The 72089-nt window shown below is 44.2% G+C and overlaps 2 long non-coding RNA genes across 2 annotated transcripts; both read left to right on the top strand.

Moving 5' to 3' along the window:
- The first annotated feature begins 26696 nt into the window (after window positions 1-26696).
- On the top strand, window positions 26697-52925 carry LOC140468537 (uncharacterized). The gene is made up of 4 exons (XR_011955681.1): window positions 26697-26833; window positions 36387-36529; window positions 44644-44821; window positions 50771-52925. It is a non-coding gene; the product is annotated as an uncharacterized lncRNA (long non-coding RNA).
- A 3184-nt stretch (window positions 52926-56109) lies between these two features.
- Window positions 56110-62897, top strand: LOC140468538 (uncharacterized). Its single transcript, XR_011955682.1, has 2 exons — window positions 56110-56335; window positions 57558-62897. It is a non-coding gene; the product is annotated as an uncharacterized lncRNA (long non-coding RNA).
- The last annotated feature ends 9192 nt before the right edge of the window (window positions 62898-72089 follow it).

Raw genomic sequence — 72089 nt, 5'->3', positions numbered from 1 at the left:
TGTTGTGGAATTGGCAAAATAATACTTGTACAGGGGAAAAAGATGATTAAATATTGTTGCTTCATATGGACTAAGGAATCCATTCTTCGTCCCGCCTCTTTTGGCCAAAATTCAGGTCGGACAAAGACTGGGTTTGTAAATATCTGAATTTATTTGTCAATGAGTGAGAGAGAGAGAGAGAGAGAATGAAGAGAGCTGTACAGCTGGTCGAAAGTTTAACCCTTTGTGATTTGGTTTGAATGCACATTTGTTTGTTGGTGATTGAATGTTTGCGTTTTATTCCCTGGAGCTTGAGTTCCGGGACTGTTTTGAATCTGATTCTTATTATGGAAACTTAACATGATTTCTTTTAAGGTTAAGGATTCTATAGAGATTATGAAAAAAAGAATGATAACTCCTGTTCTTCTTACAGGTCATGACTGCCTGACTATCAGTTTCTAACTAATCTCTTTTATCTTTACATGAAAGCGATTTATGGAGGACAGTTGAAGTTTCGGTTCAACATTAGATTGTAGTAAAAACAAGATCCTATGGTTAATATCTGTGACCTTCGATTCGGCCATTGTTCATGCATTAGAAGTTTTTTTCTTTAAACTTGAATAGACAAATAATTTTAAGGCAGCTCTGATTATTTCAAGACCTATAGTATTGTAATTGAGCAATGATTGGTCAGGACTACTTAAGAAAACTAATTTTGGATTTAAATTAAGGGACTAAAACTGGGTGATTACAGTGGATTTCAAAATTGAGAACTGTATGCATTTGACATTTTGAATATTAAATACTGAATAAATGAACGTAAATATATAAATATATTTACAAGTTTGGAACAGGCTTTAAAGTTAGTCAAGCATGAATTGATGAATTGGTGTTTGAAGTTATGGGGAGCTAGAAATATTGCAATATTTCTTTAAAAAAAAGAAAAAGGGGAAGAACGTAATGACTTATCCCCTTCGGGAGGTACCAATAGGGGACAAAGATTGGGTTTGTAAGTGTCCCCCTCAGCAGTGGGGAGGTCAGAATATTTAAAAAAGAAATGAAGGTCCTGGTTGAGGATCTGGTAGGGTTGTCTGAACAAACTGATCAATTTTTGGGGCGCAGTCTGTATACCTGGGCTGAGTTAATGTCTATTTTGAATATACTATTTACTGGGGAAGAAAGGGGACTTATATGGGGAGCAGCCATTAAAATATGGGACAGGGAACATCCGATTGGAGATGGGGATGCTGGACAGGGAGAGTTGAAGTTTCCCCTCAGAGACCCCCAGTGGGAAAATCAAAATCCGGAGCATAGAGAAGAAATGAGGGAATTGAAAGACCTGATTCTAAAAGGAATAAAAGAGACAGTTCCGAAGTCACAGAATTTGACTAAAGCCTTTGAAGTTAGACAGGAGAAAGATGAGACTCCCTCAGCTTTCTTGCAAAGATTAAGAGACTCAATGCGGAAATATTCTGGAATGAACCCTGAGGACCCAGTGGCACAGGGTCTTTTGAAAGTACATTTTGTGACAAAGGCATGGCCAGATATACAAAGAAAGATACAGAAGATAGAAGGGTGGAGTGAAAAGCCATTAGATGAATTGTTAAGAGAGGCACAGAAAGTGTTTGTAAAGAGAGAGGATGAGAGACAGAAACAGAAGGTGAAAATGATGGTAGCTACGGTTGATGAGGTAGTTCAGAACAGAAGGGAACCAATAGTGAGCAACCGGAGCGGCGGGTGGCAGCATGTCCGACAGAGAGGAAGGGGGAAAGGGAGAGAGAGAGGGAGAGGACAAGGGGGAGTATTTGATAGAGGGTTCGAGCGACAGGGGCAGAGCTGGAAGACTCCACAGGCAGGATGTTATTATTGCGGAAAGATAGGGCATTTTAAGCGGGAATGTCCGGCTCTGAAAAGGGAAGAGAGGGCAATTCCGCTTATGAATTTTGATGAAGAATAGGGGTGTCAGGGGTTCCTGCCCTCGGGGGCCCACCAGGAACCCTTGATAAACCTGAAGGTGGGACCCTATAAGGAAGAGGTAGTCTTCCTAGTAGATACGGGGGCAGCACGGTCATCACTGAATTTTAAACCAAAGAAAGTAGAAATGTCGACACGGTCAATTACTGTTTCAGGGATTAAAGGGGAGGGATTTACTGTTCCAGTATTTGAACCTATGATGATAGAAGGTCCTAAGGATAGGGTCAAAGGGGAATTGTTGTATATCCCTGATATAGGAAGTAACTTACTAGGGAGAGATTTAATTATCCTCTTAGGACTGGAGATTGGAATTCAGGAAAAAGAATTAGTTGTCCAAATGGCAATGTTGACAGAGGATATGGAGAGAGAGATAGACCCTATTGTATGGGCTAGAGAAGGGAATCGTGGAAAATTACAGATCCCCCCCCTTGAAATAAATTTAAAAAGGAAAGGGGACATTGTCTGTGAGCGACAATATCCCATTTCCATAGAAGGTAAACGAGGACTGCAGCCAGTAATTGAAGGATTGATTAGAGATGGATTGTTGGAGCCATGTATGTCTCCTTATAATACCCCAATACTACCAGTGCGGAAATCCGATGGAACTTACCGATTGGTGCAGGATTTGAGAACATTATATCAAATAGTACTGATCAGGCACCCAGTGGTGCCAAACCCCTATACCTTATTAAGTAAGATCCCTCATGACCACAAATGGTTTAGTGTGATAGATTTAAAGGATGCCTTTTGGGCCTGTCCCTTGGCAGAGGAAAGTAGGAATTTGTTTGCCTTTGAGTGGGAAGACCCTAAGACAGGGTGAAAACAGCAATACCGATGGACTGTGCTTCCCCAGGGGTTTACGGAATCCCCGAATTTATTTGGACAGATGTTAGAACAAGTATTGGAGAAATTTAGCAGCCCCAAGGGGACTACCCTGTTGCAGTATGTAGACGACCTCTTAGTAACAAGAAAAAGAAGAGAAAGAGTAGTAGAAACCACTAACAAATTATTGAATTTCCTGGGTCAGCAGGGACTGCGGGTATCTAAAAACAAACCACAATATGTGGAGCAAGAAGTTAAATACTTGGGACATTTAGTTAGTGAGGGAAAGCGAAAGATAAGCCCGGAACGGATAGAGGGAATAGTGGGAATGCCACTGCCCAGCACTAAAAGGGAGTTACGCAAATTTTTAGGTCTAACGGGTTATTGTAGATTGTGGATTGATTCCTATGCACTGGAGACTAAGAAATTATATCTCAAACTATTAGAGGGGGGAACCCAAATGTCTAAGTTGGGATGATGAGGAAAAAGAACTAGTTGAGAAACTCAAAAGAGATTTGATCCATGCCCCTGTGTTAGCCCTACCTTCCCTAGATAAACCTTTCCACCTCTTTGCTACCGTGGATAAGGGAGTGGTTTTGGGAGTATTAACCCAGAGGTGGGGGAAGGGATTAGTACATGAAGAATTGATTAAACGGGTCTTGGAGTCCCTATTACTTCCCCGAGAAATAGCAGTAGTGCATGTAAATGGTCATCAGAAAGTAAATGAACCAAAGGTTAGGGGAAATAGATTAGCCGATGAGGTGGCTAAGGAAGCAGCCCTGAATCCACAAGAAGTGGCGATTCATTCCCTAATACCTACTGTCCCAGGTCCTCGGGAAGCTCCTATATTTACTGAAAGTGGAGAAAAAGAATTGAGAGATTTAGGGGCTGTAAAAACAGCAGACGGGCATTGGATGTTACCTGATGGAAGGGAAATGTTAAACAAAATGATGATGCGAGAGATTATGGCTGTCCTACACCAAGCCATTGGGGAGTACAAGCAATGTGTGATTTAGTTCTTAGGGAATATGGATGTAAAGGAATATATACAATTGCTAAACAAATATGTGAGGGATGTATCATATGCAAAAAGGTAAATAAGAAAGTCTTGAGAAAACAGACCCCGGGAGGAAGAGACCCAGGATTGAGACCTTTCCAGAGTATACAAGTAGATTATACTGAACTCCCCAGGGTAGGCAGACTAAAATATATGCTAGTCATAGTAGATCATTTATCTGGTTGGGTTGAGGCATACCCCCTAGCTACCGCCACTGCAAGTGGAGTGCCTAAAACAATATTGGAGCACATAATTCCCCGATATGGGCTCGTGAACCATATTGATTCCGATCAAGGAACACACTTTACTTCTAAAGTGTTACAGGGGGTAATGAAAGGGTTGGGAATTTCCTGGGAGTTCCATACTCCGTGGCACCCGCCATCATCAGGAAAGGTTGAGAGAATGAACCAAACACTCAAACGACAGCTCTCTAAATTGATAATAGAAACTAGACTCCCTTGGACCAAATGTTTACCTATAGCTCTCTTGCGAGTACGAACAGCCCCAAGGAAAGATTTGGGACTATCCCCCTATGAAATCTTATTTGGATTACCTTACTTGGGAACGAATGGAGAATTGCCAATTCCCGAAACTAAAGATTTGTTTTTAAAGAAGTATATACTGGGTTTGTCCTCCTCTTTGTCTTTCCTAAGGAAACAGGGTTTATTGGCACAGACTCCACCCCTTGAATTCACCGTTCATTCCATCCGGCCGGGAGATTGAATCTTAGTAAAATCATGGACAGAGACTAAATTACAGCCGGACTGGGAAGGGCCGTACCAGGCTCTTTTGACTACTGAAACAGCGATAAGGACAGCGGAGAAAGGCTGGACTCACTACACTCGGATCAAAGGGCCAGTGGACCCTCCCGTGGAGAAAGAAGTCTGGACAGCCGAATCAACGCAAGATCCGCTGAAACTCAGACTAAAGAGACTTTGAGTAACTAATTATACAGTGGCGACGCGAGCACGGGATTATTTCTGTAAGATTGTATATTAAGTCTTTTTGTGCTTCAGCATGATGTTTAGAATACTGGGAATGCTTAGAGTTATGATGCTAGCTCTCTTAGTATTGGCATTTCATCAAATATCATTTTCATATGTATTATTAACGGTTCCTGAATCTGATAACCCACAAGTAATAGACGCTGATGTATGTAGCTTAGTAAATTGTGGGGACGTAGATAATCAGAGACAGTATCGCAGCTCTGAGATACATCTTAAGTCCTACAGGGATGACCTTGGGGATGGTACTTGGTATAACGGTCTTGTCACAGTACACCGGGCCCCCTTCCGACCAGCTCGCGATTGCCCTGATAAAAAGTGTAACCCAATATACCTAACAATAAGGAAAACCACATGGCACGAAACAATCCTGGGTGGGGCCACCTATAAGATACAATTAAATGAAACATTTGGGATAGAAATGAAAGCAAATGGGAAGGATTTCTTGGGCTATTGTTTTTGAATTAGTGTAGGACAGGGAAAACGGGTAGAACTACTGGGTAATAAGATACAATCTTTCACCCCTCCCGATGATCCTAAAGTAGTAAAATTTATAGAGGTAAAGGACTTGAAACAGACCATTGAAATAGAAACTGGGTACGGGGATGCAAATGCCTGGGTTGAATGGGTAAAGTATACTGTGAAAAGTCTGAACAAGAGCAATTGCTATGCATGTGCCTCCGGTCGGCCAGTGGCCCAGGTGGTTCCCTTTCCGCTCGGGTGGAAGCGAGACAGGAAGGGCATGAAATGTATGATAGCCCTGTATCAGGATGAGACTGCGTGGAATGATAGGAATTGTACCTCCCTATCTCTGACGTTCCCTCCCTTGGAGAAGAAAGATGTAAAAGTTCCCCCCCTGTTTTCTGCCGCAGTTGGAAATCACACCTCGTGTGTGCGTAGACGAGGTACAAGTCGGTCGAAAGATTTGGGGGAGCTGAAACTATGTACAGAGATTAAGAATGTCACCGAAACGGAGAAGGGAGGGCACTACTCAGCATTAAAGGTTCCCCGAGCGGATCTGTGGTGGGACTGTGGAGGCAAAATATTGAGACCCACGCTACCTCCAGATTGGAGAGGGATATGTGCAATTGTACAATTGGCAATTCCATTTACCCTGGCATTTGAGAAGGAAAACAAAGGAGGGAAAAAGGGAAGGGGTAAGAGATTACTGTTAGACACTTCTTTCGATGACAGGATTTATCTTGATTCGGTAGGAGTCCCTAGGGGAGTACCGGATGAATTTAAGGCTCGTAACCAGATTGCAGCAGGCTTTGTGCCAGCTCTCTTTTGGTGGGTAACAATTAATAAAAATGATCATACCCTGTATACGAGGGCTCACCCAAAGACTGATTGAAACAGCCTTGATGAAACAGGTGCCCCTAAAAGAAAAATGCAGAAGATAACAAATGGTAATTAAAGAAAAGGGGGAAATTGTGGGATATAGGTGAATTAATGTTACTTCTGCAATTATGCAATTCCATCTTACAAAGTAAAATGAACTCACACCAGTGTGTAATTGTTTTAGCCACGAGCTGAGTCAACAAGAATGGAAACAATGTGGAGGAAATATATAATTGTTTTTGTATTAGCTAAAACTGTATGTCAGAAGGTAGACATTATGGGCAAGTAGATAAGATGTTGTGAGGGGATGAAGTTAAGCTAGATACGCCTGTACAAACAGTAGGTATAAACATGTGCTTCCCACTTTTACAAAAAACACAGGAACAAACCCCAATTAAAAGGGTCATAGGGATCAGAACGGCCTCGGGAAAGGCACAGATGAAGGGGGTAGATAATGATGAAGAAGGGATATGCCTAACAATGCCTAACAGTCTCTCTCCCCAGGATATTTCTGTGTTCTTGGCTCACTGTGTGTCAGTCCCGCTGTCTCTGCCCCTCATCTCACTTGCTTTCTGTCCTCCCCTCCTCCATCTCTCCCTCCATCCCCTCTGTCTGTCCTGTTGCTCCTGACTGTAGGCACATGCAGTTGATAGAGTGGGATCTTGCTGTTTCCAATGTCTTCCATTGCTGTCCAAACAGTGGGTAGGGGAGATAAAGCCCCTTTCTCACTGACCTAGGGTTGGGGTTGGGTGCAGGGGGAGGCCTCGGATCTTACAAAGCATGAAGACACCATAGTCAAAAACCCAGTCAATCAGTCAGTGCACTGCTCCCTGTGCCCCCACCCCCTTCAGCACAGGGGCTAGGGTTGAGTGAAGTAGGGGGAGGGTCCACGATGGAGACATAGTGCTTTTATATCCTGTTAGAGGAGAAGGGAGGATTGGCAGAGGTGACAGTTTAGGGGAGGGGCAATTAGATTGGTACAAGTTGGTGGGGGGCATTGTTTGGGGGGAAAGCACAAGCGATGGGTGTGGGTGAAAAGTCTAGGGGTGGGCAAAAATGCAGGGGCAGGAAAATGGGGATGGTTCGGGGGCGTCAGAAGTTTTAAATTGGTGCAGGTTCAAAACCTGAGAAGGATTAGAAAAAATGGAGGGTGACCAAATGAGGGAAAAAATGTCCCTCCCCCCCCCCCCCCCCCCCCATTTTTAACTCTGTCCAGTTCTGGGCACAATTAGCATGGGATAAAATTGTTGAGAGGAATTCTGGGAGCAAACATTGAGAGATGTAAAATAGTGGGTACTGCAAGTTTGGGGGGGGGGGGGGTGGAGCATGAAATATGAGGGAGGGAGAGGGGCGTCGATGGTGAAGGTCAGTTTGTGAAGTGCAAAAATGCCACACCAGGAGGGGCAATTAGATAGGAGGCATGATGGGAGCTGCAAAACTGGGGACAGACATCAGTGGGAACATAATTGGGGGCATATTTGGGAAAGGGACAAACTGGGTGGGGGAGGGGAAATCAGACAAATCCCCTTTCTCAGTGAGTGGGGAGGTTTCAGGAGACTGGTCAGTCCCTGTACATGCTGACTGTGAATGGACAGGATGGGGGTACTAGGGAAGAGAGGTATCCATAGGAAGCGGGATTTATTGAGGGCCATTCGGAGACATAGCCTGTTCCAGGCAGTGGTAGTGGAGAAGGTCATTCATGCCAACTACTTACCTTTCTTCCACAGTCACATTTGAGTCAGTGTAGAGGGAGGATGTGAGGTCCACCAGTGTTCTCAATGCCTTTTGGGAGAGGCAGAAACTGCGGAGTTTAGAGGGCTTCATTTCCACCTCCAACTCCATTTGGATTTAGTCCCCTCCTTCTCTTCCCACCTCCCCACCCCCACACTTCTGGTTTCAGCATTACCCTAACTAGTCTTTGCTTGATAAATTATAATTGGCCACACTGGAGCTTACCTGGTGGTGGAGGGAATATATATATAATGTCTATATATGTCTATTGCTTGAAAAAAAGGTGTTTTTGCAGCAACTGAACTTCTACAGCCTCCATCCAAATTGTTCAAAAATACTAAATGATGTATTATCAAAAGAAAGATGCAACATCACAATAATATAAAACATTTATAAGCCATAAAATTGTGAAGCTGCCAGAAACGGTGAAGAGTAAAATGACAGACTTCATTCTGCTATGTCTTTCTGGGTCACTGGGATTGTTAGGAGAAAGTAAGGAGTGCAGATGCTGGAGAGTCAGAGTCGAAAGGTCTGGCACTGGAACAGCACAGCACAGCAGGTCAGGCAGCATCCAAGGAAAAGAGAGCCGACGTTTCAGGCATAAGCCCTTCATCAGGGCTTCTCAGATGCTGCCTGACGTGCTATTTTATTCCAGAGCAACTCTTTTCGACACTGGGATTGTTACCACTGCAAAGACTCCTCAATCCTTTGTGGACTGAATTTGCCAATAAAACGTTTCTGACTGTCAGTGCAATATCATTCACACAAATGGGGGTAATGGAGTTAACATTGAATCAAATAGGTAAAGCAGGCAGGAAGTACGTACACTGAGTAATTGCCACACAGGTAAAAGGATAATCTCATAGAGAGCATGAATACAATTATTTTCCAGTTGTACTAAATTCTATGCAATTCTCAGCAATCTAATTATTAATCAATGCCGCATGAGGCTGCTGCATAAGATAAGGATGTATGGTGTGAGGGGTAGAGTATTAGTGTGGACAGAGGATTGGTTGACTTACAGGAAGCAAAGAGTGGGAATAAATGAGTGCTATTCTAGCTGGCAATCAGTGATGAGTGGTGTCCCTCAGGGATCAGTGTTGGGACCACAGTTATTTACAATTTATACAGATGATTTGGAGTTGGGGACCATGGGTACGGTGTCAAAATTTGCCGATGATAGCAAAATGATTGGCAGAGCAAACTGTACAGAGGACTGTGAAATTTTGCAGAGGAGCATAGAAACATTGAGTAAGTGGGTAAAGGTCTGGCAGATAGAATACAATGTTAGTAAATGTGAAGTCATACATTTTGTAGGAGCAACAGCAAAGAAGATTATTATTTGAATGGTAATAAGTTGTAGCATGCTGCTGTGCAGAGGGATCTGGCTGTCATCGTGCATGAATTGAAGAAGGTTAGTCTGCAGGTACAAAAAGTAATTAGGAAGGCAAATGGAATTTTGTCCTTCATTGGTAAAAGGGCTGAGTTTAAAAGCAGAGATGTAATGTTACAGCTGTACAATTTTTTGGTGAGGCCACACCTGGAGTACCGTGTGCATATTTGGTTTCCTTCGTTAAAAAAGGATGTACTGGCACTGGAGGGGGTGCAGATGGGGTTCAGTAGGTTGATTCCAGAGATGAAAAATGTGTTGCTGGAAAAGCACATCAGGTCAGGCAGCATCGAAAGAACAGGAGAATCGATGTTTCGGGCACAAGGCCGAATCAGGAATCAGGAAGGTGTGCCAAGCAGGCTAAGATAAAAGGTAGGGATGAGCGACTTGAGGGAGGGGCGTTGGGAATGCGATAGGTGGAAGGAGGTTAAGGTGAGGGTGATAGGCCGGAGAGGGGGTGGGGGCGGAGAGGTCGGGAAGAAGATTGCAGGTCAAGAAGGCGGTGCGGTGTCTGAGGGTTGGGACTGAGATAAGGTGGGGGGAGGGGAAATGAAGAAGCTGGAGAAATCTGCATTCATCCCTTGTGGTTGGAGGGTTCCTAGGCGGAAGATGAGGCACTCTTCCTCCAGGCGTGGTGTTGCCATGGTCTGGCGATGGAGGAGGCCAAGGAAACCTGCATGCCCTTGGCGGAGTGGGAAGGGGAGTTAAAGTGATCAGCCACAGGGCGGTTAGGTTGGTTGGTGTGGGTATCCCAGAGGTGTTCTCTGAAATGTTCCTCAAGTAGGCGGCCTGTCTCCCCAATGTAGAGGAGGCCACATCGGGTGCAGCGGATGCAGTAAATGATGTGTGTGGAGGTGCAGGTGAATTTGTGATGGATATGGAAGGATCCCTTGGGGACTTGGAGGGAAGTGAGGGGGGAGGTGTGGGTGCAAGTTTTGCATTTCTTGCAGTTGCAGGGGAAGGTACCGGGAATGGAGGTTGGGTTGGTGGGGGGTGTGGACCTGATGAGGGAGTCGCGGAGGGGGTGGTCTTTCTGGAATGCTGATAGGGGTGGGGAGGGAAATATATCCCTGGTGGTGGGGTCTGTTTGGAGGTGGCGGAAAAGACGAAGGACAGTACGATGTGTCTGAAGATTGGTGGGTGGTAGGTGAGGACCAATGGGGTTTGGTCCTTGTAGCGATTCGAGGGGTGAGCCAGCTCGTTGACACTTCCTCCTACTGTCCCCTTGACCATGACCCCACCTCTCCCTACCAAACCATCATCTCCCAGACCATCCATAACCTCATCACCTCAGAGGATCTCCCATCCACTGCCTCCAACCTCATAGTCCCACAACCCCGCACCGCCCGTTTCTACCTCCTGCCCAAAATCCACAACCCTGACTGCCCCGGCCGACCCATTGTCTAAGCCTGCTCCTGCCCCACCGAACTCATCTCTGCATACCTCAACACAGTCCTGTCCCCCTTAGTCCAAGAACTCCCCACCTACATTCAGAACACCACCCACGCCCTCCAGCTCCTCCATGATTTTCGCTTCCCCGGGCCCCAACGTCTTATCTTCACCATTGACATCCAGTCCCTATACACCTCCATCTCCCATCATGAAGACCTCAAAGCCCTTTGCTTCTTCCTTTCCCGCCGAACCAACCAGTACCCTTCCACTGACACCCTCCTTCGACTGACTGAACGAGTTCTCACTCTGAAGAACTTCTCTTTCCAATCCTCCCACTTCCTCCAAATCAAAGGCATATCCATGGGCCCCACATGGGTCCCAGCTATGCCTGTCTCTTTGTCGGATATGTGGAACAGTCCATCTTCCGCAGCTACACTGGCACCACCCCCCCCACCTTTTCCTCTGCTGCATCGATGACTGTATCAGCGTTACCTCGTGCTCCCAGGAGGAGATTGAACTGTTCATCCACTTTACTAACACCTTCCACCCTGACATCAAATTTACCTAGACCGTCTCAGACACCTCCCTCCCCTTCCTAGACCTCTCCATTTCTATCTTGGACAACCGAATCAACATGGACATTTACTATAAATCGATCGACTCCCACAGCTACCTGGATTACACCTCCTCCCATCCTGCCCCCTGTAAAACGTCATCCCATATTCCCAATTCCTTCGCCTCCGTCGCATCTGCTCCCAGGAGGTCTAATTCCAATACCGAACAACCCAGATGGTCTCCTTCTTCAAAGACCGCAATTTCCCCTCAGACGTGGTTGACAATGCTCTCCACTGCATCACCTCCACTTCCCGCTCCTCCGCCCTTGAATCCCACCCCTCCAATCGCCACCAAGACATAACCCCACTGGTCCTCACCTACCACCCCACCAACCTCCAGATACATCGTATCATCCTTCTTCATTTCCGCCACCTCCAAACAGACCCCACCACCAAGGATATATTTCCCTTCTCTCCCCTATTAGTGTTCCGAAAAGACCACTCCCTCCGCGACTCCCTCGTCAGGTCCACACACCCCACCAACCCATCCTCCACTCCCAGCACCTTCCCCTGCAATCTCAAGAAATGCAAAACTTGCCCCCACGCCTCCCCTCTCACTTCCCTCCCAGGCCCCAAGGGATCCTTCCCTATCCATCACAAATTCACCTGCACCTCCACGCACATCACTTACTGCATCCGCTGCACCCGATGTGGCCTCCTCTATATTGGGAAGACAGGCCGCCTACTTGCGGAACGTTTCAGAGAACACCTCTGGGACACCCACGCCAACTAACCCAACCGCCCCGTGGCTGAACACTTTAACTCCCCCTCCCACTCCGCCAAGGACATGCAGGTCCTTGGCCTCCTCCATCGCCAGACCATGGCAACACCACGCCTGGAGGAAGAGCACCTCATCTTCCGCCTAGGAGCCCTTAAACCACAAGGGATGAATGCAGATTTCTCCAGCTTCCTCATTTCCCCTCTCCCCACCTTATCTCAGTCCCAACCCTCGAACTCAGCGCTGCCTTCTTGACCTGCAATCTTCTTCCCGACCTCTCTGCCCCTACTCCCTCTCCGGCGTTTCACCCTCACCTTAACCTCCTTCTACCTATCGCATTCCCAATGACCCTCCCCCGAAGTCCCTCCTCCCTACCTTTTATCTTAGCCTGCTTGGCACACCCTCCTCATTCCTGAAGAAGGGTTTATGCCCGAAACATCGATTCTCTTGCTCCGTGGATGCTGCCTGACCTGCTGCGCTTTTCCAGCAACACACTTTTCAGCTCTCATCTCGAGCATCTGCAGTCCTCACTTTCTTCTGGTTGATTCCAGAGTTGACAAGGTTGGCTTCTGAGGAGAGGCCGAGTAGATTGGGATTATATTCACTGAAATGCAGAAGAATGGAGTGGGGGAAATCTTATAAAAACGTCTAAAATGATGAAGGGAATTGATAAAATAGAAATAGATAGAATGTTTCCACTGGTAGGTGAAACTGAGACAAGAGGGCATGGTCTCAAGATTAGAACAGGTTTAGAACTGAGAAGGAACACGTTCACCCAGAAGCTTGTTAATCAATGGAATTCCTAGCTCAGGGAAGTAGTTGACACTACTTCAGTAAGTGCTTTTAAAACTACGGTAGTTGCTTTTTTGAAAAATAAAAGAATTAAGGGATTTGGTGAAAACGCAGGTAAGTGGAGCTGAGTCCACAAAAAGATTAGCCATAATCTTATTGAGTGGAAGCAGGCTCGAAGGGCCAAACGTCGACTCCTACACCTCGTTCTCATGTTCTAATCACAATTGAGAATTTGTTATCATACCATGCATGTTGAAATATTTCTTTTCTTGCAGTAGTGCTCTGAATATTAGATTGGTAAAATTACAACCCTCATACTGAACACTATCATTAAAACTGGAGTATGTGCAGTAGTTATGCTCATTCTCACAGACATACACCTCACTGCTCCAAGTGTAGACATAGCTAAATACGTAAGCAGAAAGTAGAAATCAAAAGTACAAGAGTCACAAATTATATTAAATGTTTAAAACAATTAATCCGACACAAAAGTTGGATGGCAAACTTCTACGATGTACCTCATTGCTTCTTTTTTATTAATTGGTGAAATTCGGATGTTACTGATCAGACCAATGGTTCTTGCCTATTTCTAATTCCCCTCTTCTGGATTCCCTGTGTATCACTCTCTCACATTTAACAATCTCACCTCAGTCAGATTCACTCCCTCGACAATATCTCCCCTCTGCTGCTATCTCGCTGTATTTCACCCTCTCTTGCCCCTTTAATAATCCTTAATAATCTCCCCTCCGCTACTCACCCACTCTCTCATGTACAGGTTCAAATCTTCAACAATTCTGCACCCATCCTCCCAATTCCTTCACCCACTCCCACACCTACTGCCAGGGCCACCTACTCTGCATCTGATGGAATTGGATGAGTGTATGGAAATTTCCTGTTCATGTGATGATTGACAGATCAATAACCAACAGACAATCTCATGAAGATCACACCCATTTTTATTTAAAATCATCAAGGTACCATTTGCAGGAGATTAGTCTTAAGATGACAGCTGACCTATATGTGTACTGAGATTGGTTATTTAAATCATAACACCCTTACCCCAAAAATCTCCCATTCTGTTCTCATTATTTTTCCCCATTTGAACTCCAGCATCAACATCTTATTGAAGAAGAATATTCTGGACAACTATTCCCATGTGTGAGCTTCCCAATACCACTCCAGAATGACTTGGGGGAAGATTTTGCTTTGAGCTTGGCACCTATCCACTCCTCTGGAGGATTGGTTGCTCTGTCTATTCCTGAATTAACCTGGCAATATTCACCATGCCCTTGAGAAGCACTGTGGCTCATTGGGTGGCACTGCTGCCTCACAGCACCAGAGACCCAGGTTTGATTCCAGCTTGGGCGACTGTCTGTGTGGACTTGGCCCATTCTCCCCGTGTCTGTGTGGGTTTCCTCTGGGTGCTCTGGTTTCCTCTCACAATCCAAAGCTGTGCAGTTCAGGTGAATTGGCCATGATAAATTGCCCATAGCCTTAGGTACATTAGTCAGAGGTAAATGTAGGGCAGTGGGTTACTCTTCGGAGGGTCGGTGTGGACTTGTGGGGCTGAAGGGCCTGTTTCCACACTGTAGGGAATTTCATCTATTTTTACTTCAGCCAATCCTTTATCTGGTGGATGAGAAGATACAGGAGCCTATTCTATGGGCCTCTTCCTAATGGAGTTAAGAGTCTTCACCTCGGGTCACCATCCCCTACCTCGTCACCTCAGAGTTCTGGTCCCTGTGCTGCCATAGTGGACACCCAGAACCTGTATTTTGTGACAGCTTTCAGGCTGCTCAGACAATCTATGCTTGATTCCTTGCCCTCCAGGTATTTGGCAACGTAATGTTCCACCTTCGCTTCACTGCCAACCTGGAACAGATGGGCACAGGAGGTGGTGAGGGAGGTAGGTTCACAGTCACACACTGTCACCTGACTGGGTACAACAGCAAGAATGGTGCAGACTGTAGCAATGGGCTCACTGTATAAGCAACACCACCACGCCAAAGGTCTCACACAGGGGAGGAGCTGTATAGTTATTCACTGTGTGGGGATAACGAGGACAACATACCACTCTCAACATTGCCATAGTTCTCCTCCCACAGCCAACTCTGATCTTCAATGATTATGTTCTCCATTCTGGACATCAACACTGGCTCAGTGTCCTCTCCAGAAGCTTTGTTGGACAGAATTACACTGGAACTGGCTACCCCTGCACCCTCTGTGCTCTGGGGCTGTGGTTGACTGCTGTCCCTTGTCTTCACAATTCCATTTTCATACTCAAAAATGGATGCCCCAGGTACACTCTTCTCAACCAATGAAGAAATCACAAACTTGGGGCCTTGTGAACCTTTGGATCTGAGCAGCACCAAGTAGCTATGGACTGCATCTCTCAATCGTTTCAACACTGATACTACATCAAACCAGTCCTCACTTGCCTGACTTGTGTCATCTCGCATTGCCACACTTGGTTCTGTCTCATTTCGTGGAGCCTTGAGGTATTCGGAGAGTTCCTGAAGATAAACATCTTTCTCCCCCAAAGAGTTAAAGTTGAAGCAGATGACAAATTTAATCATTGGGTCCACCAGGATTGTGTCTAACTGGCTCTGGGTCACAACCTCCACCCCTTCCAGTCTGCTCAGATTCACCCCCACTGTGTTCACTTCCTTCTCCCTCTTCTTCAGCCAAGTGTCCAGTGAGCTGTACTTGAATGGAGATCGCTCTCTCTGCTCTAACATTTCCTCCAAGCTGCTTTCCCCTTTACTCCCAGCCCGGATGGAGGGCAGTATTTGTGCCAGCCTTTTCTGGAAGAGGGTCTGGAATTCCAGGACCATTCTCTTGAAGGTTTGGAGCTGTCTTTGATCTCAGAGAAGGCCCTTGCCGCTGGGCTCTTGATCAGATCATTATACCTCATCTCGATGTCACAGAATTGATCCATGACCCACTGGCACTGATTGACCAAACCGATGCTGACCTCGTGGGCAAGCTGAGCTGCTTTCGAGTCCAGCATCTTCAGAGGGTGCAACCAGACGGTCAGGGGCACTGCGTTCTCTCTGTGATTGCCCAGCAGCTTAGGCAGCTTTGAGTAAACCTCAATAGCCTCCTTGTAGTTCACTGGGTTCTTGTCGAGGAAGAAGTCTCCTTGAAAGGTGCAGCAGAATTTCTTCACACGCTTCTTATCCTCTTCTGACATGTCGACTGAGCCATTTCCCTTGATTTTGAATGTGGGGATCTTTCTAATCATAACCTCAAGGTTTCCCTGGATATCTCGCATGTTGTCAGTGGAGGAATGATCCTGGTCAAACACAAAGAAGGCTTGAGCACCGTACAACACGCCCGTGACAACGTGAGTGGCTGAGCCCTGCTTGAAGACAGAAGGGTAGGTGATGTGATGGGGTCCCAGTTGGCTCATGGTAAGCTCCTCAAACCGGGTGGTGGCTCGGTAGTGGAGGCTAACCCGGGATTGCTGCCTTGAGGTTTTCTTGTTGTTCAGATATTTGGCCGAGCCGCTCACCTTCACCAGTCCCCCCAAAAAGCTGGCCTTGAGGGAGGCTTCCACACCCAAAGAAGACACTTTGTCCTCGATGGCATCTGAGGAAATGATGGTCAAGTCAGTGCTGGGTTTCAGCTGCACGTCAATGTTCTTCTGGAGCTCAACCAAGTCTCACAAATTGACACCTGCAAGGAAAGGATGAACAGAGAAAGTACAAAGGGAAGATATCAACAGAGAGGAGGATTAGAACTGTACGGGATGGGGTGGGAAGCTTAAAAAAGCAGTCAGGAGAGCAAAGGTTGGGGACAGGGGGCGTTGGGGCATGAGGAAACACTGGAAATCAAGATTAGGGAGAATCCCAAAATATTCTCCAAGTTTGTCAAGGGGAAGACAATATCCAGGTAAAGAGTAGGGACCAAGGGGACAATCTGTGTGTGAAGCCTGAGGACATTGGGAGCATATTAAATGACTACTTCCTGTTAATTCAAGGCTGATTAGCAAAGGGCATCAAATGAAAGGTTGGAGGATTTGACGGGATTTGAGAAAAGCCTTTTTTGCCCAGAGAGTGGTAAGGAATCTGAAATGCACTATCTGGGAAGGTAGTTCAAGTGGAAAACCTCACAAACTTTAAAAAGTTTGAGGATAAGCACTTGAAATATCATAACATTCAAGGCTCTATGCTTAGTGTTGGAAAGTGAGATCAGTGTAAATAGTCATGTCTTTTTGGCCATCCACACTGAATGGGCCAAAAGGCCACTTCAGCAATGTTTACTTCTATGAACAATGGGATTGAAATAGATAGCAATACAGAGGGAGCACTGCCCAGTCAGAGGATCAGCGTGGAGGGAGCACGGTGCAGTTAGAGGGTCAGGAATAAGGGTCAGCTTTGTGGGAGTGCAGCACAGTTGGATGGTCAGCGCTGAGATAGTGATGCGTAGTCAGAGGGTCAGTTCTGAGGAAGTGACACAAAGTTGGAGGATCAGTGGTGAGCAGTCAGAGGGTAGGTGCTGAGGGAGTGCTGCACAATTGGAGGATCAGCACTGAGGGAGCACTGTGCAGTCAGAGAGTAGGTGCCAAGGGAGTGCTACGCAGTTGAAGTGTCAGTGACGAGGGAGTGCTGAAGTCAGAGGGTCAACACTGAGGGAGTGCTGCATAGTTAGCGGGTCAGCACCAATGCAATGCTATGTCGTCGGAGGGTCAGCACCATGCAGTTTGATTGTCAGCGCTGAGGGAGCACTGCACATTTACTGAGGGAGTTTTGCACTTTGGAAGTTTTATTAATTATATTTATTGTTCCAGTTGACATTTGAATTATTGTGCTTTATATTATGAAGTGTAAGAAAATTACAGCTTGGTTGATCTGCCATTACCTGGGATGATGGTGTCACTGCGTAGATCATATAACATCCCAATCCGGAAAGGTCTGCCAAGTGCTGCCACTTGGAAAATACTATTGCCTCCTTCAGCCATATTGGCACATTTGTTCTCGTTGTGTCTGATGAACAGCAGAAACTGAGATCAGTGATAATAAGAGCGTCAGTTCAGGAAATGGACCCTGACCCACAGCAATAGAGATATACAGCACAGAAACAGACTCTTTGGTCCAACCAGTCCATGCCGAACATAATCCCAAACTAAACTAGTCCCACTTGCCTGCTGCAGGCCCAGATCCCTCCAAACCCATGGTCCCTCAGAAAATCCAGCCACCCAATCTGGGGCCCCTCAACCCCGGTCCACCCAGCCAATCCTGTCCTCCTCCCAATCTGATCTCCAACCCAAGCCACCTCAGACCACCGGATCCCTGACTCACAGCCAATTCATGCCAACTCTCCCTTTATCCCCAGTCAATTCAGGTAACAGAGCGCTGACCATCAGTTAATCACGAATTGTTAGTTCCTGAAGTGGGAGCAATGTTTTCAGAGCTCCTCCCTTCATCCTCTGATGCCCAATCTTACATTGAATATCAACATATTTAGCATTGAGACTCACTTCCTGTGTGAGAATTGGACATTCTGTTCCTTGCGTTAATTAGCAAACTCAAATTGCCAATTTTCTGTTGCATTCCCAGCTTACGTGCGCCAGGAATCCAGTTGTAAGCAAATTAGTAACTCGGCAGACGCTGGTATCTTTTACCAAGTCACCCTTTATTCACACATGAATAATCCTTGACTTCAGTACTGCATCATTTAGTCAATACCTCAGACATCCACCATGTCAGCCTGGGCTCCCTGATGGGACTTTTAATCTGATCTACTCAGAGAACACATATTCTAAAAGATCCAGCTGGCTGACCTCGTTATAATCACAACAAAGCCCATGACTAACTGTGAAGATATTAGAATTTAGAAGAGGAGAACAAGGTCACAGAGTCATAGAGATGTACAGCACAGAAACAGACCCTTCGATCCACCTTGTCCATGCTGACCAAATAGCCTAACCTAATCTAGGCCCATTTGCCAGCACTTGGCCCATATCCCTTCAAAACTGTTCTAAACATATACCCATCCAGATGCCTTTTAAATGTTGCAATTACACCAGCCTCCAACACTTCCTCTGGTTGCGCATTCCATACACGCACCACCCTCTGCGTGAAAAAGTTGCCCCTTAAGCCCCTTTTGGATGTTTCTCCAGTCATCCTAAACCCAATGCCCTCTCGTTTTGGACTCCCTTTCTCCAGGGAAAATACCTTGTCTATTTACCCTATCCATATCCCTCATGATTTTATTAACCTCTATAAAATCACCCCTCAACCTCCGATACTCGAGGGAAAACATCCCCCATCTTATTCAGTCCCTTCATATATCATAAATCTGTTAAACCTGGCAACATCCTTGTCAATCTTCTCTGTACCCTTTCAGGTTTTCACAGCATCTTCCGATAGGAGGAAAACCAGAATTGCACACAATATTCCAAAAGTTGCCAAACCAATGTCCTGTACAGTCGCAACATTGTTAAAGTACAGATTTGAGATGGCCCAGGAAATTCCTTGTGGACTCAGACCTATAAGACTCTCTCAGTTTGTCCCAGAGATCGTACTCTTTGGAAGTCTGGAATAAAAAGAACTCTTACAGAGAGTTTAGTTTAATTTTAATCGTTCCATTCATTTACTAATAGCATCACTGTTACAACACAACACTGGGACCTATAAGCCAGGCAAACTGGATTCTAGTAATCCAGGAGAGTAGAACATCTGCTCTTCAAGAGCCCTGACAGGATACCCCATTGTACTATCAAAACCAGATTACCTCTGCACACCACTTTACAAAGGCTGGACTGTCACATACACAAAAGTTAACAAAAACACTGCATGTTCTGAACTAGATGGATAATAGCAAAGGACAATAATTCAGGAGAGAAGTTAATTGATACTGAGTTTCGTTCAGAGGTCAGAATTAAACATTATATATTAATTTCACAAAGGAACAGCCATGAATGTGATCACTCGGTGTCTTATTTATATAAATTTGCTGTTGTTAAGGCAAAGATTCTTAATTATCTTACCCTCCCTGCCTGTCTATTTTCTAGCAGGTAGCAAATGTGTTCTATAATTCAAAATTACATTTTAGTCTAAATGATTATGTACAAGTTTTAAGGCTATAAACTTTCTCAACATGACCTCCCAACTCCTATACTCAATGTTCTGTTTAACAAAGGAAAGCATACCAAATACCTTCTTCACTATCCTATCTACCTCTAACTCCACTTTCAAGGAACTATGAACCTGTACTCCAAAGTCTCTTTATTCAGCAACACTCCCCAGGATCTTACCATTATGTGTATAAGTCCTTCCCTGATTTGACTTTCCAAAACGCAGCACCTCACATTTATCTAAATTGTACTCCATATGCCACTCCTTTGTCCATTAGCCCATCTGATCAAGATGCTGTGGCCATTAGGTCCAGTGGGCTTATCCCTATTTCTAGGCCAGAAAGCTTCGATACAAGTCCCACTGGTGACAGAATTGCCTCAAAGCCTGCCTGAACAGGATGTTTCAAACAACATTGTTAAAAATTAGCTTAGAATCTCCACGGGAGAAATTAGCATCTCCATGGGAGCAAACACAACACTGTGTAATGATCCCAGTGAGCAAACTGAACAAAACAAATATCCCTTTGAAGATCCACCTTTCACCCACAAGTCAGAAAACCTTCACACACTCTCATCGTCTGGACAAGGCATTTAAAGTAAAACAGAACTTGCTGCCAATATCTTGCCTCACAAACAGTCTTCCTTTCTTTTATTTTATTTTTTTTTAATCATCCTGTTTGCAGATATTATTAAACACTATTGAAATAGGTGGGACTTGAATCTGGGTTTCTCGGGACAGGCATACTAACACTGCACCACAAGAGGGCTCTCAGTCTTCCTTTATAAATTTAGAGTGGGCCTTTTCCTACTTGGCCCGTTCCTTTACAATTTGAATTTACAGTGACAGTGTGTGACCACATATCAGTCTGCACTTTTTACTTACTTCTCTCAAAGACACCCTCCCAATTCTGTGTTTAATTTTCCATTTTCAAACAGGACGTTAATGTCTCCTCTTCCCGTATACAGTAACCCACCAGATTTCACCTCTGGAGTCTCAGGCCCGCTCTGTAATCTCAAGTAACACTGAATGTTGGAGGAACTTAGCAGAAGTGCAAACATCTGCAGACAGAGACAGCAGACTTAATGCTTCGAGTCCAGGTGTGATACTGTTTCAGAATAAAACTCGATCTTTGTGGTGCTTCTACTGTCAATTCCTAGCGCCAACATCTTGAACAAAGTCTTTTCATTGTCCTGCTTTTAGAATTACAGAAGTCTGCAGGGCAGAAAAAGGCCCTTCTTCCCATCAATTCTGTGTTGGTCAAAAACAGTTACTTATCGATTATAATCTTGTGCCCTGTACGTCTTGGCATCACAAGTGTACACCGAAATACTTCTTAAATAAGAAGTTTGGAAGTTTCAGGCAACAAATTTCAATTTCTCAACAACCTCGAGATGAAAATATTTTTCCTTCATTGCTCAGACCTTTGAATAAAGCAGTTGGGATGTCATGTTGAGGCTGTACAGGGCATTGGTGAAGCATCTTCTGGAATACCAAGTCCAGTCCTGGTTGCTCTGGTATAGGAAGGCTATATTTAAACTAGGGAGAATTTAGAAAACATACACAAGGATGTTGCCAGGAATAGAATTTGGGTTAGAGGGAGAGGCTAAATAGGCTGGGGCTTAGGAGGTCGAGAGTTGACTTTAGAGGTTTATAAAATCATAAGGGGCATAGAAAAGATGAATGATAGGTTTATTTTCCATAGCATGCGGGAATTTCAAGAATGGGGGAATATTTGTAAGGTGAGAGAAGTAAAATTTTAAAAAGACATGAGCATTTTCTAAAAAATGCACTGTGGTTCATATGTGGAATAATCTTTCAAAGGAACTGGTGAATGCAGGTACAATTACATGGTTTAAAAAAAATGGATAAGTACAAGAGTAAGAAATGCTTGGAGGCAACTAAGTGGGCTAGTTTGGTTGGAGATTTTGATTGGCATGAACTGATTCAACTGAAGGGTCTGTTTCTGTGCTATACGACTCGCATTCCATCTAAACCATCTGACACACTCTCTGTCATTTATATTATATGCTTTAATTGATCCCTCAAACATGGGGAAAATTTCCTTCCTGTCTCTGCCTCACATTATTTTATTCATCTCAATCATGTCCCCCTCAACCTCCTTTGCTCTAAAGAAAACAACCTCACTCTGTCCAATCTCTCTTCATAACTGAAATTCTCCAGCCCAGAAAACATCCTGGTAAATCTCCTTTATACCCTCTCCAATGCGATCACATCCTTTCTGAAATGTTGATTCCACAATTACACACAATATGCTGTCATCAGTATTTTATACTGTTCCAGCATAACCTCTTGGCTCAAATGCAATCCATTGACCAATGAATGCAATATCCAATATACCTTAATTATTCTATCCACCTACCCTGATTCTTAAGTGACTGGTGGAAGTGCATATAAAGGTCCCCCTGATCTCAGTGCTTCCCAGGGTCCTGTCATCATGTATACTCTTGCTATGTTTATCCTACCGAAAGCATTGCCTCACACTGATTTGGATTCAAATCCATTTCCCGCTGATCAGCCCATCTCGCCCGACCATCTATATCCTCCTGGAATGGAAGGCTATCTTCCCTACTATTGGCAACCACATCAATTTTCATATCATCCATGATCTTACTGATTAACCCTCCTACATTCAAGTCAAAATGGTTTATATAGGCCAGAAACAGCGAGGGTTGCAATACGTGCCCCAACCAGATCCCACTGGCCACAGCTTTCAGTTACGGAAACACACCTCAACCATCACTTTCGGCTTCCTGCCACTCAGCCACTTACTTTCACTGTCAGTCTCCCATGCTGGACCTTATCAAAAGCATCAGTGACCGCAAGTAGTCTACACCAATTGCTCTCATCTGCACACTTGGTCATCTGTTTGAAAAATGCAATCAAGTTGGTCAGACATAACCTTCCCTTAATAAAACCATATAGACTGTTCTTGATTAATCCCTGCCTCTCTCCAAGTGCAGACTAATTCCTTGATCCAGTATTACTTCCGAGAGTTTCCCAATCATAGAATTTCTGTCCCCTGTGGTTTCCCAACTTCACCCTCCCTCCCTTCTTGAATACCTTACCAAGTTGGCTGTTTTTAATCAATGCCTGTCTTCAGCTAAGTGTAGGGCTCTTGTATATGGTGGGAAAGGTAGAAAGTGACAGTGGTAGTGTCCTTAGCTTTCAGTCAAGTGATTCAGGTTCAAGTCCCACCTGCTCCAGTGGAGTGTATAACACCCCTATATAGGTTGGTTAGAAAACTATCTCCAAGTGTGTTTGGAATGTCTGGAATGCTTCTTTCTCCCTGAAAAGAAATATCCTAACGACTAAATGAATCTTGCATAAATATTCTGGCAATACCGCTGCACCCTGAATGTCATGACCACATCTCAATTTAATATTACTTGTCCCTTCCATCCCAACGTCCGAGATTTTAAGCATTCATTTTATGCCAATTAAATGAGTCTTAGCTTTTACAACTTTCACTTTTGTGTTTTTGCCAGTTTTTAAAAATCAAGGACCAATCAACCTGAAATGACAGCAGAATGACTCTGGCTAGTTTAATACACACAAACACACACACACGATACATTACTGTGCAAGTGTGGACAAGTTCCAATGTTGAGATGATTTCTTCCAGGACTGAACTCTGATTTCGGATGATGGCTGCTACAGAGGGATAGACAGTAATTGCAAATAACTTATTGGATCTTCCCATGCACTGCCTCTTGCTGTGACTGCGTGGTCGGTTTGGGTGTATGCTTTTATAAATCCTCTCCAAGCAACAGGAGTGATAATAATTTCCATCCAATCATGTTAAGATACACCCCTCACATGCACGTGATTTATTTTACCGATTGTTTCCAAAGATTGACTTCTCCGAAGTGGGGAGTGGCCTCCGACTCAAATTATGACACCATCGCACCTTGGGGGCCATGAGGAAATGTTCTGGGAAGGGCACCTGTCTCTTCCTACCTCCCAGCCTGTACACCACAGACAGTGCTCCCCCAGACCCCTCAGATTGTTCACATCCTCAACACCTCAGAAAGCAGCACTGCTCCTCGCTAAGACTGTGCCCACACCCAAACCCCTCAGACTGTGATGATGCATATGCACCCCAGTGCCAAATTGAAACCCAAGTTCGAGAATATTACTTGGGATTCTATGCTTAATCCAGTGACCCTTAGTGTGGAAGCAGGCCATTTGGCCCATTGGGTCAACACCGAGTTCTGAAGAGTATCCCACCCAGACCCACACCTTGAGTTTGTTTCTTACAGGAGGAGGGCGTTGCTGTTTAGGCAGCATTTATTGCCCAACCCTCATTGCCCAGAGGGCCGTTAAGGCTGTTGGTCTAGAGTCACATGTAGGCCAGACCAGTTAAGGACAGCAGCTTCCTTTCCTGAAGGATATTAGTGATCCAGATAGATTTTTCCAATTATCAACAATGGATTTTTGGTCGTTGTTCGACTCTAAATTCTAGATTATTATTGAATTCAAATTCCACCGCCTGCCTCGGAGCCCAGAACATTATGTGGGTCTCTGGTTTAACAGTCCAGCAATAATACCATTAGGCAATCCCCTAACATATAAGTGGATATATAATCTTACTTAAGAAAGAGATACCTTTGGCTTGTTTCATAGATGGAGTACAACTCCAATGTTTGTTTTATTTTCTTCAGAACCAAAACACTTCAGTCACTATGTATGTACACATTTGATGTTCTGAATAAAGTATATGGTGGAATTTATTTTTTAAAGTTCCTCAGGAATGAGACCCAAAACTGCTCACAATATTCCAAAGCGTCTTGTGGACTGCACAGTACATCCCTGCTCTTTTATTCTAGCCCTCTCCAAACAAACACCGATGTTACATTTGTCTTTGCAACTGCTGCCACCTGAAAGCTGCATTTTAATCTGAAGAGAATCCTGAACTCGGACTTGACAAGTCCCGCTTTCAGCTTGAGATTTCTGGAAACTTCACCCATTTTTAAAAAAAATGACCTTATTCTTCTAATCCCAGTGCACCACCTCGCACGCTTTTCCACATTTTATTCTGCCTGCCAACTGAACCTGAAGAGAATCCTAAACGGGGACACACCCGCAGGGGGACCCTCTCTCTGTGTTTCAGGTTTGGCAGCACCTTTCCAACAGAGGACGGAGAAGCAGAAACAGTGTCAACGTTTCGAGTCCCCGGGGGGCGGCCGCCCTTCGGAAGGGTGAGCTTTGGACTTGGCCAAGTTCTTGACCACTTGAAACTTTCTGTCTACATTTTTTGTCATTATTATTTTGCTTGGCGACACCCAGGGCGGGCCCATTCTGTTTTTGTATTTTCTCCCCAAAGGGTTGTCTCTCTTTAAAAGAGGCTGTTTTTCTGAATAGATAGGAGAAAGTGAGGACTGCAGATGCTGGGGATCAGAGCTTAAAAATGTGTTGCTGGAAAAGCGCAGCAGGTCGGGCAGCATCAAAGGAGAAGGAGAATCGACGTTTCGATTCTCCTTCTTATGCCCGAAATGTCGATTCTCCTTCTCATTTGATGCTGCCTGACTTGCTGCGCTTTTCCAGCAACACATTTTTAATTTCTGATTAGATTCCCTACAGTGCAGTCCCTTCAGCCCATCCAGTCCACACCGACCCTCCGCAGAGTAACCCACACCCCTCTGACTAATGCACGTAACACTATGGGCAATTTAGCATGGCCAATTCACCCGATCTGCACATCTTTGGATTGGGGGAGGAAACCAGAGCGGTGAAGAGAATGTGCAAGCTCCACACAGACAAGCCACCTGACGCTGTAACCAAACCTGGGACCCTGGTGCTGTGAGGCAGCATTGCTAACCACTGAGCCACCGTGCCGCAGCATGCTTCCAAGTATGGGGACAGCAAACACGAGGGGACACAACTTTAAAGTGAGGGCAGGTAGGTATAAGACAGATGCCAGAGGTAGTTTCTTTACTCAGAGAGTAGTAAGGGAAGGGAATGCTTTGCCTGCATGGGTAGTAGATTCGCCAAGTTTAAGTGCATTTAAGTCGTCATTGGACAGGCATATGGACGTGCATGGAATAGTGTCATGATTTGGAGATGCCGGTGTTGGACTGGGGTGTAGAAAGTTAAAAATCACACAACACCAGGTTATAGTCCAACAGGTTTAATTGGAAGCACACTAGGTTTCGGAGCGACGCTCCTTCATCGGTTGATAGTGGAGGGCTCGATCGTAACACAGAATTTATAGCAAAAATTTACAGTGTGATGGAACTGAAATTATACATTGAAAAATTGATTGTCTGTTAAGCCTTTCATCTGTTAGAATACAGTGATAGATTCACTTCTTTCATGGGTAAATCACAAAACCTTGTTTTTAAAAGTTGCATTCTCGGGTGAGCTGTTAACAATGGTGATAGCTAGACAATATGTTGAAGGTGTTGGCCCCCTGTGTTCTCTGTCTATGCCATGACTAAAGGCTTAACAGACAATCAATTTTTCAATGTATAATTTCAGTCCATGAGGAGATATGGGGGCGGGGGGGGGAGGGGCACGCGCGGTGCCTGAGGAGACGAGGGGCACGCGCGGGTGCAGAGGGCTGTTCCCGAGCGCCTTCTCGGTGAGATTGATTGGAGGGGGCCGGGGTGAGGAAGGTGGGGTGGGCGGGGCCGAAGCCCGTGCTGGGGAGAAGGCGGGGCCCCGGTGGGGGTGAAGTTCGCAGGGCCCGAGGGGAGGGCGCTGGCATCCGCGGAGCCGAAGTGGGCGGGGCCTCCGGCACAACGTCTGGGGGGTTTTTTTCTTTTTGGGGGGGGGGGAGAAGGGCGCGGAGAGGCGGGTGATGAGGCCAAAATGGCGCCTGGCGACGGAGAGTGGTCAGTTTTAACGCGCTGTTGTCGAGGGTTGTGATGGCCGAGGGAAGGCGAGTCGTCCCGCCCGCCGGTCGGCCGTTACCGGGGTAAGTTTTTGTTTTTTTTTTGCAAATTTCCGGCCGAGGGTTTTGTTTGTCAGGTCAGTTGTTTAATATAAATCTGAGATGGACTGTGTGTTTGTGTGTGTATTTTTCATTGAGCAGTTAAATGGAGTGAGGCTACAGATCCCACACCTGAATGGCCAGCCTGCTCTTGTTCCTGTGAAACCTGTTTTTACAAGTTTACCAGAATTCCTCCGCAATAACACCTAATGGCGATGGATTAATAAATATGGATGATCTGTCCCAAAGGCAGGGCTCACTCTGCTCAAATGGATTGGATGGGGATGTGTGTTTCTCAGTTTACAGTTGGTTGACTTTGGTGTGTGGTACTGCATTCACATGAAGCCATAGCAATGTACAGTGCAGAACCAGACCAATCCAACTCTTCTAAGCTGACAAGATAATCTAAATAAATGGCTCAGTGGTAGCACTGCTGTCTCTCAGTGCCAGGGAATGGGTTCGATTCCAGCCTTGGAAGCAAGCGAGGGCTGGAGATCACAGTTGAGAGTGTGATGTTGCAAATAGTTTTAGAGAACAACTCTGGGACACCTGCACCAATTAAACCCACCACCCTGTGGCTGAACACTTCACCTCTTCCTCTCACTCCCACTAAGAACATGCATGTCCACTCTTGACTTGATTCCAGACTTGGGTGACTGTCTGTGTGGAGTTCGCACATTCTCCCTGTGTCTGCGTGGGTTTCCTTTGCATGCTCTGGTTTCCTCCCATCGATCCAAAGATATGCAGAGGTTAGGTGAATTGGGTGCACTAAATTGCCCAGTGTTCAGGGATGTGTAGGTTAGTGGCATTATTCAGGTAAAAGTAGATAAATAAGTGAGTAGGTTTGGGTGGGATAGTCTTCGGAGGCTTGGTGTGGACTTGCTGGGCTGAAGGGCATGTTTCCACACTGTGGGCAATGTTTGATTTGCCAGCACTTGGCCCATATCCTGGTTAATATTTTCTCCTTCACATACCTATCCAGAAGCCTTTTAAATATTGTAATTATATCAGCCTCCACCACTTCCTGTAGCAGCTCAGTCTGTACACATACTAACTCATTAAGTCTCGTTTGGATGCAGCCTAACACATGGTTGTGCAGCTGGTGTAGGAGGGAGGGCTTCAGATATGTAGATAATTGGGATGCCTTCTGGGAAGATGGAACCTGTACATCTGGAAGGACACCAATGTCCTGGGTGGAAGGTTTGCTCAAGTCATTCGAGAGGGTTTAAGCTAGTATGGCAGGGGGGTGGGAACCTGAGCTGTATACCGGAGGTGAGAGTTGATGCAGATGAGGCAATAGCAAGAGGTAGACCAGCTAGTGGGAAGGACTTTCCTGGGAAAGAACCAAGGAGTCAGTTAAAATGTGTTTGCTTTAATGCAAGGAGTATCAGGAATAAAAGTGATGAACTTAGAGCATGTATCAGTACCTGGTGCTATGATGTTGTGGCCATAACAGAGACATGGGTTTCTCAGGGGCAGGAATAGTTGCTGGATGTTCCAGGGTTTAAAACATTTAAAAAGAATAGGCAGGGGTGGGGGGGGGGGGGTCGGGGAAGAGGAGGGGTATAGCACTACTAATCAGAGAGGGTGTTACAGCTACAGAAGCTTCCATTGTCGAGGAAGATCTGCCTACCGAGTCAGTATGGGTGGAAATTAGCAACAGCAAGGGAGCAGTCGCCTTGTTAGGGGTTTACTACAGGCCCCCCAATAGCAGCAGGGAGATTGAAGAAAGCGTAGGTCGGCAGATTTTGGAAAAGTGTGGACGTAATAGGGTTGTTGTAATGGGTGACTTTAACTTTCCCAATATTGACTGGAACCTCCTTCGAGCAGAAGATTAGAATGGGTCTGTTTTTGTAAGGTGTATTCAGGAGGGTTTCCTAACTCAGTACGTTGACAGGCCGACGAGGGGAGAGGCCATTCTAGACTTGGTGCTTGGAAACGAGCTAGGGCAGGTATCAGATCTTGTGGTGGGAGAGCATTTTGGTGATAGTGACCACAACTGCCTCACATTGTACATAGCTATGGAGAAGGAGAGGATTAGTCAAAACGGGAGGATATTTAATTGGGGAAGAGGAAACTATGATGTGATTAGACGTGAGTTAGGAAGCATGGACTGGGAGCAATTGTTCCATGGTAAAGGCACTATAGACATGTGGAGACTGTTTAAGGAACAGTTGTTGCGAGTGATGAATAAATATGTCCCTCTGAGACAGGCAAGAAGGGGTAAGATGAAGGAACCTTGGATGACGAGAGCGGTGGAGAGTCTTGTCAAAAGGAAGAAAGTAGCTTACATAAGGTGGAGTAAGCTAGGGTCAAGCTCAGCTCTAGAAGATTACAGGCAGGCGAGGAAGGAGCTCAAGAATGGTCTGAGGAGAGCCAGGAGGGGGCACGAGAAAGGCTTGGGAGAACGCAAAGGCATTTTACACTTACATGAGGAATAAGAGAATGGTCCAAGAAAGAGTAGGGCCGATCAGGAATAGCATAGGGAACTTGTGTGTGGAGTCTGAGGAGGTAGGGGAAGCCCTAAATGAGTTTTTTGCTTCTGTCTTTACGAAAGAAATGAACTTTGAAGTGAATGAAACCTTTGAAGAGCAGGTGTGCATGCTGGGATGGATAGAGATAGAGGAAGCTGATGTGCTGAAAATTTGTCAAACATTAAGGTTGACAAGTCGCCAGGCCTGGACCAGATTTGTCCTTGGCTGCTTTGGGAAACAAGAAATGCGATTGCTTCGCCACTTGTGAAGATCTTTGCATCCTTGCCCTCCATTGGAATCATACCTGAGGACTGGAGAGAGGCAAATGTAATTCCTCTCTTCAAGAAAGGAAACAGGGAAATCCCCGGCAACTACAGACCAGTAAGTCTCACATCTGTCGTCTGCAAGGTGTTAGAAAGAATTTTGAGGGATAGGATTTATGACCATCTGGAAGAGCATGGCTTGATTAAATGCAGTCAATACGGTTTTTGTGAGGGGCATATCATGCCTCACAAACCTTATCAAGTTCTTTGAGGATGTGACTAGAAAAGTTGATGAGGATCGAGCTGTGGATGTGGTGTATACAGACTTCAGCAAGGCATTTGATAAGGTTCCCCATGGTTTGCTCATTCGGAAGGTCAGGAGGAATCGGATACAGGGGAACTTGGCTGTCTGGATGCAGAATTGGCTGGCCAACAGAAGACAGCGAGTGGTAGTAGAAGGAAAATATCCTACCAGGAAGTCAGTGGTGAGTGGTGTTCCACAGGGCTCTGTCCTTGGGCCTCTAATAAAAATTCCAAACAGTAATGACTTGGGTGAGGGGATTGAAGGATGGGTCAGCAAGTTTGCAGATGACACAAAGGTTGGAGGTGTCGTTGACAGTATAGAGAGCTGTTGTAGGCTGCAGCGGGGCATTGATAGGATGCAGAGATGGGCTGAGAGGTGGCAGATGGAATTCAACCTGGATAAATGCGAGGTGATGCATTTTGGAAGGTTGAATTTTGAAAGCTGAGTACAGGATTAAGGATAGGATTCTTGGCAGTGTGGAGGAACAGAGGGATCTTGGTGTGCAGGTACATAGATCCCTTAAAATGGCTACCCAAGGGGACAAGGTTGTTAAGAAAGTATATGGTGTTTTGGCTTTCATTAACAGGGGGATTGAGTTTGAGTCATGAGGTCTTGTTGCAGCTCTATAAAACTTTTTGGTTAGACTGCACTTGGAATACTGCGTCCAATTCTGGTTGGAGAAAGTGAGGACTGCAGATGCTGGAGATCAGAGCTGAAAAGTATGTTGCTGGAAAAGCGCAGAAGGTCAGGCAGCATCTAAGGAGCAGGAGAATCGACGTTTCGGGCATAATCCCTTCTTCAGGAATGCCTGCTTGGCACACCCTTCTCATTCCTGAAGAAGGTCCTGAAATGTCGATTCTCCTGCTCCTTGGATGCTGCCTGACCTGCTGCGCTTTTCCAGCAACACATTTTTCAGTTCCAGTTCTGGTCGCCCTATTATAGGAAAGATGTGGATGCTTTGGAGAGGATTCAGAGGAGGTTTACCAGGATGCTGCCTGGACTGGAGGGCTTATCTTATGAAGAGAGGTTGACTGAGCTCGGACTTTTTTCAGTGGAGAAAAGGAGGAGAAGAGGGGACCTAATTGAGGTATACAGGATAATGAGAGGCATAGATAGAGTCGATAGCCAGAAATGATTTCCCAGGGCAGAAATGGCTAACAGGAGGGGTCATAGTTTAAAGCTGGTTGGAGGAATGTATGGAGAGGATGTCAGAGGTGGTTTCTTTACACAGTTGTGAGAGCATGGAATGCGTTGCCAGCAGCAGTTATGGAAGCAAGGTCATTGGGGACATTTGAGAGACTGCTGGACATGCATATGGTCACAGAAATTTGAGGGTGCATACATGAGGATCAATGATCGACATATCATGGGCTGAAGTGCCTGTTCTGAGTTGTATTGTTCTATGTTCTCTATGTTCTAAATCTTTCCCCTCTCCCCTTTGAACTTATGTCATCTAGTTCTGGGCTCTCCCACCCTAGGTAAAAGGCCTTATCTATTTACCCTATTCATACTCCTCTTAATTTTATCAACCTATAAAGTCACCTCTCAGCCTCTGATGCTCCAAGGAAAATAGCCCCAGATTATTCAGTCTTTCCCTATATCTCAAACACTCGTTCCTGGCAACATTCTTGTAAATCTCTTCTAACCCTTTCAAGTTTTGCAACATTCATATGACCTCTCAACTTCTACAATCGATGCACTGCCCAAGGTAAGTATACCAGATGCTGCCTTCACTCTCCTACCTTCCTGTGATTTCACTTTGAAGAAACTAGGAACCTGCGTGTCAAAGTCTTTGTTCAGTAATACTCCCCAGGAGCTTACCATTAAGTGTAAAAGTTAAGTCCTGCCCTGATTTCTGTTTCCAAAATGTAGCACCTGTTTAGAACATAGAAAAGTACATGCCCTTTGGCCCACGATGTTGTGTCGAGATTTAATCCTACTGTAAAATATAGTATCTTAACCTATGCACCCCTCAACTCACTGCTATCCCTGTGCATGTCCAGCAATCTCTTAAATGTCCCCAATGACTCTGCTTCCACCACCACAGCTAGCAACTCATTCCATGTATTCACAACTCTCTGCGTAAAGAACCTTTATACCTTCCTCCTAATATCTTCAAACTATGACTTCTCATACCAGTCCATTCTGCCCTGGGGAAAAGTCTCTGGCTATTAACTCTATGTATTCCTGTCATAATTTTGTACACCTTGATCGGGTCTCCTTTCTTCCTCCTCTCCAGAAAGAAAAGTCTGAGCTTATTCAGCCTTTCTTCATAAGACAAGCCCTCCAGTCCAGGCAGCATCCTGGTAAACCTTTTTTGCAGCCTCTTCAAAGCCTCTGTATCTTTCCTCTGTAAAGCCTCTGTATAGGGTGACCAGAATTGGACACAATATTTCAAGTGTGGTCTCACCAGGGACTTGTAGAGCTGCAGCAAACCCTAACGGCTCTTAAACTCGATCCCCCTGTTAATGAAAGCCAAAACACAATATGATTTCTTAACAACCCTATCCACTTGGGTGGCAACTTTGAGGGATCTATGTACTTGCACACCCAGATCCCTCTGTTCCTCCACACTGCCAAGAATCCTGTCTTTAATCCTGTATTCAGCATTTGAGTTCGACCTTCCAAAATGCATCATTTTGCATTTATCCAGGTTGAACTCCATCTGCCATTTCTCAGCCCAGCTCTGCATCCGGTCTGTCACGCTGAAGCCTGCAACAAACCTCTATGCTATTGCCAACACCTCCAACCTTTGTCATCTGCAAATGTTCTAACCCACCCCTCAACCTCCTCATCCAAGTCATTTATAAAAACTACAATGAGCAGAGGCCCAAGAACAGAACCCTGCGGTACCCCACTCAACACTGTCCTCCAGGCAGAATACTTCCCATCTACAACCACTCTCTGCCTTCTGTCAGCCAGCCAGTTCTGAATCCAGATAGCCAAATCTCCATGTATCCCACACTTCCTGACTTTGAGTGAGCCTACCATGGGGAACCCTATCAAATGCCTTGCTGAAATCCATATACACCACATCCGCTGTTCGACCGTCATCGACCTGTCTTGACACCACCTCGAAGAGCTCATTAAGATTTGTGAGGCATGACCTGCCCCTGTCAAAGCCATGCTGCCAAATATCCTGAAATCCTGTCCCTCAGAATTCCTTCCAAAACTTTGCTGACCACAGACGTAAGACTGACTGGTCTGTAATTGCCAGGGGTTTCCCTATTACCCTTGAAAAGAGGAACAACATTCACCTCCTAACAGTCCTCCAGTACTTCTCCTGTGGAGAGTGAGGATGCAAATATCCTCGCCAGCAGTTTAGCAACCTCCTTTCTTGCTTCCCGGAGCAGCCTGGGATAAATCTGGTCTGGATTAGTGGTGCTGGAAGAGCACAGCAGTTCAGGCAGCATCCAACGAGCAGCGAAATCGACGTTTTGGGCAAAAGCCCTTCATCAGGAATAAAGGCAGTGAGCCTGAAGCGTGGAGAGATAAGCTAGAGGAGGGTGGGGGTGGGGAGAGAGTAGCATAGAGTACAATGGGTGAGTGGGGGAGGGGATGAAGGTGATAGGTCAAGGGGGAGAGGGTGGAGTGGATAGGTGGAAAAGGAGATAGGCAGGTCGGACAAGTCCGGGCAAGTCAAGGAGACAGTGCTGAGCTGGAAGTTTGAAACTAGGATGAGGTGGGGGAAGGGGAAATGAGGAAACTGTTGAAGTCCACGTTGATGCCCTGGGGTTGATGTGTTCCGAGGTGGAAGATGAGGTGTTCTTCCTCCAGGCGTCTGGTGGTGAGGGAGCGGCGGCGAAGGAGGCCCAGGACCTCCATATCCTCGGCAGAGTGGGATGGGGAGTTGAAATGTTGGGCCACGGGGCGGTTTGGAATCGCTAAAGGTAACTAATGGGTGAGTGGGTACCTGTTTGACATTAAATGTCGCTGTTCAGCGTGGGTAAATAGAAATTGTTTAGGATCAATATGGGAGAACAGGGAAATGAACTTCCACCTCGGAAAATGATTATCTCATTGAGAGAGCAGACCATTCCCTTTCTCAGCAGGCAATGGGATAGTCTGGAAGATGCTGAATGGAAATTTACAATTCAAGATGATCTAATTAAATACAGGCTCTGAGCTACAGTGAGCCAGTGGCCGCGTGGGAAAGAAGAGCTCTAGAAGTCCACATAATGTCCGGAGGACCGGGCTTCAAACCTCACAATGGTAGATGGTGAAATTGGAATTCAGTACCAATTGGTAATTAAGAGTCTCATGATAACTATGGAACCAATATTGAATGTAAGTGGAAAAAGCCCATTTAATTCATAAGTATCCTTCAGGGAAGGAAGTTGCTGTCCTTACTTGATTTGGCCAACACGTGACTTCAGACCCACTCAATGAGATCGTGGCTAATCTGACAATCTGATTACCTCTGAACTTTCCTCTGGACAAGTAGGGATGGGCAATGAATGCTGGCCTAGCCAGTGACACCCACATCTTGGAAATACATTCAAAAAAGATGTGATTTGGGCTAATATTTAACTGTTGCCAAATATCTAACAGCAAACAGAGCTTGGAATAAATTGAACGTTTCACTATTAGTCAGTGTTGGGGGTCTCAGCAGGTCCCAGCTTGAACTTCAGCAGTTTAGAGTTCTAGGGAGAGTCATAAAGCCCTCTAGTGTCAAAGCTGACTTCAAAGCTCTAAGTCCACATTTAATGCCTTATCATTTTATGATTTACAACTTCATTTCTGTGCTGTTGGCTGTGTAACCAAAATATTTCCTCATTCCAACTCCGACAGCATTCTGATAGTGAGCCTCTGGGAATTCACAAAGAGAGAACCCAGTCATCATTGGAAATTAATCTACTAGAGCTCCAGTTTAAAATATACTCAACCGGTCAGACTAGTGAGTCTCGTTCCTCCATTTGTAACCATGACACCACTAATATTCTTGAAAGAATACGTCTTTGTAATCCTGTGTCAAGAATTGGGAGTCCTCTTTAACCTGTGTTAACTCAGTATGCCACATTTGGCATTTCTTGGATGACATGAGACCTTATCTAACTATCACATCAACCTGCCTTCTGCAAATGTACATAAGCCTTGTTATAAAAACAGAGCGGTCATGACAGTCAAAGTTTTACTGAAGTCAAAGATTTATCGTATGCGCCCCCCCCACCCCCCACCCCAGCATTCTCAATGCATTGTGTCAAAAATAAGGAGGTTCTGGTTTCAGAAGGAATGAAAACTAACCTTCAAATGGAGGTGGGCAAGGAGACAGCAGGTATCCGACTTGTGAGTAGCTGTGCTGAGGGTCTGAGCCAAGGGAGATAGACAGCAGGTTGACACAGCATTGATGACCAGAACCCCTCTAATTAGAAGCATTCACAGGAGCAGGGGAGGGAGGGGAAAGAAAGTCCAAAAAGCTGAGCCACACCATCAGCCTGAGAGGAAAACAAAGGATGTTGGTACCAAGACCACCAGAAGAGGGACATGGCTGTGCACTGCCCCTACTCTTCCATTCTCCAGACCAATTCTGCGACTGGGAAAATTGTTTTCATCTGTCACGTATTGTATTTTTCCTAGTAACACATCAAAATTGCTGCTTCTCAAACTTTCGAAATATGATAGCTAATCTCAGCAGTTGATAATTTATAGCAAACAGTATCGTGTCCTGCTGGTGTTGATCAGTGTGGAGATAAAAGACTGAGCCAGGTTCACTGTCTGCTCCCTGGGTATGAAGGCAGGGAACCCATGTCTGTGAGCTGTAGGCTGATGCTTCGTTCTCTCTTTCATCTCTGAATATAAATGTCATGGCTTTGACATCCTGAAACACAGATAAGATCCATGACTGCTCAATTAGCACAGGGACAATCGTGGGCCATTACAATTGTACTCCTCTGCCAATGAAGAATTGAGAGTATGGAATTGTGTGGCACACCGAATGCTCAGTACGAACCTGAGATATTACTGGGTCGTGAAATTAGATGTCCCGAGGCTGTGTTGGGCTCTCGCTTTCTGTGTCAGTTAGATTGTACGGAACGTACGTTCCTACCTCTTGCCATTCAGAGTCATGTACATGGCCATTTCCTAGTTATTCAGAGTGATGTTACATTGTCATCTTTTGCCATTTGGAGCCATTTGCAACATCACATTATTCAAAATCAAATAAGAACATTGCAACTGGAATTTGGACTACTCCCTGTAGTTTTTTAAAAAAGACTGACAACAGATTTTACCATTAAGGGATGATTTACATTATGTTGTTTCTGGATATGATGCGATCACTACATTGTCTTGAGTGGCATTTGACTGTGGGGAATGGCTATGGGTCGCCATATGGGCATTACTGACTGTGATGTAAAGAGTTTGTATAAAGGAAGGTTTGTTTTCCTTTGTTCAGAGTGATCTTTGACACCGCTTCGCAAGCTGTGAGAAGTGTGTTAAAGGGTTTCTCCAGAAAGCAAGTGCTGTATTGTGCTTAATAAAATTTTGGCTGTTTACAGAAGTTGGCATGTTGCAGTTGCATCAAGTGTGTAAGAATCTCAAGGGAAAAAAGAACCAAACATTTGTTGACAGCAGTAGGATTCCAACATACAAGAAACTTCCATCATGAATGCTGGTTACGTGAAACTGATGGTCCCACGAGGTAAGATTTACCTTCATCTCTTTCCTTAAACTACAGTTGACTCTTCTTCCCCAAGGACTCCATGGTAATGGAATCTCTGACTTAAGTTATGCACTTGCAGGCTGACGAGTTTGTTTTCAGATTTCGAAGTTGCTGAGAAAAGGGAGGTTAGTGTCCCCTAAGGTTTGAGGTTCCGGTGCATAGTACATAAGATTAAAAAAAAACTCCTGTGTCTGTTTCAACCATCTTGCCTTAGGCCGGATGTTAAGAGGGGCAATCCCTCAGGCGAAGTGTTTTTTTTTGCCTTGAGCAGTTAAATGGAGTGAGGCCACAGATCAGCCTCTACCTTTTTTGAGGGGCTGAGTGGCCTGTCCTTGTTCCTGTGAAACCTGTTTACACATTTACCAGAACTCTGCAGTAAAACATAATGGCGATGAATTAATAAGGATGGATAATCTATATCAATGGCAGGGCTCACTCTGCTTAAACCGCTGGGATGGGGGATGTATATTTATCGATTTACAGTCACTGCTGATGGAGTCTGGTATATGGTACTATATTCACATGAAGCCATAGCGATGTACAGTGCAGACAGAGACCATTTGGTCCAACTCTTCCAAGCTGACAAGATTATCTAAATAAATGGCTCAGCGGTAGCACTGCTGCCTCACAGCAGCAGGGAACGGGTTTGATTCCAGCCTTGGGAGAAAGTGAGGGCTGCAGATGCCGGAGATCAGAGTCAAGAGTGGGGTTGGAAAAGCACAGCTGGTCAAGCAGCATCTGAGGAGCAGGAGAATTGACGTTTCGGGCATTTTTCCTTTGTGAGGAATGAGGCTTGTGGGTTGGAGCTGAGGGATAACCATGAAGGGGTGTGGGTCTGGGTGAAAGGCAACTGGGAATGTAATAGATGAAGGGGATAGTTTAGAGAGGAAGGTGGAATGATAGATGGGAAAGACAATGGACAGGTTAAGAGGGTGGTGCTGTGTTGGAGGCTTGGCACTGGGATAAGCTGAGGGGAGGGGAAATGAGGAAACGGGATCACAGAGGCAATGGTGGCTCCAGAGCGCTGATAAGTGTGGGACGGGAAATATTTCCCTAGTGATTGGGGCTGTTTGTAGGTGGCAGAGGATGATGCGGTGTATATGGAGGTTGGTGGGGTGAAAGGTGAGGAGGGGGTGTGTTGGGGAGGTGGGGTGCTGTCCTTGTTGCATTGGGAGGAGTGGGGCTAAAGTGCAGAGTCGTGGGAAGTGGAAGCGATGTGCTGGAGGGCATCATCAACCACATCAGAGCCATAGAGATGTACAGCACGGAAATAAACCTGTCGATCCAACCCGTCCATGCCGGCCAGATATCCCAACCCAATCTAGTCCCACCTGCAAGCACCTGGCCCATATCCCTCCAAACCCTTCCTATTCATACATCCATCCAGATACCTCTACCACTTCCTCTGGCAGCTCATTCCTTTTGTGTGAGGGGAAATTGTGGCCTTTGAAGAAGGAGGCCATCTGGGATTTTCTTTGGTGGAATTGGTCATCCTGGGAACAGATGAGCTAGAGGAATTGGGAGTAAGGGATGGTGTTTTTACAGGAGGCAGGGCTGGAGGAAGTATCATCCAGGTAGATGTGGGAGTTGATGGGTTTGTGATTGATGCAAAGGATACAGTTGATGACGTTTGTGAAAGGAAAGGTTTGCGTTGCATACAGTCAATGGTATTTGTGGAGGTACAGGTTTGCAGTGGAATCGGTAGATGACAGTTGTGGACAGCAACAGATACAGTGCGTGACATTTGTGTTATAACAGATACCCCTCACTCTACCCCTTTCCCTGCCACTGCAGGAAGTGCAAAACTTGTACCCACACCTCCCCCCTCACCTCCGTCCAAGGCCCAAAAGGATCCTTCCACATCTAACAGAAATTTGTGTACCTCTACAAATGTCATTAACTGTATCCGATGCTCCCAACGTGGTCTCCTCTGCATTGGGGAGACAGAACACCAACTTGCGGATCATTTCAGAGAACAACTCTGGGACACGAGCACCAACCAAACCACACCACTGCACTGTGGCTGCATCCTCCTCTCCATCCTGGCACCTTCTCTCCCCTTATCAATGGGACAAAAATCTCAGCAAGGGACCCAGCAATCACTTCCCTAGCTTCCTACAGGGTTCTCAGGCACACCTGGTCAGGACCAAGGGATTTATCCACCTCTGTACATTTTAAGATGCCCAGCACCTCATTTCAGTAATATGGAGGTTTTTTTAAGATGTTGCTATTTATTTCCCCACGTTTAATGTCTTCCATATCCTTCTCCACAGTAAACACTGATGTAAAATACTCTGTTTTGTATCTCCCTCAGAACTGATGCTTCTGACCATGTTGCACTCCCCTCAATACTGACCCAGTGAGAGTGCAGCATTCCCTCAGCACTGACCCTACAGTATGCACATGGAATACTATGTGCAGTTTTGCAACCCTTCTCTGAGGAACAATACCCCAGCATTGTGGGCAACACACAAATGCTTCACTCTGCTGATTTCAGATCTGGACGGTCTGTTATGAGGAAAGGTTGAGTAGGTTGGGCCTGTATTCATTGGAGTTTAGAAACAAAATAGGAAACCTTCTTGAAACGTACCAGATTCTTCAGGGACTTTACTTACTTTACTTTTACTTACTCACTGTGTGGAAACAGGCCCTTCGGCCCAACAAGTCCACACCGCCCCGCCGAAGCGCAACCCACCCATGCCCCTACATTTACCCCTTACCTAACACTACGGGCAATTTCGAATGGCCAATTCACCTGACCTGCACATCTTTGGACTGTGGGAGGAAACCGGAGCACCCGGAGGAAACCCACGCAGACATGGAGAATGTGCAAACTCCACACAGACAGTCGCCTGAGGTGGGGGTTGAACCCAGGCCTCTGGCGCTGTGAGGCAGCAGTGCTAACCACTGTGCCACCGTGACTTAATAGGGTAGATTTGGAGATGTGACCTTACAGGAAGGTGTAGGAATTGGGGACATCATCTCGCACTAAGGTTTCACAATTAATACAGTAAAGAGGAGGAATTTTCTTCCCTAAGATTCTTGAACCTATGGAAATCTTCACCTGTTAAAGGTTGGTCATTGAGAGTGTTCAAGGCTCAGATTGACAAACTAAAATCTGTAGGCATATCGCCGGATCTGGGAAAAAGGCAGTGAAGTGGAATTGAGGAATACCAGATTAGCCATCATTGAGTGCTGCAGCACACTTGATAGACAGAATGGCCTACATCTGCTTTCATTTGGGAAAGGTGTAGAAAGCAAGTGAATGAGGCTGTGGAATTGGGATTGTTGGGGATTGCCTCATAGATGTTGGGAGAAAGTGGGACATTGGAAGTTGTTCAGGATCAATATGGGAGAACGGGCCCACATAACGTCTTGGCTTCAAACCTCACTATGGCTGATGGTTAAATTGGAATTCAGTAAAAATGTGGAATTAAGAGCCTCATGATAACTATGGAACCAATATCGACTGTCAGCGAAAAAGCCCATTTAATTCACAACTATCCCTCAGGGAAGGAAGCTGCTGTCCTTATGCGGGTGGACGGGCGGGTGCGCGCTCACACTCTGTCTCTCTGTCTTTCCCTCGTGGCTTTCATTCCCCACCTGCCTCCCTTGCTCCCTCTTCGTCCTCGCTCGTTCCCTCAGAGTCCTGTCCTGCTCCCTCGCACCCCCCCCCCCCCCCGACCTGCTACGCTTGCTCCCTCTGAGTCCTCGCTCGTTCCCTCGCCCCCTTTCACAAGTAGATTGTAAAGAATTTACATTCCTACCATTGCCATTCAGAGCCATTTACATGGCCGTTTTCTAGTTGAGAGTGAAGTAACATTGTCATCCCTTGCCATTCAGAGCAATTTGCATCATCACCCTATTCAAAATCAATGAGAAGATTGCAGGTAGAACTTGGACTACTTCCTGTAGTTCTTCAAATGAAGATTCACAACGGCTTTGACCATAGAGGAATGATTTACATATTGTTTCTGGAAATGATGTGATCACTACATTGTATCTTGAATGGCATGCGACTGGGGGTGGCTGAGGGTTGTCTTGTGGGCAGTACTGACTGTGATGTACAGACTTTGTGTAAAGGAAGGTCTATTTTCAGTTGTTCAGAGAGTTCTTTGACACAGCTCTACAAACCCTGTGAAAAGTTTCTCCAGAAAGCTTGTACTGTGTTTAATAAAATCTTGGTTGTTCACAGAAATTGGTGTGTAAAAATTTCAAGGAAGAAAGAACCTAACATTTGGTGGTCACGGTGGGATTCCAACATACACAGAACTTGCTTTTGGTCATGACCTTTTAATGACAACCGGCTGATCAGATCAGGAGACACCTGCAAGTCAGGAGAGAAACTGGAGATGAAAACAGTTCACAACTGGCAATAACCGAGCAATGAAATGCAACTGGGCCAAAAGAGTTTGTGTTCTTTCTCATCAGGACCTTTACTACGACCACCCAACTCTCCCTGTCTTGTTCGCTGTCAGGACAGTAGTACCCCTCACTGTCCTGTGCCTACAGAAATTGCCTACCCACGACAGAATAGTAAGTCAAGCCATTAGGAGTTTTGTACAGATTGGAAGATTGGTGGCTCTGGACTCTTCCCTTGGCTATGGGTTCCTGGGAGCTCTGTCGCTCAGAAGAGCGGGGAGAGTGATGACAGCAAAGTACTGAAATCACCTCGTTTGTGGGTTAACCATCCTGGGAAACAGTACAGAGAGGGGACTAGATGTAGTTAATTGAGAATTGGCAGAGTTAATTATCTACACATAATAGGCTAGATATGTGGTAGACGATCTGTTGGCCCAGCAAGGTGGGGGTGCATGTACAATAATGAGGGACAAATGATTCATCCAGGTTACAGATGAATTGTTCAACATAACCCATGTCATGCAGTCTGTTCGGAACCAATTGAATAATTTTAGACAGGGCCCTAACAACAGATGTCTGGCAAGGGTGGCTACTGTGAGGATCCTGGGGATCCTATCTACTGCATGGGCTTTTTGTTGTTGTACGTTTTGTGTCAATAACTTGCTTTATTTCTGGCTGGAAAATACTTATACGTTAGTAGCGCCTTTCTCATCCTCTGTCCAGGTGGTTATCATGGAATGATAAAAGGTGGGAATGAGGTATTAAAGGGTTGATTTGCTCTGTGGACCTGCAGGAGATTGGATGTCCCGACTCTGGGGTGGGATATGTCTCTCTCACAGGTAGATTGTAAGGAATTTACATTCCTATCTCGAGCCATTTACAATACCATTTCCTAGTTATTCAGAGTGAACTTACATTGTCATTCTTTGCCATTCGGAGCCATTTGCAACCTCACTGTATTCAAAATGAATAAGAGCATTGCAGTTGGAATTTGGACTACTCTCTGTAGTTAAAATAAAGATTCACAACAGGTTTCACCATTAAGGGATGAGTTCCGTTAATATATTTTTTCTGGAAATGATGTGATCACTACATTGTGTCTTGAATGGCATGTGATTGTGGGGGGTGGCTGGGGGCTGCCTTATGGGCATTACTGACTGTGATGTGAAAAGTTTGTAGAAAGGAATGACTGCTTTCCTTTTGTTCAGAGATATCTTTGACACAGCTCCATAAGTCCTGCAAAGGGTTTCTCCAGAAAGCTTGGACTGTATTGTGCTTAATAATGTTTTGGCTGTTCACAGAAGCTGGTGTGTTGCAGTTTCATCGTGTGCGTAAGAATCTCAAGAAAAAGAACCTAACAAACACACCATCAAGTTTGCAGTCCCTTGTTATCGATGACAGTGCGGCGCTGTCTCAATACTGACCCTCTGACAATGGGGCACTCCCTTGCGCCTGCTTTACCATTCAGTTAACTCTCAACTTTTGAGTGACCAGAGCAGCTATTTTTTTCTCTGTTAAGTAAATGTCCCCTGATGTTGAAATAATAAGGAAACACAAGAAAAAATATCTTTCTCAGTATGACCTAGTCACCATATCAGTGGATTGAGTTTAGTCACCCCTTGCTCTTCTAAACACGAGTTTATAAGGCCTGGACTATCCAACCCTCGCTGATGTACTGACATTCTTATTTCAAGTGTCAGTCTAGTAAACCATCTTTGTTCTGTAACTTTCCTATTTTCCTATTCAATTCCCCTCATTGTGGACCAAGATATTCTACTATCTTTTCTGACTATCTGCTGCACTTGCATCGTAATCTTTTGGGATTCATACACAAGAACATACAAATTCCTTTGAATCTCTGAGCTGTGCAGCCTGTTCACATTTGGAAGATTTTGTTTATTCTTCCTGTGACAATGGATGATTTCATGTTTTCCCACTGGATCTTCCATTTGCCAGATCTATCGATACCTGTTTGCCCCCTTCACATCAGACTGAACCCTGGACAGTTCTGTATAATTTGAACTACGATCCTGAGAACATTCACTGGGTCTCTTGGAATAATAGTTTAGTGGTAGAACCACCACTGATGACCGTTTGATGTTTACTACTTGGGCTAGTTTGGTGTTTAACCCCATTTAAGATTTATTTAAGAACGAAGAGGGAACAGGGTGCTATCTCCACCAGCACAATGAACCTGATTCCCCTCTAATAGAACACAATATCCTTGACTGTTGTGGCTCATATACTTTACTTGGCTGATTAACTGTTATGCCTGAACAGCTACTACTTAATTAACTACCTTAAAATTCAATTGAATAAAAGGCACATTCCATCTCTTCAGCAGGCTGGATTGCAGTGACAGCTCAGGGGATAAAATTAGGCTTCAGGCCTACAGCCAAGCAGGACTTGGCTTCACTGTTGAAAATCTGCCTATTCCACTATACATTGATCAACGTTAAAGGAGAGCGAATAAGAAAATCCCCAGCCTATAAACTTTGAAAAGCTACAACCGTTTGTGGAAAATCTGTAACAATTACCTCAGAAACACGGCCTGCTCAAAGAATGGAAGCATGCCAGATATTCAAACAAATTACTATCCCAACATTTCCAGTAAACTAAACCAAAGACTGAGTTACTGTCTGCTAAGGCTTATTGTGCAATTTTTTTTTGACTGTGATTTTACAAGGAAGTTGGCACCTTAATAATCACAAATCGTTACCTTAATTCTTTTAATGGAGTATTTACTACTTTCTGGATTGTCATTTTCAGTGGAATCATACATGAAAAAAGAATTTTTAAAAAAATTTTTCTGCGTTCTGCAGGCTGATAGAATTGCGAATAAATGTATGCATAAAATCTCGTTACCACACATTCAATCCCTGACATTCATTTATGATGCCATGAGCAAAGGATTGTGCAAGTCACAACAAGGCTAGAATCCTGTTTTGAACTTTTGTTTCCATAATGATATAATCAACTTTTCTGTATATGTAACTTGCATTGACATGTAGCTTGTGAAATATGTAAATACTAAAATTTGTATCCCATGGCCGCAGTGGCCTCTATGGTAAGTAAACCTGATGACTTAAAAAGAAAATTCAAAGGCACATTCCAGCAGGAGATTTGATATTCTCTTACCCACTGCAGCCAAATCAGTCTCGCTCCCATGCCGCTGCATTCTCTTTTGCTCCTGTGCGTTTGCTCAATCCCGCAAACTGTGTCTCAGTCCCACGCTCAGTCTCTCTGTCTCGCGCTCTCCCCACCTCGCCATATCCTCGCTCTCGTTCGTTTGCGCTCTCACTCACTCTGTCTCGTGCTCTACCCCACCCCCCCACCAATGCGCTCTCTCCCTCTCACAGGTATATTGTGAGGAATTTACATTCCTACCACTGCCATTCGGAGTCATTTACATGGCCCTTTCCGAGTTATTGAGGTTGAAGTTACATTGTCATCCCTTGCCGTTCAGAGCTATTTGCATCATCACCCTATTCAAAATCAATAAGAAGATTGCAGGTAGAACTTTTATTACTCCCTGCAGTTATTCAAATGAAGATTTGCAATGGCTTTGACCAGAAAGGGATGATTTAGATATTGTTTCTGGAAATGATGTGATCACTACATTGTATCTTGAATGGCACGAGACTGGGGAGTGGCTTGGGGTTGTCTTGTGGGCATTACTGACTGTGATGTAACGATTTTGTGTAAAGGAAGGTCTGTTTTCAATTGTTCAGAGAGACCTTTGACACGGCACTACAAGCCCTGTTGCAGTTGCATCAAGTGTGTAAGAATCTCAAGGAAAAAAGAACCTGACATTTGGTGGCTGTGGTGGGGTTCCAACATACACAGAACTTGCAGATGGACTGACGATGTGATTGTCTGAGTGCCTGTTGCATCAGATGGGCCCACGAGGTAAGATTTACCTTCATGTGTCTCCTTTAACCTACCAGTCAGTCGACTCCTCTTTCCCCTTGGACTCTGTGGTGAAGGAATACCTGACCTAACTTACGCACTTGCACATTAACGAGTTTGCTTTCAGAATCCTAAGTTACTGGGAAAAGACAGGTTGGAATCCTGTGAATAGTGTGTTTTTAGGCTCCGAGGCATAGTGTATAAGATAAAAAGGAACAACTTGTGTGTCTGTCTCAACCATCCTGCCTTAGTCTGGTTGTTAAGAGGGGAAATCCCTCACGCGACAGTGGAGATGCAAGAGGTGGAGATGCAAGATATTAGACTTTCTTATAGAAATAAGTCAGAAGTTCAGACACTTTTTAAACAAAAATGGACAGACATTCGATAAGTCAGGAATTGGGGCCACTTTGCATCGGTTATGCCGGGTTGACCCCCAAAATGAGAAATGATTCAGACACCTGTCAGGATGCTTAAATAAAAAGTTGGGAAATGAAATTTGGCTGCTAGGAGAAACTTGAGGCATAGATAACTGTTTAAGTGCCGAGAAGGCAGTCTGGAAATGAGATATGGGGACTAAATGGAAACTTTAATATCTGGATGGAGAAGTACTGCAGAGGTAATTATGAACACATCTCAGCAGGCTAGTCGGGAGAATAATTCCATCAAAGAAGGATTGGAGTGTGTGATAATTAGGAAAACCCCAAGTCTTGGCAGGTGCTGAAGAGTCAGTGTGAGGATTATGACATGAGTAAAGGAAACTAGGAAAAATTGAGGAAGTGAAAACGAAATAAGGAATCGTGAGATGAAATGCTAAGCTGAACTTTCAAGTGGGAATAAATTGAGGTATCTCTTGACATGTCTGGTCTGCCAATATTGTTCCAAAACAATGGCATCAATGACCAGGAGAAGGATTAGCAAACTTGGTCTAGTGGCCTACCATGTCAATCCCAATACCGTAATAGCCCTGCCAGCGCCCCACCACATCAGCCTCAGTTTGAGAGCCAGCAACAATTATCCCCACCATACCCTCTGACTCTGCCCGCCCCTCCACAACCTGATCCTCAGCTCCAGGGAAATGCTGACCATCCCCATCCCGACCACAACCTGACTTTGGTCATTTCACCGACCTAGTCACTTTCAGAATCCGAACAAATACCCAGAGAGAGCAAGGGACTCACCCTTTTGAGAGACATAGGGCACAGAACAATTTGTCCTATAACACTGACGCAGACAGTAGTCCTGAACATGATGAGCCTCAACATTACGACCCCAAAGACAAGGGATGGCACAGAAAGGATGTAAAAGGACCAGTTGATCCAAGTCCTTCACTAAAGAGGAAAGGGAAGGATTCCCATAAATATAGACAAGAGTTCCCAATTCTGATGGTCCCTGACCCAAACCCTGGAGTCGCGGGCGAGGCCGCTTTGCAAGTTCACAGTCCCTTGGAAAGCCTGAGAGATGAGCTTAATTATGTCCCATGTCCCAAACTGAAAAACAAACCCGGAAGATTTTCTAGATTACAGTTTTAGGCACTATCCAAACTTATCAGGCCACTCCTCAGGATCTTTTCAGTTTGTGTTGTTTGGCATTGCTCCCGAAGGAGGGATTTCGATAGAAACCTAGTTAGAAGGACAAAATGACTGGCTGGCCTTTGGCGCTGTTCCTCAGCCCAGGGACAAGATCCAGGCCACTGGGGCCCTCTTCAAAGGACCCTGCAACAACTGGTGAATATAACTAAAGTGTTAGAGTGCTGCTGGTAGCAGGGGGAGGTGGGTTCAAATGTCTGGGCTCGGTTTGGTTTCACATACGCCACCTATGCAAGTGACACTGCTGAAATTGCAGGGAATCCCTTACCCCAGTTTAATGTGCTACTGTTGCAGAATATTCCAGAAGGGTTTGCTACAGCTATGAGGACCAACAGTATGGATTGGCCAGACAGCACCCGTCCGCAAATGAGAAGGGCACTCACTTATTAATGGAATAGCATTAAAGACTCTAAATAGACTATGGTCAAATATGATATGGTACAACGTCCCCTTCGTCAGCCCCGTCACGGGGGTTCCAAAACGCATATTGTAGACCTGATCAATGCATATAGTCATGTGTATACTGTTCACCCCGATGGCCCCAGTGGTCCTCTTTTTATCAGTCACCCTATGCCCCTTTGTCCCCTTTCCACAACTACAATAGTTGCTACCTGCCCCATCTGCCAACACAAGTCAGCGCAGGGCTATTTTTAACTATGGCACCAGGAATCATTGGCAACGAGAATGCCTGCAGGTACAGCAAAAATATAGACCCTAAAACAAGAGACCACCTTTCTCCATCAGTAACCCTTTCTCAGTCTGACTCTCCACCCTTCAGATTGGCCCCATATTGACTATGGGTCACCTATGCAGTTCATCCCTGAGGATGAACTGATGGTCTGCTTGACTGTTGAGGCCAACAAAATCCCCTTTGTGATTGATACGGATGCCACAGCCTCTCTGCTTGGAATGTCGTGTGTGCGTCAACACCGGTTGAGGCTCTCAGCCACCTTTATGAACCTTAGTGGCCTAACTGGGGCTGAGACACCATTTCCCTTGACAGGACCACTAACTGATCAATTTTGTCTCTAGAGCTGTACTGTCCCAATTTGCCCAAATCCCTGATTTAGGGATTAACTGAGCAGGAAGAGATTTGTTGTGTCCCCTCTGAGTTGAAATTCTTTTCCTTGACGGAGGCAATACTATTAAAACCAACATCACTAATAGACAATTGCCCTCCCCCACAAAAATGGTGGGCTGTTGATTTGAGGCTAGAGGATTTTACTCCTCCCGTACAAGCCCCCAATCTCTGCTGTGATTCCACTGAGCTGGCAGTCACCTTTGTTCCCTTCCTGGGATCGACTGTCACTATTTCTATTATGGGTTGCACTGAAGATTAGGAGGAGTCTGGCCTCTTGGACGATCTGTCCACCTATGGCATCAAGCAGGGTTGGTTTCTCTCCATAATACCTTGTCTGTGAACAACGGATATAAAGCTACGATTCTGGGATTCTTAGCAGACTGTTTACAGCAGCAGTCAAACTCCAATGTCACTGACGTGCCCCAAAAGCTGACCGAGGGGAAATTTAAATTATCATTCCAGCCCCTTCACCGTAGTGGGTGTTTTTTTGCCACCATCAACCCTGACATGATCCCTCAGAAGAACCCTTTCCTGATATCTGATCAGCCTCTAAGCATGGAGTAGGGTCCACCCCCAGAGAGCCAATAAAGATCCAGATTATACCAGGGTCGAAACTGCCTTCAATACCTCTATCTCCTAAGACCAGAAGCAATAAAAGGGATATCATCCTTAATAAATTTGTTCTTCCTACAAGGTGTTATATTTCTCTGTCATTCTACCTGTCCCAAAGCCAGGATGCCCAGAGTGGAGATTAGTATAGGATCTCAGGCTGATCAATGGAATCGTCCAGCCTTTACACTTGATCGTGCCAAAACCTGCGATGATTCTTCACAACATCCCTGACAGTTCCTGTATTTTCACCCTGATTGATCAACAGCCTGCTTTCTTCGCTCTCCATTTAGCAGCAGATTCCCGATACTTGTCTGTTTTTATCTTCAAAGGTCAGGAGTGCACTTGGACCTGCCTCCTTGAGAGACTTGACAATTCACCCAATCTATCCTTGCAGGTATTGTACCGGCAGCTTTCAGAGCTTCAGTTCCTGGGCAGCTCCGCCATTGTCCAATATGTTGTTGATTTGCTCCAAGCTAGCCCTTTGGAATCTGCTATCATCACAGATGCCAACTATCTCCTGCACTCCCTCCATTCCTGGGTGAGTCAGCACAGCCAGCTCAGAGTCACATTCCTGGGATCCTTGCTCAGTGCTTCTGGCTGACAGTTAACCCTGGAACATATTAGACCCATTCTAGCGACCCCTCTGCCTACAAGCCCCAAGCAAATGTGTGCCTTCTTAGGCCTAGTTAACTACTGCCGACAGTAGCTCCTGCACATGACGTTACTCAGCAAATAGTTAGCTTCTTTGGCTTCGAGCAAGGTTTCAAAGACCTTCACCCTGAATGAAAAACATGACGTCAGTTGTCACTGAATTAAAAACTGGCCTTGGCAGTGCCCCAACATGCAGAAGATCATTGTTTCACAGGCCCTTCAAGTTGTATGCCAGTATCCAAGAGACTGTGCAACTGACATCTTAATACAAACCCATGGGGATTGCTAGTGACCAGTGGCCTATTACTCAACTTGCTTTGACCCTGTCACCATGGGCTTCCCACCCTGCTCCTAAATTCTCCCCGCCATCTATTCCCTTGTAACAGCTGGTTCCAATATTACTGTTCAAAAACCGCTGATTTTTATTCGTCACGTGCTATTGTAGCCCTCCTGACTTTCCACCCAACCTGCACAAGCTCGACTTAGCCATTATGAAGTATCTTTTCTCATTAACCCCCTTCTGACCTTCTATGACTCAACTGTGAACCCGGCGACCCTTCTACTTACCCTTCCAGAGGAGCTCTCAGAACCCCCACATGATTGCCTTTTGCGCAAACATTTCTTAACCTCCCTTCAAGCAGATCTTGGAGATGCCCCATTATCCACACAGGATCTTTCCCTCTTTTAGTGGCTTGTAGTTCTTTGATATCACCCTTAGGAGTTCCCCATTCAGAGTACGCAGTTGTGGACCAAACAGACACCTTGGAATCAGCCTCCTTCGATACCCCAGTATCTGCTCAGAAAACAGAACTCTTTGCTCTAACATGGGCTTGTATCCTGGCTACAGGAAAATCAGTAAATCTATACGTGGACTTGTGGTATGCTTTTGACATGGTCCATGACTTTGGCTAGCTACGCTTGCGGTGCAGATTTCTGATGTCCTCAGGAATACCTATTCAGATCTGACTCTGTCCAGAATCTCCTCAGCCATCCTCCTCCCCAAGCAATTGGCCACAATCAAATGTGCAATGGACAACACCAACATTTGGCAATGCCAGAGCTAACTGAACTGCCAAAGACACAGCAATTCTATTGTGTCCTGTGGGAACCGGCAGATCACCTACCTCAAACAGGCATACCAGACATTGTCACTGTGTAGCATTTACAGGGGGCTGCCCCTCACCCAGAAAAACAAATATGGAAGATGTGAGGGTGTTTGCACTCTGTCTCAGAAGGCCTCTGGATCACCCCAGCTGGCCAAGTATGTATACCTGATGTTTTATTCCCAATGCTGATTAGCTGTGTTCATACTGATACCCACCTTGGCAAGGAGGGATAGAGTAATACCATAATGCGTATCTGGTGACACCTCCGACAGGATGAGGCAGCCCAAAAGCGTGTCCAATCATATTTAATATGTCAGCTAAATAATGCCAGTCGGGGGTGGGGTACAGTGTGTAACAAGGAGATCACCCTTGCCAGGTGGTCCGTTTGAATGTATCCAGCTTGATTTCATTGAACTGCCCCATGTACGTTGTTAGAAGTATTGTCTAGCTGTTATTGGCATACTTAGTAGATGGATCGAAGCCCTTCCGACCACTAATAATAAAGCTTCAATGGTGGTAAAATGACTCCTGACTGAGATCATACCGAGGTTTGGAAAGCCTCAACAGCTTAGTTCAGACAATGACCCCCACTTTGTAGGGAAAATCAACACTAAGCCTTGTGAGGATCTGTATATCCAGCAGCAATTCCATTGCCCTTACTATCCTGAGGCAACAGGAGTAATGGAAAGGGAGAACGGGATTCTTAAAACCAAACTTACCTTAATATCACATTAGGAGTACCCTCCACTCGACCACGGGACTATTGGCAGCCTAAATGTATGCCTTATCCAGTAAGACCCCTTGGAATGCAAACACAGACCCACCCACCCATGTAAACTTAAATAGTATGGGGGTGGAAATGCAGAGATATATTCAGCAGCTTACATCGTCCCTAAAGTTTCTCCTCTCATAGGTAAAGCATATCTTTGGACCGCCACTGGATCAAGATTCAGGTGACTAGAGTGAGCCCCCCAGACTACAAACAGGAGAACTCGAGTTGATCAAAGACAGAGATCACCCCAAGCTTGGACACCCGCCGGAAAGGACCGTTCCAGGTTCTCCTGCAGACATCAGCGGCAGTCAAAGCCCAAAGCCCATGTCACTGGCTCCTCCTGAGTGACTGTAAATGATGGGCCCCTCAGATGGCCTAAAGACTGCACTCGCATTCGACGGAATTATGGCCACCATTGCAGTATTAGGCAGGGAGGACAATTTGTTTGTCTTTACCACTGCCTGGCGGTGGGAATGCTTATTTTTCCCCAGCATCCATGTCGTGAGTGTGCAGGTGTCGGACACAACGAAAAGCAAGAAGTGTGTAAATCTTTATTTATATTTCACCATCAGGAAGAAAGGAAAAAACAGAGTGGCCAGTGTTACAATTTGCTGTGATCCAATGATCAATCCACTTTGTTTCTTGGGACAGGGATGAGGCTGTGTGTGTGCTTTCGTTCCCACAAATATATCTTGTGCTCAAATACTAGGTGGCTGCTGGCATTGACAGATAAACAATGGAATGTTCACCTGCACCTGTGACCAGGAAAGATGCTGAAATGTTGCTGCAGGAAGACAACTCATTTGTGAGCATTGCAACGGAACCCATGTGAGCTCAGCCTTTTGATCATGACCTTTTTATGATTACCAGTTGATCAGATCAGGAGACAACTGCAAGTCAGGAGAGAAACTGGAGATATAAACAGTTCACAACTGGCAATAACCGAGCAGTGAAATGCTACTGGGCCAAAAGAGGATTTGTGTCGTTTCTGAATGAGACCTTTACTACAACCACCCAACTCTCCCCATCCTGTTCGCTGTCGGGACAGTAGGACCCCTCACGTCCCATGCCCACAGAAAGTGCCTACCTGCCACAGAATAGTGAGCCGAGCAAATATCAGGAGTTTGTGAAAATTAGAAGATTGTTGACTCTGGGCTCTTCCCTTGGCTATGGGTTCCTGGGGGCGCTGTCCCTCAGAAGAGCGGTGGGAATGATGGCAGCAAAGAATGGAAATTACCTCGTTTGTGGGTTAACCATCCTGGGAAACAGTATAGAGAGGGGACTAGACGTAGTTAATCGAGAATTGGCAGAGTTAAGTCTCTGCACATAACAGGCCAGATATGTGGTAGACGATCTGTTGTCCTAACAAGTTGCATGTACAATAATGGGGGACGAATGATTTACCCAGGTTACAGATGAGTTGTGCAACATAACCCATATCATGCAGTCTGTTCAGAACCAATTTGGATAATTTTAGACAGGCCCCTAACAACAGATGTCTGGCAAGGATGGCTACTGTGAGGATCCTGGGGATCCTATCTACTGCATGGGCTTTTTGTTGTTGTTTGTTTTGTGTCAATAACTTGCTTTATTTCTGGCTGGAAAATACTTATACGCTAGTAGTGCCTTCCTCCTCCCCTGTCCAGGTGGTTATCATGAAATGATAAAAGGTGGGAATGAGGTATTAAAGGGTTAATTTGCTCTGCAGGAAATTGGATGTCCCGTCTCTTATATGTCTCTCTCATCGGTAGATTGTAAGGAATTTGCATTCCTATCTCTTGCCATTCAGAGCCATTTACAATGCCATTTTCTCATTATTCAGAGTGAACTTAAATTGTCATTCTTTGCCATTCAGAGCCAGTTGCAACATCACTGTATTCAAAATCAATAAGAGCATTGCAGTTGGAATTTGGACTACTCCCTGTTGTTCTTAAAATAAAGATTCACAACAGGTTTGACCATGACGGGATGATTTCCTTTATATATTTTTTTCTGGAAATGATGTGCTCACTGCATTGTGTCTTGAATGGCATGTGACTGTGGGGGATGGCTAGGGATTGCCTTGTGGGCATTACTGACTGTGATGTGCAAAGTTTGTATAAAGGAAGGACTGTTTTCCTTTGTTCAGAGAGAACTTTGACACACTTCCACAAGCCCTGCAAAGTGTGTTAAGGGGTTTCTCCAGAAAGCTTGTACTTAATTCGTTTTGGCTGTTCACAGAAGCTGGTGTGTTCCAGTTTCATCAAGTGTGTAAGAATCTCAATAAAGAAAAAGAACCTAACAAACACGCCATCAAGTTTGCAGTCTCTTGTTATTGAATCTCTGATAATGCAGTGCTGTCTCAGTGCTGACCTTCTGACAGTGGGGCACTCCCATGCACCTGCTTTACCATTCAGTTAACACTCAGCTGTTCTGGTCATTCAAAAGCTCATTTTTTTTCTGTCTTAAATAAATGTCCCTTAATGTTTTAATAATAAATCACAAGAAGAAATATCTTTCTCAATGTGACCCAGTCACCACCATTGGAGGATTGTACATCCCTGAGTTTAGTTACCCCTTACCCTTCGAAACACGAGTTGATATGACCTGGCCTATCCAGCCCTCGCTGATATACCGACCTTCTTATTCCAAGTACCCAAAGAGAAAATGCTGGAAAATCTCAGCAGGTCTGGCAGCATCTGTAAGGAGAGAAAAGTGCTGATGTTTCAAGTCTAACTGACCCTTTCTCAAAGCTTATTCCAAGTCAATGGTGGTTCCACCACTAAACTATTATTCCAGAGACCCAGTGAATGTTCTCAGGACCTCGGTTCAAACCCTACCAGAACTGTCTCGGGGTGTCACAGTCTGGTCGCTTGTGAATGGGTCATGGGGGCAAACAGATATCAATATATCTGTCTTATTTCAACTGTTAGTCTGGGAAACCTTCTTTGTTCTGTAAGTTTCCTATTTCCATATTCAATTCCCCTCACAGTGGACCAAAATATTCTACTATCTTTCCTGACTATCTGCTGCAGTTGCATAGTAATCTTTTAGGATTCATACACAAGAACATACAAATTCCTTTGAATCTCTGAGCTGTGCTGCCTGTTCTCATATGGAAGTTTTTGTTTATTCTTCCTGTGACAATGGACAATTTCATGTTTTCCCACTAAATCTTCCATTTGCCAGATTTATTGATATTTGTTTGCCCCCATGTCCCCTTCACAACCCACCAGACTGTGACACCCCTAGACAGTTTTCTGGTAGGGTTTGAACTGAGGTGCTGAGAACATTCACTGTGTCTGTGAAATAATCGTTTAGTGGTAGAACCACCATTGATAACCGTTTGATGTTTACTACTGGGGGTAGTTGGGTGTCTAACCCCTTTTAAGATTTATTTTTAAGAATGAAGAGGGAACAGGGTGCTTCCTCCACCAATGCAATGCACCTGTTTCCCCTCTGATAGAACACAACATCCTTGACTGTTGCGGATCTTATACTTTACTTGGCTGATAAACTGAAATGTTATACCTGAACTGCTGCTGCTTAATAAACTACCTTAAAATTCAATTGAATAAAAGTCATATTCCATATTTTTTTTGCAGACTGGATTGCAGTGACAATAAACTAAACCAAAGACTGAGTTACTGTTTGCTAAGGCTTATTGTGCAATTTGTTTTTTTTTTTTGGCTGTGATTTTACAAGGAAGTTGGCAGCTTAATAATCACAAATCATTACCTTAATTCTTATAATGGAGTATTTACTACTTTCTGGAATGTGATTTTCATGGGAATCATACGTAAAAAGAGATTTTTTTTTTCCAGACTTCTGCAGGCTGATAGTATTGCAAATAAATGTATGTGTAAAATCTCTCTTGTTAACATGCATTTAATTCCCTGACATTCATTGAAAATGCCATGAGGAAAAGATTGTTCAAATCACAACAAGGGTAAAATCCTGTTTTGAACTTTTGTTTCCATAACAAGCGAATCAACTTTGCATTTCATTTCTGAAATGTCATTGCCAAGCAAGTCACCATGTCCAAAGGTGTGCTGTGCTCGGCTTGAAGATCTCTGACAGCCTCGCACTCCTCAGGCTTATGATTGCAGGATGGTGCAAGGGCTGCAGGTGGAGGCCTGCTTCAGCAGCCTGGACCAGGAGAAGGCCTTTGTCAGGATATTGCACACCTACCTGTGGGACGTGCTGTGTAAAATGGGCTTTGGGAAGGAATCCACGATTGGATCTGACTGCTCTGCACCAACATATATAGTGCGGTCTCAATTAATGGGTCAATGAGTCTAGTGAGGCTGCCCATTCTCTCCTGCCTTGTTTGTGTGTTGTATATTGCCTAGTCAATCAGGAAGGATGTGAGCCTGAGAGGGGGCCCTGTTTTAGATAGCGGAGGCCTGCAGTTCAAGGCCTCCCAGTACGCGGACAGCATCACTGGAATTTACTCTGGCCCACTGTCATTGCCTAGACTCAAGCATCTGTGACCAGTTCAAACTGGCCTCAGGAGCCCAGGGAATCCAATGCAAGAGTGAGGCCATGTTCTTTGCGAGTGAGGTCGACTGATCCTTTATACTCTTCACCGTCAGGACAAGTTAACTGAAGGTGCTGGGCATTTGGTTTGGGGGGCTAGAGAGTGCACAAAAACTTGGGAGGAACACTTTGCCAGGGTGAGGCAGAAATAGGGAGCACTGCACCTTCTCCATTGTGGGTAAAAACCTGGTCATCAGGTGTGAGGCATTCTCTCTGTTACTGCATGTGATGCAGGTCCCTCCCATTCCCCACAACTGCAATGCTTCAGTCACCCAAGCCATCTTCCACTTCAGCGAGAGTATGACGATGGACAGTATCTACAGAGACTCCACATAAGAGAAAAGCTCAAGTGGGGGGAAGAATTTATCCATCACCACCCTCAACCTGATGGTTACCTTTAGGTGTGGCTGCATTAAGCTGTGCAAGCACAAAGTGTCACTACATACTGAGGTTCTACCTGTCCTCAGTGTTGTGAAGGATGGGACTAGCCTCGTTGCCGCAAGACAGTTCCTTATCACGTGCCCTTCATGGAGACATTCACGAAGCACCACCTTTGACCACCAGTCCATCAGCAATTGGTCAGCACATAGTGTCCTTGAGACTCTGCAGGAAAAAGGAGGGAGGGTCCTGTCACATGGTTCCCTGAGCAGACTATCAAAGACATTTGGCAGAATTCTGCTGAGAAGGCCCTTTCCAACAAGCATCAAGATATTGTTTGGCTGTTGGTGAGAAGGACACTACCTGTGAGATCTTTCATTTGCCCTGGTCTGTCTGTGTCGCCACACGCTGCCCTCAAGCAGTGCCGGGGTGGTGGGGGTTAGTGGTGTGGATGTCCAGACTGTCGCATGTCTCCTGCTGGAAGTCTGAAGGAATATTCCTTGGTTTTTGTCAAAGCTCATCCCCAGCAACTCCATGATACATGACTTAGTGCAGTATGGTCTGATCCCCAGGCTGCACACAGACAGAAATATCGACTGCACCTGGAAGGCCATGAGCTCGGTGAAAGATGATCTTTGGTCTGTCTGAAGCTTGCTGGTCTTCCAGAGGAAGGAATTTGTCTCAACCGAGTCTTGCAATTGGCACGTTCCAAGGTCCAGGACTATGTGCTGATGAGCAAATTAAAGCTTGGGGCAGCTGCCACCAAGGGGCAGTAGGGAAAGACCACTGTCTGCGGTCTTCCTGCTGAAGGTAAGTGGGGATCCATTCAGTTATTGGACACTTTGGCTATATCAAATGCATGTAAATATAATCTTCCACAAGCGATGTCTTTGGTTTGTTTCGATCATGTCAAATTCCAATGTTTATTTGTTCCCTTGATAAATACTACTGTACAGAACCAAACTGTGTTCTGAATATATACATATGAAAAGATACTTTTAATGATTAAAATATATTTTTAAATTAAAAACAAACCAATAGCCATCTCCTCACTCACACAGTATCATCGCCCTATACTGGGGACTATAAATAGTACGCACAGACATACAGGACTTATAGTCATAGAGATGTACAGCATGGAAACAGACCCTTCGATCCAACCTGTCCATGCCGACCAGATATCCCAACCCAATCTATTCCCACCTGCCAGCACTCGGTCCATATCCCTCCAAACCCTTCCTATTCATATGCCCATCCAAATGCCTCTTAAATGTTGCAATTGTACCAGCCTCCACCACTTTCTCCAGTAGCTCATTCCATACACATACCACCCTCTGCATGAAAAAGTTGCCCTGTAGGTCTCTTTTATATGTTTCCCCCTCACCCTAAACCTATGCCTTCTCGTTCTGGAGACCCCTACCTTAGGGAAAAGACTGCCTATTTGTCCTCTGCTCCTCAATTTTGTAAACCTCTATAAGGTCACCCTCAGCCTGCGACGCTCCAGGTAAAACAGCCCCAGCCTGTTCAGCCTCTCTCGATAGCTCAAATCCTCCAACCCTGGCAACATCCTTGTAAATCTTTTCTGAACCCTTTCAAGTTTCACACATTTTTCCAATAGGAAGGAGACCAGAATTGCATGCAATATTCCAACGGTGGCCAAACCAATATCCTGTACAGCCGCAACAATATAAAGTTAAGCAAAAAAAATGTTTTCATAGCATATTTAAAACCGAAATCAAAATTTACAGCAATTGATAGAGATAAATGGCATTCCATTCAGAGGTAGGAGCATTGATAGCAGGATGGTCTGAGCTCTCAGATTAGACACAACAGCTGTTGCTCAGGAAGTGTGAAACATCAGTTGCACAAGGGAAATGTCACTCTATTCTGGAATGAGTGAATTATTACATCAGCTGGAGGTCACAGTTCAGTTGCTCTGTGGACAGCTTCTATGTTATGGCATCAATTGGTCTCTATCCAAATGGTTCAATGACTGTCAGTCATTGTTTGTTGATTTGTTTTTCTTATCTAGGTTATTATATGCATCCAAAGAAGATGGCACTTGTACTTGGGTCTTCCAGCTCAGAAGTAGGGACACTACCAGTGGCTTACAAGATCCCTCACTCACTGCTGGTCTCACTCTGATTCTCTGACGTGCATAGCAGTTTGTTGCTGGCCAATGATTGATTCACATGATGTGGAGAGGCTGGTATTGGACTGAAGTGGACAAGGTCAGAAGTCACTCGACACCAGATTGTACTCCAACAGCATCAACCTGCGAGTGGATACCAGAATGGAATCCGGTGACTTCTGGATTTTTATATTATTGGAATATTCTGAGTTAATCTGTTTTAAATCCCAACTGGTTACATTTAAACCATTTTATGCCTCACATAAAGACACTCGGGATTGGAGATCTGAACCATCAACTTCCCTCCAAAGTAATTGTCCCTCACCAGAATTGGCATTTTTTTGTGAGATTCGGGAACATATTCAGATCTGTGATGAATTAAATCTTCCTAGGATTAGGTGCCCCCGATCCTTCTATGCTGATATTCCCAGGGATATGCATGGGCCTCTCTCCAACCAAAAGAGCTTCTCTCAGGAGTTTCCAAACTAAGAAGTTTGCATTTGACAGAGCATTTCTTAACAGCAAGGATTATGATGGAACATTGCAAAAGGATATCAACAATAAGTGTCAGGAGGGTGCAGCACTGGGAAATGGCATGCAACCCAGAGAGCACGAGGTTTGGGAGGGTTAACAAGGCAAGAATTCTTTCAATGACAGATAAATGTCTGGGTGGCAAACACGTTCACAGGGACCTAATTTTGCTTACGCATGGATGTGTGGAAGCAGATAGATAAATTTGGAAAGAAGGCAGATTGCAGACTTGCATTTATAGCATATGGGAGCTAACAGGTTCAGCTCAAAATGTATCGAATCCTGGTTAGACCGCATCTAGATTGGAACACAGTTTTGGTCGACACATTATAGGAAAGGTGCGATTGAACTAGAGAGGGTGTAAGAGGAGATTTAGCAGGATGTTGTCTGGGCTAGAGAGTTTGAACAATAGCAAAGATTTGATTGGACTGGGCTAGTTTCCCTTAAATGTTGAGAGGGTACCTTACACAGAGTTCCTCAGGAATATGAGAGTCATGGTTATCTGGAAATGAAGGTCCTTTCTCGATAGTGGGATGGATAATACGAGCAGACAGGGAATAGAGAAATGTCGACTATATGCAGGCATAGAGAATTAGTCAAGAATAGCATAATGGACAGCTTCTATCGTGGGCCAAACTCCAATTTCATTTTGTCCTTCCCCTTCCCTTCCCTTTCACTTCCTTTTCTCACGCAGACCTTGCCCTTATTGGGTTTTGCACGTTAATGGTTCCCTGCCACATGATGTTTTTCCTGGTGGTGGAATTATAGCAAAACGTTCTTGCACAATACTGTCTTTTTTTTACTGTGACTGTACTCAGACTCAGCCACAGGTGCACGGGTGATCTGTGGGGGACGTATAAGTGTTACTACTGTGCAATGGTCATTTAGGGGATAAATGAAAGAAAAGAGAAAAGGAAAATAAAGAAAAACAAAACAAAGGGTCTCCTCACTTTGGGCACTGGCTTTGAGTTGGCTGTTACTGTGCACTTGCTCATAAAGGGTGACTCGGTGAAGGGATACCGGCCTCTCTGCAGTTATGTCAGTGTTACATGAATGCATTCGATTGTTATGATATAGAATTCATTGGAATTTTAACTGGGATAGACAACAGTCATTTGTGTGATGGCAGAGTGAGTCTGCCGGCTGCCACAAGAGAGGAAGGTAAATCCAAAACTATTTTAATCGGCTGCAAGAGCACAAACTAACAGGTCAGCTTATTTGTTCTGTGCAATAATGCAGGCATTGGGAGGGGTCCAGCATTGGTTACCCGTCCCTAGTTGCCCCTTGAGAAGTTGGAGCGCTGATTCCTACCTACGTGCTAGTAGATTGACCTAGAATGCAATTAGGGAGAGAATTCTAGGATTTTGATACAACAGTGAAAGAACAATGATAAATTTCCATTCGAGATTGTGAGCAAATTGGGTAACATGCATGGGGTGGTGTTCCCATGTATCTGCTGCCCTTGTCTGGATTGAAGTGGTCACATGTTTGGAAGATACTGTCTGAGGACCTTCAGTGAATTTCTGCAGTTTGCCTTTTTGCCGGTGCACACTGTTGCTACTGAGTGTCAGTGCTGGACAGGCTAAATGTGGATGTGGTTCCAGTCATGTGGGCTGCCTTGTCCTGGATGGTGTCAAGCTTATTGTGTGTTTTGGGACTGTATCCATGCAGGCATGTGGAGTAAGGATGAGGAAAAATTCATTCCCTTCAAGGATTATGAATTTTGATCAGAGAGCTGTGATGGGAAGACTGCTTGTGTACATATCAGGCTAAAAGAGACAAATTTATGATCAGTGAGGAAATCAAGGGCAGGAACTTGGACATGAGAAATGACAGACCAGTCATGATCGTCTTGAATGGTGTAGCAGAATCAAGGAGCCGAACAGCCTCTTCCTATATTATTTATTACAGCACTGTGGTCTTATAGATCATCCACTCAATGTCCTACTGAGCCACCAAATGTCACACATCCCTTGTTAGAAAGGAATGACTGAAAACAATGACTTGACACTAAGTTCCATTCCAATCATCGAACTTTTTTTTATATAGCCAGCAGGGAGTAAGTCGCTGGGTCTACCATGTGCTTATCCACTGAGCAAAGGAGATCATGCACTTTGTTTACTTTTCCTTCAGCACATCCTGGCTGCTTCAGGATTTCCTCCACAATGAGTCTCAGTAGTGAAGAATTTTCTTCTCAATTAGTGTCAGTGCTCAGTATTTCTTTCACAGTGAATCTTGGTGCTGAGTCTCAATGTTCAGGGAGTTGCTCAAGTAAGGTGAGGTAAGCGACCATCCACTGTTTGTTGCAATTGATTTGCCCGAAATTAAACAGGAGACTGTAACAATAAATAGTCACAAATGTAGACCAGAAATTAACTGGTATTTTAAAACAACTTAAACAAAACAAAGTGCAAGGCAGACCCAAAGGAGTAGGTTCAGGAATGTTGACAATGGGATAGTGTCAATGATGGATGTTGGGAGAAGGTATACAGTAATGGGAACAACTGGACAGGAAGATGTAGAATGTGGGGAAATGGATGGTAACATCTTGAAACATGTTCAATATTACAGATGACAAATGTAGGACAAACAGGAAGAAAGTTAGCCTCCAGGATACACGAACACCAGCTAGCCACAAAAAGACACGACCCTCTCTCCCTCGTAGCCCTACACACGGATGAAAAAAAACACCATTTCGACTGGGACAACACATCAATCCTGGGACAGGCTAAGCAAAGACATGCCAGAGAATTCCTAGAGGCTTGGCACACCAACTACAACGCCATAAACAAAAATATAGATCTAGATACCATCTATCAACCCCTCAGAAAACGAACAGGAAATGATATCACACAAACCCCATCCATGACAAATATATAAATAGAAAGCAGGACGCAACAGCTTCGCTTCACTTGGAGGTAGCCACTGATGATGTTACCTAGCCAGGTAATGAAACGTCTGGATAGCAAACCTACACCCTAAACCTCAACCTGAGCTACAAACCTTCACAAACCGTGCATATAAATATTTTGTATGTGAACTTAAGAGATATAGTTAGTAATTTTGCAGATGACACTGAAATTGGAAGTGTAGTGGACAGCGAAGAAGATTACCTTAGGAAACAGCGAGATCAAGATCAGTTGGGCTAATGGGCTGAGAAGTGGCAGATGGAATTTAATTTAGATAAATGTTAGATGCTGTATTTTGGAAAACCAAATCTTAGCAGGACTTATACACTTAATGGTAAGATCCTGGGGAATGTTCCTGAACAAAGAAACCTTGGAGTGCAGCTTCATAGCTCCATGAAAGTGGAGTCGCAAGTAGATTGGATCGTGAAAAAAGGTGTTTGGTATGCTCTCCTCCATTGATCAGAACATGTTTTCTTCTTTTTTAAATTGATTTTTCTTCAGAAAAATACTCGGAAAAACAAGGTGCAGTCACAAACGATGATCAATAGCTAACAAAACCCCAACTACCCTCCCCATTGCACATTCCTCCCGAAAAATATAAAGAAAAAAATGACAATTAACTATAATAAATATAAACATATACAAAACACACAGTATAATCAATTAAACCAGCAGTAAGATAATTGCATTAACAAAAGAAAAAGGAAAAAAAATAATTCTCATAACAGAAGATACCTCAATCTGGAAAAGCTAAAATAAAACATTCTTAGAATATGAAATAAAGGGTTCCAAATCTTTGTAAATATCTACATAACGAAGGGCAAAGCCAGAACATGTGCATAGAATTTTCTGGCACCGATCACAGGATGGAGACATCTCCTTAAATATTTTCGCAAGTGGTGTTTAGTGTAGTGGGCCTGGTGTAGAATCTTGTATTGAATAAAACATTGGTTTGCATAGAAAGAAGATCTGTGCACCCTTTTCAAAATCACATCCCACACATCACCCGGAATTACATCTTCCAGACCTGCCTTCAAGGTAGAATCAAGAGAATCTGACCATACTTTATGGATGTTAGAATAATTAGCTGAAATAGCCCCCGTTAATGAAGAAAGCAGTTCCATAAATATGTCAAAGTCAGAATCATTAGGACAGGAGGGGAAAACCTGAAATAAACTATGAGCAAAACTGTGCATCTGGAGGTATCTGAAGGCTTTAAGGAAGCCTTAAGGAAGTCTCTGGATGCTTTAAGGAAGTGAAAACCTATGAACTAATTCTTGAAAACGTGCAGAAACGCCATCAACATATAAATCTTCACAGTTTTTATTCTTAACTTAGCCTGACCAGAAAAGGTACTATTCATGAAAGATTGGGAAAAAAATACATAATTTGCCACCAATGGAGCCTTAGTACAATGGAGCCTTACGACTGAAAGCCAAAGTGACATCTAAATTGAAACCAAATTTTAAGACAGGATAAAGCAATTATATTACTCGTGTAAATAGAGGTTCAATGTTACCGGATGGGTAGAATTTGCCTCAAAGCTCAACCAATTTGGGAGAGCATCAAAGTTCTCCTCTTGGAGCCAATATTTCAAATTTCTACTGTTTGCTGCCCACTGATAAAGCAAAATATTCAGCACTGCCATTCCACTTTGTATCTTAGGCCTCTGTAATAACTGTTTTGTAACCTAGGAGATCTTTTATTCCAAATAAATTCAAGAATTAGACTATCTAATTTATGTAAAAAGGAAAGAGAAAAATTGGTATGCGTTGAAATAAATAAGAAAATTGTGGAAAAATATTCATTTTAATGGAATTAAATCTTGCAGCAACAGGCAAATTAAGGAATGACTAATATTCGACGTGCCGTTTATTTGTATCAATAATGTTAAAAAAAATTCCTGTAAAACATACCTAGTGTATCTGTTACATGTACACCAAGGTAAACAAAACCAGAGTTGGCAATTTTAAATGGTAAATTATCTAGTGGGTATTCCCTGTCAAGTTTATTGATAGTAAATATCTCATGTTTGCTAAGGTTCAACTTATACCCAGAAATCTTACTGAAAGATTCTAAAATTAAAAGTGCGGTGGAATGGAGAGAGATAGGATTGAGACAAATAGCAAAAGATCATCTGCACAGAGAGCAACCTTCAACTCCAAACCTTTTCTAATAATGCCAGAAAAGCCAGGATGAGTCCATAGACCAATAGAGAGAGGTTCACTTACAACGGCAAACATCAATGGACTCAAATGACAACCTTGTCTAGTAGAACAATGAAGATAGAACTAGTCAAAATTAATATTATTGGTCCTAATAGAGGCCTGCGGTGACGCATTGAGCAGTCTGATTGAACAAATAAACTTTTTCCCAAAGACAAGTTACTCCAATGTGAAAGAAGGATAATTCCATTCCATTTTAACAAAGCCTTTTTCAGCATCTAAATATATCAAAGCCTCAGGGAGAGTGGATGGAGAAGAATTGTTAACCACGTTAAATACCCATCCAAGATAAACAGAAAAGCAATGTGTGTTGTGAATAATTCCCGTTTGATTCAAGGATATGATCGATTTGCAAACGTCAGGTCAATAACTTTGGCAATAATTTAAACTCAACATTTCGCAGAGTTATAGGATGAGAGGAACCAAATAGTAAGGGATCTTTGTTTTTCTTTAAAAACAAGGAAATTGATGCCTGACTTAAATTTTGAGAAGAGAGCCAGAAGTGAACGCTTCTACAAACACATCTACCAAAAGCAGCGCCAGCTTTTTCCAAAATGTTTTCTAAATTTAGACAGCAAACCATCAGTTCAGGGGATTTACCACATTGTAGTGATCTCGCCGCAGCCTCAAGTCCTATTGCTGTGATGGTTGTTCCAATTTCTTTGCCACATTTTGATCAATAGGAATATTAATCTTATCAAAAAAAGTCTCAAAATCTGCCGTAACAGAAGAACATTCATTTGAATAAAATTAAATGTAAAACTCCTTTAAAATCGTGTTGATTTCCAATGGGTCCAATGTGACACCTGAAATCGCCTTAATTTGTGGGATTAATTGAGATGAGGACATTTGGCTTAACTGATGTGCCATCAGTTTACACATTCTATTTCCTTGTTCATAAAATGGAGACTTAGAGATTGCATCAAGTGTCTAATTGAGACAGACGTTGTGCTAACACTTTCTCTTTCCTTCGTTTCACCAAAGACGTCGCCATTTGAAAGGATACCAGTAAAAACAGGTCATGTTTTAAATAAAAAGGACCAAATCTAAGAAACCAAAATATATACACTTACTACATTTGCGAGAAGCGACCCCCAAACTACATCCTACATTGTCTGTTCTAACTGTTGTCAGACCATGCCCTTAAATTGCAGCTTCCCCAGGCAGATGTTAAGCATGATTGTTGAAGGAATGGGAGTGGTTGCTTGTCCAGGCTAATGGCGAGCAGCTTTGTCCCTGGGTTCCCCCTCAGCCCTGCCCAGCCCAGTCTGGTACTTGGTAGGCTGAAACCTTGGGCTGCTCCAGGTCCACAGTACATCATGACACCAAGTAAAGCCTCTACTTCAGCTTGTGCCACAGGCCGACCCTTGCCCCTGCCACTGCTGCCACTCCACCGCTTGTGGTTGCCAAGCCCAAACCAGAGCCAACTGCTGATTTGTCTTCGAGCCGTGCCCCCCTCCACCCCTCCCCCATTTTTTGGAGCTCCATTCAGAATATTGCATATACAAGTTGTGAGGTCATGCTGCGGCTGTACAGGACATTAGTTAGACCACTTTTCGAATATTGTGTGCAATTCTGGTCTCCGTCTTATTGAAAGAATGTTGTGAAAATTGAAAGGATTTGAAAAGATTTACACGGATTCTGTCTGCGTTAGAACATTTGTGCTATAGCGAGGAACTGAACAGGCTGAAGTTGTTTTCCTTGGAGCGTCGGAGGCTGTGGGGTAACCTTGTAGAGGTTTATAAAGTCATGAAGGGCATGGATAGGATAAATAGACAACGTTTTTCCATGGTGTGTGGCAGGCCAGAACTACAGGACATCGGCTTAGGGTCAGAGTGGAAAAATATGAAAGGGACCTAAAGGACAACTTTTTTCACACAGAGGGTGCTGCTTGTACGGAAAGAGCTGTCAAAGGAAGTGATGGAGGCTGGTGCAATTAAAGCATTAAAATCCATCTGGATGGGCAAATGAATATGAAGGGTTTAGAGGGCTATGGGCCAAATGCTGGCAAATGGAACTAGATTAGGTTAGGGGATCGGATCTGCATGGACCAGTTGGACCGAAGGGTCTGTTTCCGTGCTGTACTCCATTGTCATTCTGTGACTTCAAGTTTTTTTTTGGAAGCAAAGCCAGAGACTAAGTCTGAACTATGGAAAAGCTCTTTGAACACTACTTGTTATGGTCCCAGCTGCTAATAATGCTAGTCAAATCAAATTCCTGACTCAAAGCAGTTTTGAAGATTTTAAGTTTAATCTTTGAATTTGGTTGCCATGCTACTCAATCATTGAATATTTTCACATAATGTTGCAACTGTCCAATCAGGACAAGAGCATCAATACGTTTATGAGATAAATCAAAGCCGTTGTGGTCTGTTCGCCGAGCTGGGAATTTGTGTTGCAGACGTTTCGTCCCCTGTCTAGGTGACATCCTCAGTGCTTGGGACCCTCCTGTGAAGCGCTTCTGTGATCTTTCCTCTGGCATTTGTAGTGGTTTGAATCGGCCACTTCCGGTTGTCAGTTCCAACTGTCCGTTGCAGTGGTCGGTATATTGGGTCCAGGTCGATGTGCTTATTGATTGAATCTGTGCATGAGTGCCATGCCTCTAGGAATTCCCTGGCGGTTCTCTGTTTGGCTTGTCATATAATAGTTGTGTTGTCCCAGTCCAATTCATGTTGCTTGTCATCTGCCTGTGTGGCTACGAAGGATAGCTGGTCGTGTTGTTTTGTGGCTAGTTGGTGTTCATGGATGCGGATCGTAAGCTGTCTTCCTGTTTGTCCTATGTAGTGTTGTGCAGTCCTTGCATGGGATTTTGTACACTACATTGGTTTTGCTCATGCTGGGTATCGGGTCCTTCATTCTGGTGAGTTGTTGCCTTTGAGTGGCTATTGGTTTGTGTGTTGTAATGAGTCCTGGTGGTCACAGTAGTCTGGCTGTCAGTTCGGAAATGCTCTTGATGTATGGTAGTGTGGCTAGTCCTTTGGGTTGTGGCATGTCTTCGTACCATTGTCTTTCCCTTAGGCATCTGTTGATGAAATTGCGCAGGTATCCATTTTTGGCGAATACATTGTATAGGTGTTCTTCTTCCTATTTTTGCAGTTCTGGTGTACTGCAGTGTGTTGTGGCCCTTTTGAATAGTGTCTTGATGCAACTTTTTAAATGTATGTTGGGGTGGTTGCTTTCGTAGTTCAGGACTTAGTCTGTGTGCGTGGCTTTCCTGTATACCTTTGTGGTGAATTCTCCATTGGGTGTTCTCATTACCATCATGTCTGATGGATGTCTTCACCAAAAACCGATACCCGCATAATTTCATCAATAGATGCCTAATGGAAAGACAACGGAACGGGGACATGCTGCAACCCAAAGGACTAGCCACACTACCATACATCAAAAACATTTCCAAACTGACAGCCAGACTACTGCGACCACTAGGACTCATAACAGCACACAAACCAATAGCCACTGTCAGACAACAACTCACCAGAACGAAGGACCCGATACTCAGCATGAGCAAAACCAATGTAGTGTACAAAATCCCATGCAAGGACTGCACAAAACACGACATAAGAAAAACAGGAAGACAGCTAACAATCCGCATCCATGAACACCAACTAGCCACAAAATGACTCGACCAGCTATCCTTAGTAGCCACACATGCAGATGAAAAGCAACATGAATTCGACTGGGACAACACTACTATTACAGGACAAGCCAAACAGAGAACCGCCAGGGAGTTCCTAGAGGCATGGCACTCCTCCACAGCTTCAATCAATAAGCACATCGACCTGGACCCAATATACCGACCACTGCAATGGACAACTGGAACTGACAACCGGAAGCAACAGATTCAAACCACTACAAATGCCAGAGGAAATATCACAGAAGGCTTGATAGGAGGGTTGCAAGCACTGAGGATGTCACCTAGACAGGGGACGAAACATCTGCAACACAAATTCCTAGCTCCGCGAACAGAACCACAACACGAGCACCCAAGCTACAAATCTTCTCACAAACTTTGAATAAATCAAAGCCACATATGCATTTGAAGTTTGAAAAGGTTTCAACATGAAGCACAAAAGCAAGGGCTCAACCCTTTAATCAGCAATATCCTTTACGGATACTCAATCCTTCATTTCACTGAAATATTATTCAAAATTCAGTTAATTACTTTTTTGCCCAACTGATTATTTCCAAAGTTTCAAATTCTAAGGACACAGCTAATGGAGCCAGGGAAGTTCTACTAGCCCTTGCAACTTGGAGATCCTGTTGAATCGCTGAACACACATCTTCAAATGGAGGTTGTGTCTGTGTGCTTATTTACACAGTTCAACAATTCGAGTAAATGGATATTTTACTCCATTGATTAACTCCTCTGTGAATTTAGTTTGTGTTAGAGCGTCTATGCAGGTGTTAGTGCATGCATTCAGAAGCCGGAGCATGAATCCAATTTCTTGGAAGACAAATCTTGGATCATTGAAAGTCTTATCTTCATAATTATAGTTTATTTCTTGTCAGTTTAAAGAGTACAACTTATGTCATCCACAACAGAATAAAATTAGCAGACAATGCAAAGAGCAAGATGATGGATTTTCTCTGGTTTACCATCTCCGAATCAGTTATTCTGGCAATTTTCATGGATCTGGAGGCGACAGTGAATGCAGTTAGCTGTTATAATATTCTTGACAATCAGAGCATTGAATATCAAGGTCAATACAATTGGAAGTGATGGTGTAATTATACTGTCAATCTATTCATACACTTTCCAGAATAGTGATGTGTCATAGTCCGATATTATGATGCAAAGGCATGGTACATAGTCAATAACAATTGAAGCAATTAATGCAAAACACCAAGCAATTGACCCCAAACGCAGACTGCATTCACAGTTACTCCATCCACACATGTAGTTCTCATATTACAATACATTGCTCTTAGTTTCTGGCAACAAATCGCTACAAACCTATCAAAAAGCATTTGTGAACCAAACTGAACTGTTCCAGGCTGCAAGGAACATAACAACTGTCAGCGCACACACAGGAATGGTGGATAAAAAAAAAGTAACTGGGAAATAAAGATTGTTAATTCTGTTCAGTAAGACATTTACGATGACGATAAGTAGATCTGCTTATAGACATTGCTAACAAATAACGATTGACACATTTGGCAAGTCCACAATTGCCTCGATTCAAGATCACAATTGCCACTAAATTAACTGAAAGAATATTTTTTAAAAATGTACACTTGTTTATGACGAGGGTCAAAGTGGACACATCAGCATAATACACCTGCTAAACCAGACCAATTGCCTCAGATTAATATATTAACTCAATTAAACAATATGTATTGTAAAGTCATTATTGACTCAAGCAAGCCAGAATGAAACAATAACTTGTAGTGAACCAATAGACAAACAGAAGAACTCAATGAAGCTCAAAATATATATCAAATGAATTATTTTAATGCAAATCTCCCATGCTGACACTTTCACTGGAATGTTTAATATAAATTTTGTGTTTATTAAACCGTTCATGGAGATAAAGAAACTTTGAAATGGAAATAATGACAAGGTATTCGACATCAATAGACTCAATTAGGAATTGAGTACATGCTAGCCACAAATACAATTATTTTATGAAATGGACTGAGATGGTCGAAAATGTGATGAGGTTGTTGGAAGAGGCTGTCACTAAACGGATCTATCCTTTCTCATGTATACTAGTCACAAATCTGCAGGAACTGTTAATAAGGGGAGGTAGAGCTCGGAGAAGGTGAGGAATAGGAGCATATGAAAATCATTATGGAACTTGGTAAACGTGGTAATTTAATAGAACAGTAACAATGTAATTGGAGGTTAGATTTCAGCCCACTTGATTAGCACCATATCCAGAAAAAATATCCAGGTCCTCCACTAAGAACATTCTGTAGCAGCAGCACACACTATCCACAAGAGTCACTGAAGAAGTTCACCGAAGATTAAAAGACAGCACATTCCACAGCCACAAACAATTCTTACAGAAGGACACAGTGTCGGATGCATGGGAAAACCACTTCCTACAAGTTCTCTTGAAAACACTCACCATCCTGACTTGGAAATACATAATTGTTCCTTCACTATCGCTGAGTCATTCTCCTGGAGCTCCCTGGCAAAGGGCATTGTGGGTGAACGCACAACAGGCAGACTGCAGCAGTTCAAGGAATTGCCACCATATTCTCAAGGGACAACCAAGGATGGACAATAAGTACTGTGCTGCCAGTTCACATCTCACACATAAATGAAAAAAGGACTAGACAGAATTTAAAGTTTAATTTGAATATATCAATTAGAGTTAAATTTTGTCGAGCGATATGAATAGCGGTGTTTGTGAAAACTTCACATAGTTATAAGTTTCATGTGCTCATTCATAGACATTGTTATGATGCTGCGACTTTAATGGTTATATTGTGCTGGGCTTTGTTTTGAAAAGAGGTTGGAAGGCAGAGGTGCTGATCACTCGTCCAAAACCACGGGAGTAAACAAGTTGTGAGGCTTTGAGTTTTTATAATGAAATTTGCAACGCTGGAGGCAGACATGCAAGGTGTGGCCAAATTTTGCAGATTGAGTTTTCTAGTGTTCTTTTTCTCAAACGTTTACATTTAGCTCTAAGCAAATGCTGTTTCTGAAGAAGCATAAGCAAAGTTTTCCATTTTGCCAAAGTGATTTTTTATGGAACGTACCATGTTGGAACAGTTAGTTACTATTAGTTACTGTCTATATTGTTCTGCTAAGTTTTACAAGAGTGTTAAGTAATTAAAAAATGCTCCTCTTTGGCTGTATTTTAAAGATAGTGTTTAAATAAATTGTGCTTTTGCTTAACATCACGTAGTTTGACCAGTCCCATTGCAACTGGAACACAACACTTCACATTTGCCTTTAACGTAAGGAAATATTAGGGTCTACGCGAATTTCTTAAAATGTTTTGATGGTGTCTGGTCAGGTCCACAACAATATCTAACACTTTACTCAACATATTGTGAGTGGTTTTGGACCGCATGGACATGAGATTCTGCTGGTAGGCAAACTAAGACCCAAGGGCAAAACCTCAGAGTGAATGGTCAACGCTGTCGAAATGAGATGAGGAGGAATTTCTTCAGACAGAGGTTGGTGAATCTGTAGAACTCACTGTTACAGGAAGGCTGTGGAGACCAAGTCACTGAGTATATTTAAAACATATAGTTTCTTGATGAGTTAGGGGATCAAGGGTTACAGGAAGAAAGCAGGAGAATGAGGTTAAGAAACATATCAACCATAATTGAATGACAGAGCAGATTCAATGGGTCGAATGGCCTCATTCTGCTCCTGTATCTTTTGTTCTTTTGGACAAATAGTAAACAACATTTAATCCATGCATGTGTCAGGCAATTACCATCTCCAACAACACACATTCTCAAAACACCCTTTGATATTCTATAGCATTGCCATTACAGAATGAAACACTATACAGATCCCTGGGGATTAGTAATGACCCAAACCAGCCATGGCTGAGCCATGTAAGTATTCTTGCTAGAAAAGCAGTTCAGAAGCTTTGAAAGTTTCTGCGAAAAACAAAACTCACCTCATGATTCTCCAAAACCTGCCCTAACATCTACATGGCACAACTCTGGACTGTGATGGAATTCTCCCCACTTGCCGGGATGGGTGCAACGCGAACAACAACATTCAAGTTGCTTAACACCATGCAGGACAGTGGAAAATTCTGCAGAAGTGTCATATCAAAATCAAAACCTTAACTTTTGTTTCTCTCTCCACAGAAACTGCCAGATCTGCTGAGTTTCTCCAACATCTTCTTTGTTTACTGCATATATCCAGCAGCTACATAGTTTGCCTTTATTCCGGGACACATCATTCCACTTGATTGGGACCACATCCATAAAACTTCAGTGTGTCATCTGGACTGTCGCTCACTAACAACAGGGTGCACTACCTACAGACACATTGCAGCAGCTCAAAGTGTTCCTCAGACAGCTCCCCCTCACCTGCACAGCCACTACTGTCTAGAAGCAGCAGATGGATGGGAATTGCACCACTTGGAAGTTTCCTTCAAGTCACTCACCTTCGTCGCTTGGAAATACAACACTGTTCCTTCTGTGTTGCTAGATTATTTAAAAGACATTTGGTCAGCTCCATGGAGAAAAAAGGTTTAGGGGGATATCGTCCAAATACAGGGAAATGGCACTAACTCATTTTTGAAAAACTGGTCAATATGGATGAGCTGGACTGAAGGAGCTGTTTCCGTGCTCTGTCACTCTATGTGGGTGCTCTTGGAGCAAATGATCTGCAGCGGTTTGAGAAGGCAGCTCATCACCACGATCTGAAGTATATGGGGAATGGGGAATAAATTCTGACTCAGCCTGCTCTGTATTGAAACTATAATCTCTGTAAAACATTTATAAATAAACCTGCTTCCGCCGACAGAAGGAAACAACAATAAAAATGAACTGGTGAAACCACTAGGAATGCAAAAGTTGAAAATAACCAAAGCTAGGGAAAGTAGGTTAAATTTCGATAAAGAATGAGGGTGTCAGATTAAATCGGTTTTACACAATCATGAAAACCGTAAGAACTGCTATGCTGTAAATCAGAAACAAAAAACAAAAGTTGCTGGAAAGGTGCTGATCAACAGCCACCGGACTTTAAATGTTACCTGTGATTTCTCTTTCCAGATGCTGCCAGACCTGCTGAGCCTTTCCATCAATTTCTGTTTTTAGTCACATAAATGTAACTGGATTTAAGGA

The sequence above is a fragment of the Chiloscyllium punctatum genome, chromosome 47, assembly GCF_047496795.1.
Source record: "Chiloscyllium punctatum isolate Juve2018m chromosome 47, sChiPun1.3, whole genome shotgun sequence".
Classification (NCBI taxonomy): Eukaryota; Metazoa; Chordata; class Chondrichthyes; order Orectolobiformes; family Hemiscylliidae; genus Chiloscyllium; species Chiloscyllium punctatum.
The sequence above is the reverse complement of the archived record's forward strand: the minus strand, read 5'-3'. Positions and strand labels throughout refer to the sequence as shown.